Below are 69695 nucleotides of genomic sequence, written 5' to 3' on the forward strand. Positions count from 1 at the left end.
GGGCTTCTATTTAAGCCCCATGGCCGGCCCAAGCTCACTCTCTAGGCCATTTGCATTGACATAGCAATCTTGTGAGCTTAGCCAAAGCTCTTCCACTCATCTCCATCATAGATTCAACATCTTTGTGAGATTGGGAGTGAATCCAAGTGCATTGCTTGAGTGTTTGCATCTAGAGGCACTTGGTGTTTGTGTTTCGTTGTGAGATTCCCTTGTTACTCTTGGTGGCTGCCGCCACCTAGATGGCTTGGAGCAGCAAGGATCATCGAGCGAAGGTTGGTGATTGTCTCCGGCTCCAATCGTGGTGATTGTGAGGGGTTCTTGACCTTTCCCCGATGGAGAGCCAAAAGGTACTCTAGTGAATTGCTCGTGGCTTGTGTGATCCTCATCTTGTGTTGGTTGTGCGGCACCCTATTGAGGGTTTAGCGTGTGATGCCAATTAGCGTGTGAACCTCCAAGTAAGTGAATCGCCACAATGAGGACTAGCTTGCCGGTAAGCAAGTGAACCTCGGTAAAAAATCATTGTGTCATCATTTGATTCCAAGGTGATTGGTCTTCATTGGTATTAATTCTTGTGATTGGTTGGCTCCTTCCTCGATACGGCGGTATAACCATCTTGCTCACTCTCTCTACATTACCACAAACTAGTTGTCAAGCTCTTTAGTGTAGCTAGTTGTGAGAGCTTGTTAGTTTGGTTAGTGTGGCTCTTTAGTTAGTCTTTTTGAGAGCACACTAACTTGGTGTAGTGACATAGCTATTGTGTTGATAGAAACTATATAAACTTGAATTGTGGTAGGTGGCTTGCAATTTTAGTAAGCTAGCGCAACACTCGCTTCGCCTCATAATTGTCTAATCGGTTTGCTAAGTGTTTTTGTAGAAATTTTTAATAGGCTATTCACCCCCCTCTAGCCATTAGGACCTTTTCACCCACCCACACACATACTACCGTGTCTGTCTCCCCCCCCCCCACCCCGTCGCAGCTCGACCGGACGGCTCCGATGGGATACGTGCTGTCGGCGGTAGCGAGGGTGCTAGAGCGAGCCCACGACATCGGGGTGGCCTAGGAGATGATGCTCCTCACTGGGCCCTCTAGGCGATGGCCCTCCTCGGCCCTTGCCCGACTAGGCCTCATCATTGGCACTGTAGTGCCCCGCCAGGGCAGCCTCCATACTCTCCCTGTCCTCCTCGCCGATCTACCGCAGTTCACCACCAAGTAAGCAGCGGCCGTGCGGCGAACGCTGTGTTTCAAACGTTTCAGACTTTTGCTTCAAGTGTTTTATTTGGATGTTGCAAACAGTATATCTAGAATGTTACATATGTTGCAATGACAAAATACGCATGTTGCAAGGCTATATTTCAAGTGTTCCAGGTGTTTTCGACGTATGTTGCAAATGTTTCATCTGAATGTTTCAAAAGTAAATCTTGGTGTTGCACATATTGCAATGGCTATACACGCATACTTCAAGCGCATATTTCAAGTGTTTCATATGTTTCTGACGTATGCTGCAAATGTTTCATCTGGATGTTTCAAAAGTAAATCTTGATGTTGCACATGTTGCAATGGCTATACACGCATGTTTCAAGTGTTTCATCTGTTTTAGACGTATGTTGCAAATGTTTCATCTGGATATTGTAAAAGTAGATCTAGTGCTGCACATGTTGCTATGGCTATACACACATATTTCAAGTGTTTCATCTGTTTTAGACGTATATTACAAGTGTTTCATTTGGATGTTTCAAAAGTAAATCTCGGGAGAGCAAATGTTGCAATGGCGGTGCTAGCTGGCGGACAGTGGCTAGCCATAGCTGCCTGCCTCCTGCTGCTAATGCGCCGCTGTGGGTCACCGCATCGCCTGCTTGTGCTGCTGCTGCGTGCATGTAGGCACGAGAAACGGAGTGGGTTTCAGAGTGCTCCCCGCGCATACGTGGGCATGGGCAAGCGAGTTGCGTGCGTGGGGCCCAAGCGCGGGAGTTCCATACGGACAGACGTGGCCTCCGGAGCGGGATTGGTGCGGGGCGAGGGATCTACGTGTGTATGCGGAAGCACCATCCGACGCTAACGCCCCGAATCGAACGTCCGGGCTCTAGCAAGTCCCTTAGATTTATAGTAGTGTTTTATGGTTGCGCACACGCTAATAACACTACAAAAACAATTCATTTCTTAGGGAATACTAATGAATACAGAGGAGAACCCTTCATCAAAAGATTCTTATAGAAGAGTAAGAAAATAGATTACTATAATGCCATTACAAGGAGAAGTGACCATAGTTAACAATTCTGTTCCGGTATCGGACAGAATGACCGGAATACCTCATACCAGCAAGCAAACCGACACACTAAGAGGTGCATCGCACACTGGCAACAATCTCAGGTGATTCCGACCATCTCGGTGATTCCGGTCATCTCGGCTAATCCGTTAATATCGGTACTGTTGATGTGTCGAGTGTTGTTGAAGCCTTGAAGGAGTTGTAGAGGTTGAGGTCCTATTCGTCGCGCTCCACCATGGTCCTTCAGGAAGCACGATGGCCACCGAACCATGTCGTAGCGCTGAGAGGAGCAGCCCATTCTTCTCTTGCCTTTTCTCTCCAAAATCATTTGCCTCTCTAGATTTGCTCAACAACTCGAGAGCACACCATGGAGCTTTGGGCATTTGCCTTGCTTGCTTGTTGGAAGTGGAACGGGAGGTAGGTGTTGGGGATTTGACCTTAGACAAACGCAAGTCCTCAGCGCTTCGTCCTAAAACTAATGATTTCATTGTTAATGCTTTTAGAAGTATCTTCGCTTGGAGAAGCAAAGAAGAGAAAGCGAAGATAGAAGTATGACTTCATTCGAACACGAAGACAAAAAGCAAGAGACGAAGTCACCGATTCATTTCGTTGTCAGTCGAAGGACGAAGCCGTTTAACACACTTCGCTGCCAAGCAAAGTCAAAAACAATAGAGGGAAGAGCAACTTGTCTTCAAGACATGAAGCCTTACCGCCAGCTTCTCTTTTGGGAATCATTTGAGATGTGTAAGACACTTATTTGAAGATATAATGGCCAATTTGCCCCTGAATGAAAGAGGGGTTGGATTCAATTGAGTCGAGGGTATTTTAGTGTTTGTATAGGAAACGAAGGTTAGGACCTATATAAATACCTCTTTTTTTGACGCAAAAACCGTGGGGGAGCTCCCCACTGTGGTAAAGAGAGCTTTTATAAAACCAAAACAAGGGCGAAAACGCCCAGAGCACAGGGAAGGGAATACTTACATCAAAAGGCAACAGGCAAAGAGAAAAAGAAAAAGCTATACAGAAGGAGCTATACAAAGCGTAGCACTAGATATTACAGAGTGTCCAGCCAGAGGCGAACTAACAGCCTATCAGATTCCCCAATGCGGTTTGATTGAAGTGAAGCTTCTTCTTTGAAGTTGTGAAGCCACCTACCAAAGGTGGCCTGTAAACCGTCAAAAACTAAACGGTTCCTGAGCTTCCAAATTCCAACGAGGAAGATTTCCATAAAGAATGACATGTTCGCTGCCCTCCTACTCTGCACAATTTTCTTATGAAGATCAGGATCATCCACCCAATTAACCCTCAACTTATTCCAACATCTCCTGGCAAAGCAGCACTCAAAAAACAAATGATCAATGGTCTCTTCTTTTCCATCATGACAGAGGACACAAAGGTTGTTGGGCCGCACATTGAAATTCCTTCTTGCTAGCATATTCTTCGTGTTAAGCCTATCGAGCAAGATTAACCATGCAAAGAACTTAACTCTCGGAGTTACCTTGGATTTCCAAACCAACCCAAAAGTAGCTGGGGGATTGCATAGTGAGGAAAGCTAGCTTGTAAAGACTGGCAGCCTTATAAAGAGAGTTTCCCCAACAGAAAACCCTTATATCAATTTCATCAGTTAACTCAAAGGACTGGATCAGAACTCTCAGATCCAGGAGCTCGTCACTATTCACAGACATAAAATGAATACTCAATTGAGTTTACCCTATACTATCGATGCTCAAGTAAGTAATGAGCCTGTTCACTTGCTCGTATATGATTGTGGATTATAAGCTGGAATAATATTTTTCTCTCACATCAAACCAGTCACGTTTACGACAAAACAAACAGGCTGAATCTTGCCCAACAGTAGGCGAAGCCTGGTGTTGACGTGGACGTGTATTCGTCCTTTGGTGGACATGTGGCCGCAGATTAATCATATTGAATATAGTTATAAGTACCTGTATTGACTAGGGCAAAGGCCCAACAAAAACTAGCATGCCGGCCTAGCATCTATGTCATGTGTTTTTCTTTTCTTGGATAAATGAGCAATATTTATCTATGGTGTTATTTCTCACATTGAAAAATATTTATATATGTAACAAATCAGTAAATTAATAAATACATAAAATAAATAAAAACTGGAGTGGTACGCCGGAATGGACCAGTACCGATATATATATATATATATATATATATATATATATATATATATATATATATATATATATATATATATATATATATATATATATATATATATATATATACACTTCATGCCTTCATTTCGTGAACATTCATGACCTGTCCATCTATGTTCTTTAACGAAATTGCATCAAGATATATATCATTCATATATAACTAGTGAAAGAATGAACTGCAGTTTTGGCATAAATTGGTCTAGATCTAGATCTAAAAACTTCTATATTTATGGAGAAAGAGAAATATTGACGAACTAACTAGAGATTGATATGAGCCTACTACATACAAGTTAGTTGGACAAAAAATAGGTCTAAATTGCTAACAAGATAGGAAAATTAACAACCATGCCTCTCTAGATAAGAAAAAAATAGTGAAAGAAATGTAAAAGTAAACTTTAAAAAGATTTTAGGGATGACATAAACTTACCTTTTAAACCCAACTCTAAAGATTCTAAGGGCAAAACCTCCCCCCTCTATTTTGCCAATTTCTCACCTCCAAGTGAACTCAACACTAACATGAACAGCTATAAGTCAGCATGGCCTGCTATAGTCACAGGGAGGAAGAAGGGTATTTATAGAGAGTTCTTTTTGGCCCCGTTCGCTTGGAGGAATTCTAGAGGAATCTGGATGAATCTGTGAGAGGAAAACACTGTTCCGGATGAAAAAAGAAGCGGATCAAGCCGGGTTTAAGGGCACGCGAACGGGGACCAGTTGACTAAGAGAACCACCCTTGTTAATCATTTTCAGACACGGTTCTCTTAGTAACATCACCCCTAAAAATCTGTTTTTTCTAGGGGAAGTGGTTCGGTTTAGACAACCACCTTGAAAATCCTATTTTTAGGGGCAGTTCTCTTATGATGACCGTCCCTAAAAATGGAGACGTCTTTAGGGGCCCATTTCTTAAAGAAACCACCACTAAAAAAATTAGTTTCTAGGTGCGGTTCGTGAGCTACAGTGCTCCCCGCCCTAGTTAGAGACGGTTTCTAACATCGTCCGCCTCTGTTAGAAAATCGGAGGTGTCTATATAAAAAGTTTCTGTACCCGTCAGTGTTGCACTGTTTATATTGGACAAAAAAGACAAAAACTGATTTGCCAAAAGGGGGACAGGAGATGAGGAACTTGTAACATGTATCGAAAATACTGGTTGTCCCGTCGGGCATATTGAAATGAGTGTAGGAATGCCAGGCTTAGGTGGTGATGCCCTGCTGATCACTTTCAGCTGATGGCAGAGAGAGTCCATATTCCACTCCAGCAGATTTCAGAGTGTTCAAAAGGTTATATATGAAGAGATGAGAAACAGCTGTTCTTGTTTCGTACAGTGTGTGTACATATATATAATTTGGAGGCAAGAAGCAAGTGAATTTGTAGCAACGACGCCCTCGGAGAACACAAGCCAATGAGCTCGAAGCATACATAGCTCATATGTGAGCACTGAGGCCCGCTGGTGTGGGATCCTCCTCATGCACTCCACCACGGGTCCTCGCCCGTCCTGAAGTCGGTCTCCACCCACGGGACGAAGAGGACCTTGCCGTCGTCGACGTCGGCGTGAACCAGGGCCAGCGACTGTTAATAGAGCAGAGCAATGCCAAGCAGATCAGTTCGTTGAAGCCCAACAATCATTTCAATTAAGGAAGATCATCCAGTTGGAGGAATTTAAAATGCGTGGGGTTTGTTTTTACCAGAGGCGCCGGTCCACGGACCACCTTGCCCTGGTTGTTGTACTGGGATCCGTGGCAGGGGCAGATGAACTTGTTCTCGGCGCCGTTCCACGGCACGACGCAGCCGAGGTGAGTGCACACGGCGTTGATCCCGTAGGTGGCCAGCGTCTTGTCCTGCTCCACCACCAGGTACGTGGGGTCACCCTGCACGCGCGCGCGCGGCGGCGGCGCACACAAACACGCCGGCCGTGAGCATCAACACTAACACAACAGGCATGCCTGTCTGCAGGCGACGACGACGATGGCGTGGCGGTGGATGACTGACCTTGAGCCCCTGCGCGAGCGTGCGGTCGTTGGGACCGTGCGTCTTGAGCCACTCCTCCACCGTGATGTCGTTGCCCAGCTTGTCCTTGGCGTAGGTCCCGCCGCCGGCGTTCCCGGAGCTGCGAAATCAACGGGCCGGGGTACTATTCGTTAGTTGCTGGCCGGCTGGCCGGCCGGTAACATGTACGATATATAGTGAGCCGCTACTAGCTAGCTGTTGATGCATGGGTACGTGAGACGACACGACTCACCCGGCGGGGACGAAGAAGGCGCCGTAGGGTACGACCATGCCGACGGTGGGCAGCGAGATGGCGCCGAGGAGGAGGAGGAGGTTCATCAGCTTCCGCTTCTCCATGTCGGGGACGCGGTCGGCGGGGATGCTGCTCGCCGCCTGGCACGTGGTGCTCCGCTGGGCGCGCTCGCGGTCCATGCCCAGGCCAAGCCCCTTCACCGGCTTGCCCAGCGAAGCGCGGGACCGGCAGAGCTGCCATTGCAGGCACGGACATCATATACATATACATGTAAATAAACCATATTATGCGATTCAGATGCAACTTTGGTGGGCAAGATTGAACGGCTAGTAAGTAGTAACGCCATGGACAGAGACTCTGTTTCTCCTCGGCCAAACTCATGAGACAAGGGTCAAGGCCAGGAGAGGGAAGCGCCCCGCGGCAGAAGAAGGAAGTTGCTGGCTCACCTGGGTGGGGTTGGCGGCGGTGGAGAGCGCCGCGGAGGTCGCCATGGCTGCAGCAGCTGAGGGTCGGTCGGGGTCGGGCAAGACGGCTGGTGCTCACTCGCTGGTGCCTATATGACTATATCTTTGCCCCGGGTCCGGGTGCCGGGTGGAGAGAGAGGGGGCCGGTGATTGGTTGATGCGCAGCGACGGGCCTGCGAGGTGCGAGCACCACATGTTCGAGGCTGTGGCACACACGCGCGTGCTCTGCGTCTGGCGCGGCATGTATCGGTATTCATTCAGTAGGTAAGGGATTAATCGGGTTCATCATCATCAGTAAATAATAAATATCTTAACAAGGGTACCCTAATTATAACCAGCTGTTATATAATCACAATTCACAAAGGAATTCGCAAGATACTCTATCAGCGACTCACCATGGTTAATTAAATCTACGACTCTCTTTATTTCTTTTTCTATCTCTATCTAACTATCTATCCCCTCGTAACATTTATTGACAATTTTTTTTCGAGCGAGCCTGCTCTTTGGAAAGAATGGCTGCCGAGATTTTACTAACCTTTCGATGGCTGCTGAGATTTCACTTACCTTTTGATGATCTAGATACCTTTGGAGTGTGATTGACAACGAACTAGATACCTTCCGCTCCATCACCAAAGTAGAAGTCCACAATAGGGTCATTGCTTCCTTTTGGAAAGATCATTGGCTTCCTGATGGCCTCATTGTCATCTCACACCTGACCTGACGTCTCAGTAGTGAAGTTTTCCAGAGCGGGTTTGTTTTGTACTTACGTACTCGGCTAATTGGGTGTTGCTTGCTCGGAGCATGCAAATCTCCTACTTTTCTTTGCAGAGCGGGTTTGATTTGTACTTACGTGCTCGGCTAACTGGTGTTGCTCACTCGGAGCATGCAGATCTCATACTTTCCTTGCCGGGTGTCTACCTCGACGGCTCTAGTTACCTCAGTCTGTTGCTGCTCACCGGTAAGCGTTTCAAGACAAGAGACGCGAACACTGCTCTCCAAGCTCAGGAGATATAGATCCCTAGAACAAAATGATTTGGGAGTCAGTATTCACAAACACGGTTAAAATTTTCTCCCGTTGTACTTCAAGGATATACTGAGCACCCGCCAACCTCTTCTACAAGAACGTCCACTACCGGAAACAAGCCTTTTGCCGAGTGTCTTGGTGTTTGTCGAGTCTATTTTTCGGGCACTCGGCAAACAAACCTTTTATCGAGTGCTGCGAAGAAAAAACACTCGGCAAAATAAATGCATTCGGCAAACGATGCAAAAAAACACTCGGCAAAGACAGACACTCGGCAAACTAGAAAGAAAACACTCGGCAAATATAGTCACTCGGCAAAGAAATATGTTTATCGAGTGTAATTGTCTGGCACTAGGCAAAGAAATATGTTTGCCGAGTCTAATTATCTGACACTTGGCAAAATAATTTTATTTTTTTCTCTTTTGACCTTGAAATTTTTTCTACTCTCAACATACAACATGTGGTATTCCATGTTAAAATTTGATATATTTGTGGATCTTTTTGCTATATTTAATTAATTTATTGTATTTCTAGGATTTTTTTTTGTATAAGTCAAATTTGAACTGTAAGTGATTCAAATAATAAAATAAAATGAGTAGAAAAATGATATTCATGTTATTGAGTCTAGTGTGAGGCGTCACCCGGGAAGTGAAAAGAAATTTCGAACATCTTGTTCAAGAAACACGACCACGAACGTGTGGCCAAACAATTTTTAAATTCTAAAAAAAGCAAACGAAGCCTGAAAATCATGAGATTTGTCATGATGTGATGATATCATATGTGGATGCTGTGGTAAAAAATTGGGAAGGTTTTGCATAATTTGTCACGTACAATGTTTACAAACCGAAGCATCACAGAAGAAGAATCGTAGCGTTGAGAAGAAATCAGTAAGATTTGGAGTCAAAGTGACGATCGAATTGGGGTTTGACTTCAAAACTTTTTGTATAGGCAATAGAGAACATAGATTGTTTCATGTGAAATTTTGATAATTTTTGGATTCGTTTGATAATTTTAATTTATTAAGTGCAATTATAGAATTTTAATTGAAATAAATTAAATTTGAGCTGTAACTGCATAAAATAATAGAATTATATTTGTAGAAAAATCATATACATATTGTTGAGTCAATTTGACAAGGTATTTTCAAAGTACATCGAACAAAAAAGGAAAAACACGTTATGAAAAAAAGAAAATAAATAATAAATAATATATTTGCCGAGTGTCCCAAACCCTAAACACTCGGCAAAGATTAGTTTACCGAGTGCCGTGATCTGACACTCGACAAAGATAGCTTTGTCGAGTGTCCTCGATCCGACACTCGGCAAAGATAGCACGTTATAAAAAGCACTCCCGCCTCCCCCTCCCCTCTCTCTCGGCGCTGCCCCCTCCCCTCCCCCTCTCCCGGCGTCGCCCCACCGCCCCCTCCCCTCCCTCTCTCTCCCGCCGCCCCTCCCCTCCCCCTCTCCTGGCGCCGCCCCTCCCCTCTCTCTCTCTCTCGCCGCCCCCTCCCCTCCGTAGCGGCATCCTCTCTCCTCCCTCTGGCGCGGATCATGGCGGAGCGGCCCTCATAGCGCTCGGCAGTGCATATACATGCCGAGGCCGGGTGGATCCATGGCAGGGCAGCGCGGATCCAGGCCAGGCCCTGGTGGATCCTCAGTGTGGTGGCCCACTCGTGGCAGCATCGCGTGGGGCGACGCGGTCTCCCTCTCGTGGGTGCGGGCGGCGGCGTACCCCGGCGGCAGATCCTCCCACTCCCTCGAGCTCTGCGGCGGATCCTCCCTCTCCCTCGAGCTCGGCGATGGATCTGGCCGAGGAGCACCTCCAGCGGCTTCTCCAGGCGGATCTGCGACCGTGGTGGTCAGATCCGCGGGCGAGGTGGCCGCTCCTAGCCGCGTGCAGGGGCAGCAGCGCGAATCTGGGCGTGGGTGTGCTGGCGGTGGCGTGGTGGCAGATCTGGGCGCTGGAGGAGGCGGCGGCCGTGGTGGGCGGCAGCCTGTGGCAGCCGTGGTGGGCTGCGGCCGGTGGTGGCAATTGTTTTTTTTGCCGAAAATGTTTGCCGAGTGTTTTTGGGCACTCGGCAACATCTTTGCCGAGTGCACGACAAAAAACACTCGACAAACTAGCGTTTGCCGTAAAAGGGACACTCGGCAAACCCTTTGCCGAGTGTTTTTAGGGCTTCGCCGAGTGCCCCTGGCACTCGGCAAAGTTCCTGTATCCGGTAGTGGTTCTTGTTGACGACAAGTTTCGTAGGTGCAATAACAACATCGAAGACATGCATCATGTGTTATTTGAGTTCAATTCCATCTCCACACTCTAGACCTTGCTAGGGCCTCCCGTAGTTGGAACGATTATTGATGATGGAATCTAGAGCCTCTGCATCACCCACACCCTTAACACCAGGCTATGGTCCTCTATCATGCTTACCATTCTCTGGCCCCTATGGGGTGCAAGAAACGGAAAAGCATTTCGCGCGAACACTCATCGATAGTCTGAATCATCAACCAAAGTGGATTTTGGTCCTCTCTGGTTTTCCTAGAGCATATAAGGTCTTTTATAGAGCTACTCTAGATTTTTTAATGGAATTGTTCCATGCAACTCCACTGGGGGAAAAAGTGGAATTGTGAGTTCTGTGTGGATTTTGGCCCCTGCAGTTCTACAAGAATCCCGTGCACATCTGGTCCGACATATCTCAGCCCATCCACAGCTCGATTTGTACAAAGCATCATGTCGACAAAATATGGTCGGCAGTCTACTTAAGGTATAGGGGTTAATACAATCACAACTGTCATACAATCGATACGAGATGCACCGGCAGGTGTATCGTACCGATGTAGTCCCCGAGCTTGCTGGAAGGCGAGGTATCAGCCTTGTAGCAAGGTCTAAGTGAGAAAAAATAAATGCATCTCAACTGTATGTGAGTACAAATCACATGTAGCCAAGGAGAGCGGTCTCCGAGCAATGGTCGGAGAGTGGTCGGGGCAGTCCCCAAGCACGAGGGCGATCGAGACAGTCCCGAGCACGAGAGTGGTCGGAATAGTCCCTGAGCACGATGGTGGTCTGGACAGTCCTCGAGCACAAGGATAGTCGTGACAGTCCCCGAGCACTAGGGTGGTCGGGACAATTCCCAAGCACAAAAAGTGTGGCAAAAAACCATATGCCACTTGTACTATTATTTTATGTATTTATTTATTTACTTGTTCTGTCAAGTCCGGTCTGACACGTCTGGTAAAAAAAGTAGATGGGTATAGCACGTCATACTGCCTTTTTGTCTTGTCAAGCAAACAGCTACGTGGCACCTGTCAGTAGGTGCGTCGGCGTGGGCCCTCCCACACTGGCAACGAAGAGGCGCATATAGTGGCGTAGATCTCGAGGCTAAGTAATGCTGCAAACGTGAAAGCAACCGTCTGCGGCGCATGCGCACGTCCCCCAAGAATCCTTGGCAGACGAAACGGCATAACTCTTGGGTTAAATACGGTATATGATAGGTCAGTTACTATTTACTGAACCCCATTGCCATTCGCAACCGCAGCTTTCTTCTTCCTCTCGCCAACCCTAATACATCCGAAATCGCCACCAATCAATCCGCCGCCGCTTCGACTGCCGCCTCTGCTAAGCCCCCGCTGCTGTTGAAGATTAGAACGCTCCCCATTCACCAGTAAGGCCGGAGTCATGGCAAAAAGTGATGCGCAGAAGAAAACATGGGTCATGGCGAAGGAATGGTGGAAGTCAAAGAGCAACGAGCAGACCAGTGAAGACCTCATCATCGTGGGGGTACTCCACAATAAGGAGCTCGCAGGATGGCGTGCGCCGAAGGGCGAGGGGTACCCCGATCCACAACCAGGTGAGATCGTGGTGTTCGAGGATTTCTTTAAACGGGGTTTTGGAGTTCTGGTACATCCGTTTCTTCAGGGGCTCTGTCTTTAATACGAGATTGGGATTTGCAATCTGCATCCCAACTCGATCCTCCTTGTCGCCACTTTCATTCACCTGTGCGAAGCATATGGCGGCTTCCAGCCCCATTTCAATTTTTTCCGCCATCTTTTCTGTCTGCGGAAGAAAGGAAGCGGTGGTTCGAAGATAGCCGGCGGTGTGTACCTCAACCTCCGTGACGGCATGAAAGCCCAGTACCTGCACTGCCCATGGAACATGTCGCTCGATGACTGGTACAAGAAATGGTTCTACATCCGCGAAGAGCTGAACACGATCACGATGTGCGACACGGGCTACATTCCGAAGAAGAAGACAAGCTGGTCGGAGAAACCCGAGCATCTTGGACAAATCCTAGAAATATTTGGAATGATCCCATGGAGAAAATTGGATGGTCCGAGCGTGGTCGGGAGCTTCATCAGCCGACGGATCCAGCCCTGCTAGAGGAGGGTACATCCTGGCTATGAGTATCAAGGGAGCGCAGACCCGATGAGGACGAGGCAGAGGGCTCTTGACAAAATCGAAGTCAAAGCTAGAATTGGCGAGCTATTTAACTTAGCCGATCCAAATTATGCCAGATTGAGCGACATCGAGCATGCTTTCAAGCTTGCCCGACCTCCCCCAAAGGTAACTCGTCTTGCCGCGTACCCATAGTCTTATATTGTGGTAGGGTAAGTGGAGACTTACTGTGTTCACTCCCCTTTGTTTACCTAGTTTAATGGTCGTGATAGAGCGACAGTGTTTGTGTTACCACCCCCTGGAGTAGATTGGCCACAAGGAGATGATCCCACCACCCAGACCAGCGTCGAGATTGAGGACGAGGGCGTCGACTGGGCGGTGCTCGGAGCTGGAGAGGAGGCAGCGGCCAAAGCTGCTGGTAAGCGGCCGGCTGCCCCCAAATAGTAGAAGAAGAGATCAGTAACCACCCTGCTCACCGGGAAAGCGCTAAATATCAATGAGCCCGAGGAGGGTCCGGAGGAGAACCCGGCCAGCAAGCGTCGGTAGGCGATTTTTGCTTGGTCAGACGATGACGCAGAGGAGGGAGAGGATGCAGACATCTTTCGACTTGTCCCTCGAAAAAGGAGGAAGCAACTGGAGTCGATGGAGCAAGGTGGCTCCTCCGTGCCTGTGGTACCTACATCGCCGACGGCGGTGAAGGATGCAGCTGGGTCGACCTCGGGAGTACCTGGGCAAGGAACGCGACCGGCGATGGGAGTGACAACTCGACCGAGCACGCCACCAACCACTGCAACGCGAAGGACGAGTGGCGGAGGGGTTGAGCACCAAGGCCCAGTGACAGTGCTGGATGTAGAGGGAGACCAGGAGTCATCCGAACAGCATGTGGAGCAAGTACGGCCAAAGAGACGCGCCTTCTCCACATCATTCCGTGCTTCCAACATGTAAGTATTTGTAACCTTGAAGTAAGTTAGCAATTTGCATTGAATATGATTGCCTTCTGAACTTATCTCGGATGTACTAGTTCGGCGTCCACAGAAAGTCCGGACCAGCTAGCCGGAAGTAGCGTGGCTCTGCCAATAAGTTCAGAGCAGACTGCCCAGCAGCCGACCATCGAGGAAGCCATAGTAGAAGATCCATCGGGGCCTCAGCAAGCGAGCAGTCAGACAACAGTCCCCGAGCAGGTGGTCGAGGGACCAGCCAAGCCGGGCACGAGTGCTCCGAGCGCTAAACCTACTGAGGGCAACACCTCAACGTCGAGGGTGACGGAGCAGACCGAGGAGCAGCGGCCAGAGGTGAGAGCACAGCCCACATTTACTGACACTGCAGCTCGTGGGAAGGCTGTGGTGATCACAGATGCTGCCGACGCTGAGCTAGCACTAGGACCCGAAGAAGAGCCCGAAGAGTACGAGGTGGAGGAGGTCCTGGGCCATCCGCAAGACAAGCGACAACATGTTTATGTGTCACGTTGGCAGAACAACCAATGGGTTATCCATGAGGAAGTCCCGGAGGTCAAAGAAACCAAGAAAGTTGAACGGGCGGCGAAGCGGCTTGTTACGGAAGTGCAGGTAAGCTTCGCTTCACCCGTTGGTCTTGCTGTCAAGTCATAGTTGTCTTACTTAGCTATCTGCACACAAGACTTAATGAAGACCGCAAGGTACTGCAAGAAATGCTTTGACCAGATCGAGGGGATCGCTGTAGACAACAAGGAGCTGACGGCGGAGGTGGACCGCTTGCGCCAATGACTTGAAGCCACCAATCATGAAAAGACGGTGCAAGAGTCCTAGAACCAGAACCTGGTCACCCAGCTCAGTAATAAAGAGCGAGAAAGAACAAGTAAGTAGCCAGTTGCGTTGTTGGTAGTAACAGCTATAGTGCAGGCTTAGAAGTTGAAGTGATCCGTCTCCGAGAGGAGAACAGTCGTGCGGTCGTGGAGTGTGATCGCCTGAACGAGAACAATAGAAAACTGGCGCAAGACCAGTCGTAGCTCCGGGACCACACGACCAAGATGACAAAGGAGCTGAAAGGTAAGTTGTCCAACCGCCTTTGCTCATTTTTGTTGCCTACCATAGTTTGGCGTGGTCTGACGTTTTAAAAGCGTGTGTGGTTTGCAGTTATAAAATCAATGCAAAGAAGCATCTGGAGGCCATGATGAAAGACCGTGACGGCTGGAAGGCGCAATGCCAAGAGATCACCAAGGACCGTGACACCTGGAAAAGCCGGTGCCAGGAGGTGGCAAAGGGCATTTTGCTGGTCCTTAACCTCATCGATCCGGCGCTAGCAGAAGTTGTGCCAAGGACGCCGCAGCTGGGATTGATCGAGAGATGCCAAAAGGCATGGGGATGGTTCTAGGAGTTCGTGAAGGAGGCAGGAGAGTATGTAGGCACACATGTGCTGAGCATGGTATGTGCTCACTACCCCCTGATTGATCTCAAGTGCCTGGAGGCTAGATACCCGAAGGAGGTAGATCTAGACAAGGCCGAGGAGCTACGGATGACCCAGCTGGACTTGTTGGCGAAAATAATTGGCAACATTAACCTGTGTGGAGGTGCAACACCATCCGTACAAGGAACGCCGTCAACAAGTCTGCTGGGAGCGCCTTTATTTTCAAGCCAACCGGTGAAGCCTGTGGTCTCGACCAGCCAGGCATCGGCAGGGCCATCTTCTTCCGCTCAATCAATGCCAGAGTCCCCGAGACCCGAGCACGATGTCAGGCCCAGCGAGCAGCAGGTGCCTCATGCCCCGACCAGCCATTAGTGTAGGCTATAGCTGTAGAAGAAGATGTAGTTGTGTTATTGTAAACTTGGACCTTTTCAGGCAAGCTTGTAATAACGTAACTGTATATCAACATGATCTTGTTTGTTTTGTAGAAAACATGTTTAAGCTCGGATATTGTGCTGATGTAACTAAGTTAGAACGTGTTGGCGTTCTATTTAGTTGTACCAGTTTAGTCGACACGTCATCCTGAAAGGTTTGTATGGCCCTGGTTTGTCTTGCGGTCGGAGTGTGAGGTGCGTAGCTTGTGCACACGTAGAAACACACAAGTCAAACCAGAGAGCACCTGCCTATCACCCGTAGCGTAGAGAGCAGATCCCATGTACGCGTTGGGAGGAACCGGAGACAAGGCCTGCTCCAAGAACCCGAGAAGGAATGGTGGTCGGTTTTAACTGGTAGAGTTAGAATAACAATAGACTTCGAAATGACACATTAGAGTGGTCGGAGAAATCATAATAGCTTTATTGAAATAAATCAATAGTACAAGAGGGGTACATATCTTAGTAGCTAAGCATAGAAACGCCTAAGCTTGTCGATGTACCAGGAATTGGGTACGTCTGTGCCGTCTAGGTGAGCTAACCTATAAGATGTAGGGCGTGTAACCTCCTTGATCATGAAGGGTCCTTCCCATGGGGTTGCGAGTTTGTGGACACCAGCCTGATTCATCTTCCACTTCAGACCAGGTCCCCGACCACGAAGAACCGCTCCTTGACGTTCTTGTTGTAGTACCTACATAAAACAGCAAGGTATTTGGTTGTACGTACGCAAGAATCGAGCCGCTTCTCTTCTGCACTATTCACTTCTAGCTCCCGCACTTCATTGGCCTTGTCTTCGTCGAAGTTCTCTACCCATGCTGATCTAAAGGCTATATCTGCTGGGAGCACCGCCTCAGCGCCATAAACCATAAAGTATGGTGATACGTCGGTATTGCGACTTGGCTGGGTTCTGAGACCCCAGACCATGGCTGGTAACTCTTTGAGCCATCTTCCAAGAGCTTTGTCATTCTCTCTGTACATCCACTTCTTAAGTGCATCCAGTATCATACCATTTGCCCGCTCGACCTGTCCATTAGCTCTAGGGTGTGCCATCGAGACGTATTTTACTGCTATTCTCCTTTCATCGTAGAAGTCCCAAAAAGCATTCTCGGTGAACTGAGTACCCAGATCAGTGATGATGCTGTTAGGAATGCCGAAGTGGTGGATGACCTGGTCGAGGAACACGACAGCCTTTTCAGAAGATGCCGTGACCAGGGGCATGTACTCTATCCACTTGGAGAATTTGTCGATCAGCACAAAGACGCATGTAAATTTTCCAGGGGCCGGTTTGAAAGGCCCAATCATATCCAGTCCCTAGCATGCGAAGGGCCAAGAGGCTGGTATAGTCTGAATCTTGTGTGCTGGTACGTGGATTCTCTTGGTGAAAAACTGACAACCTTCACAATGATGGACTAGCTTCTCGGAATCGGCTACGGCTAACGGCCAATAGAACCCTGCTCGGAAAGCCTTGCCGACCAGCGTTCTCGAAGCCGCATGGTTGCCGCAGGAGCTAAAGTGGATTTTGTCTAGGAGATGTTCACCATCCTCCTGGGTTATACACTTCATTAAGATTTCCTCCTTCGTGTTCTTGCGCCACAATTTGCCATCGACGAGCAGATACTACTTACTGCGACGCATCAGGCGTTCGTTTTCTGTCCGATCGGTGTAACTGCTACCATCTGTTAGGTACTTGATGAAAGGTACTCTCTAGTCGGGCTCCTTAGTGGTCGGAAGTGGTTTGGTGGTGTTTGACGCCGGAACCGTAGCCACCAATGGCTGGTCTAGAGTCGACCGTGAGATCTTCTTCTTTGATGGAGGGCGCAAGCAGGTCTTGAATAAATACGCCATGTGGGACTTTGGCTTGAGATGATCCTAACTTTGACAGCGCATCTGCTGCTTGATTTTTGTCCTGGACTACATGTGTGTACTCGATGCCATAGAACTTGCCTTCCAGCTTTCTGATCGCTTTGCAGTATGCGTCCATCTTTTCGCTGGTCGTATCCCAGTCCTTGTTGAGTTGGTTGATGACCAGAGCCAAGTCTTCGTAGACATAGAGACGCTTGACACCAAGCTCGACCGCAATGCGCAGACCGTGTAGGCATGCTTCGTACTCGGTGGCGTTATTAGAAGCTGGGAAATAAATCCTGAGGACATATCAGAGCTGCTCCTTGGATGGTGATATGAAAAGGACTCCTGCTCCTACGCCGTCGATGTTGAGAGAGCTGTCGAAGTACATCTTCCAATACTTGGCAGGCCCCTAAGAGGCAGGTGTGCTTAAGTCTGTCCACTCGACGATGAAATCGACAAGTGCCTAAGACTTGATTGTAGTACGGCTTGCAAATTCCAAGGAGAAAGGGCATAGCTCCATTGCCCATTTGACGATGTGCCCGTTCGCATCCTTGTTGCGAATGATGTCTCCCAGAGGGTACTCGGTCATGACCATGACACGATATCCGTCGAAGTAGTGTTTCAACTTTCGGGATGTAATTAGTATGGCGTAGATCAGTTTCTGAATCTGTGGGTACCTGGTCTTGGATTCATTGAGCACCTCATTGATGAAATAGATTGGTTGTTGTACCTTGTAGACGTGGCCGGGCTCGTCACGCTCGACCACCATGGTAGTGGAGACCACTCGATCAGTTGCCGCAATGTAAAGCAGGAGGGTTTCGTCTTCTCTGGGAGCAGTGAGGACCAGAGGTGATGTAAGGAATTGTTTCAGCTATGTAAAGGCAGCATTTGCTTCCTCTGACTACTCAAACTTCTCGGATGCTTTGAGTAGCTGGAAGAACGGTAGTCCTTTTTCGCCTAATCTAGATATGAAACGACTAAGGGCAGCCATGCATCCGGTAAGCTTCTGAACATCCTTCACCTTTTTGGGCGGCTTCATGTCCAAGACAGCCTTTACTTTCTCTAGGTTAGGGCGTATGCCGTCGTGACTGACGACGTTGCCGAGCAGTATACCAGATGGAACACCAAAGATGCACTTCTTTGGGTTTAATTTCCATTGGAATGTGTTAAGGGCTGCAAAGGTGCATTCTAGGTTGTCGACAAGAGTATATGCTTCCTTGGTTTTGACAACTACGTCGTCAACATAAGCCTCGATGAGGTCATCTTTTATCTCGTCTTTGAGGCAGGCCTGTATGGCATGTTGGTAGGTAGCCCCAGCGTTCTTGAGCCCGAACGACATGATCGTGTAGCAGTAGGCGTCGAAGGGCGTGATGAAGGATGTCTTGATTTGGTCGTCCTTTTTGAGAGCGATCTGGTGATAACCAGAGTAGCAATCGAGAAAGGAAAGTAGCTTGCAACCGGCAGTTGAATCTACGACCTCGTCTATGCGAGGTAAGCCGAAGGGGTCTTTAGGGCAGTGTTTGTTGAGATCAGTGTAATCAACGCACATTCTCTATTCCTTATTCTTTTTGCGTACAAGAACCGGGTTGGCTAACCACTCGGGATGATACACTTCTTTGATAAATCCGGCTGCTAAAAGTCGTGTAACTTCTACCCTAATAGCCTCCTTTTTGTCGTGAGCGAACCGTCGTAGCTTCTGCTTGATGGGTTTGGCCTTGCCATCGACATTTAAGGAATGCTCAATCAAGTTCCGAGGTACATCGGGCATGTCAGTGGGTTTCCATGCGAACACGCTCACATTGCTTCTCAAGAACCTGACAAGCGCGTCTTCCTATTTAGGATCTAGGTTGGCCCCGATAAGGGCCATTTTGCTGGGATCGCCGTCGACCCGCTGGATCTCTTTGTGCTCTTTGGACTTGATGTTCTTGCGTGGGGCCTCGAGCTCTGGGATCTCTAGGTGATCGGCTGGGGTCTTCTTGGCGTCGAGCGTGGTCTCGGCCATGCGAATAGAGAGGTCGTGAGCCTCTGCTATTTTGAAGCTGTCATCCTCACAGGTATACGCTGCGTATACGTTGCCCCTGAGAGTTAGAACCCCTTTCTCAGTAGGCATCTTGAGCACCAAATACCTGTAGTGAGGTATGGCCATGAACTTGGTGAGCGCTGGTCGACCAAGGATAGCATGGTAGGTGCCTTCAAAGTCGGCGACCACGAAGTTGACGTAGTCGGTGCGGAAGTGGTCTGGGGTACCAAATTGCACAGGTAGCGTGATCTGCCCGAGAGGTGTAGAGCTCTGTCCGGGGAGAACACCCCAGAACTGTGCCTCGTATGGCTTGAGATCAGCCTGGGTTATCTTCAGGGCTGGCAAACTGTTCTTGAACAGTATATCGATGGAACTGCCGCCGTCAATCAGCACTCTATCGAACTAAACCTTGTTGATACAAGGATCGAGAACTAGAGGAAAACACCCTGGCTCAGGTATTGTGGCCCATTGGTCCTTTCTGCTGAAGGAGATCTCGCGGTGAGACCAAGGAGGGAGCCGCGGATCGGCGATGAGGTTGTCGGCATTGGCCACGTTCAAGCAAGCGCGGGCGAGCAGCTTGCGCTCTCGCTTGGTCTCGATGGACACTCTGCCCCCAATGATGGTGTGGACGCGGTCGGTTGGCTTGACGTACTTGTGACAGGGATCTGCGTCTTCATCATCGTTGTCCTCGTTATGCTGCTCCCCTGCGTCGTTAGGCTTGTCGGATTTATCCGGAGCCTGTTGGCGCGTGTAGATGGATTTGAGAACACAGCAATTCTCCATGGTATGGTTTGACTTGGGATGGAGCTGACAGGGTCCCTTCAATGCTTTGGCGTAGTCTTCTTCGTAGTTGCGACGTCCACCACCTTTTTTAACGGTGTTGACTTCACCGTCATCTTCCTGAGCACGCTTGCCCCTGTAATCGTCATGGTGATTACGCCGCTGATTACGCTGGTCGTCGTGGTCGTGGGGATCATTGCGCTGGTTATGGCGATCAAAATTGTCGCTCCGACCATGGTTGCCGCGGTAATCGTCGCGGTGTGGGGGGTGGTCGGAGCGTGGAACCCTTGCTGCTTCTTCGATGATTATCTTTTTAGCATCATCGGCGTCCACATATTTTTAGCAGTGGCTAGGAGCGCTGTGACCGATTCAGGTCTTTTGCGGAGGAGCTTGTCCCTTAGGGCATCGTGAAAGCGGGGACCAGTGATGAAAGCTTCGATTGCCTCGTTGTTGGAGATTGATGGGACTTTGATGCGCATCTCCGAGAAGCATCGGACGTACTCGCGTAGTGGCTCATCTTTGCGATCTCGAATCCGCTGCAGATCATATTTGTTGCTGGGTTGTTCGCAAGTAGCAATGAAGTTGTCGATGAATGCTTGCTTGAGCTCTTGCCAAGAATCAAAGTAGTTCGCTGGCAAGCTGACCAGCCATTGGTGGCCTGCATGGCCGACGGCGACTGGGAAGTAATTAAACATGACGTTCTCGTCAGCCATGGCTGATCTGCATGCGGTTTCGTAGAGCATGACCCATAACTCGAGGTTCTCCTTGCCGTCGTACTTCTGGAGTTTTTCGAGCTTGAAGTTTTTGGGCCATATGACTTGGCGAAGGTGAGGGGTAAACTGCTTCAAACCCAGAGGGCCGTGGGTAGTATCATATTCCATACGGCGATAGCTTTCGTGGGATGCACGATCGTTGGCTCTTTGGTTAATGCGATCGCGCAGATCGCGTTCTCCGAGGGAATGGCGGAGATCGTTATTGCCATCACGGCGATCCCGATTGCCCCCCTGGTTGACTCTGCGACCGTGGTTATCACGGCGATTGTCGCGGTTGTCTCATCGATTATCGTCCCGGTTGTTGCGGCGGTTGTCATCCCGACCACCATCATGACCACCGTTTCTGCCTTGACGGTTGTCTGATGGGTCGTTGTTGTGCGAGCCACGTTGGTTGGGTGACTGTGGGCGACTTGAGTACTAGCGACTGCGGCTTGATTCGACTGAGACGGACGGAGCCCGGGCTTGGTTTGCAATCTCTACGGTCTAGGCTATAGCAGCCGTCAGGTAGGCTTATACATCATCACGAATTGCCTGGATTTCCGAGGTATTGGGTAGTCGTTGCATTGTCGCCATAGCAACAACTACGTTGGCGCTTGGAGTCCTAAAGACCTGCTTTTCCCCTACCCTATCAAAGGCATTGTTGAGATCGCGTGGCTAGAACCTTATGCGTCGTGCCTCCTCTTCTGCCTCAGCTTCAGCTTGTCTACGATTAAACCGGTCAATATTGCGTGCTTCGCGTGCTAGCCTTTCTTGTTCTGTTTCGCCAACTGCCGGTGGTTCATCATTACTGACGACATTGATCAAGTCTCCTCGCCTTGGTGGGAAAGATGGGAATCGTGGGAAACCCGAGGAGTGGTCTGGGATATCCAGATCATATTCAACTTCTCCATTGTCACGATGCTGGAGCTCAGTGTGGACGGAGCCAATAGATGCGATGCTGGACGGGGAGCTTGAACTGCCCTCTTGAACCATGTGGACCGACCCTTCTTGATACTCCTCGATCCGAACCATGTTGACGAAGTTGCGTGGCTTTGGCCGATGTCGATGTATAAAACACAGATCCGAGCAGCGTTGTATATTGTGCGCGTAGTTGGAAGCAGTGTTTCGCAGGTCGTAGAGCTGAGCCTGGTAGTTCTCCATCGAGGCTTCGCACTCGGAGAGCCAGAGACCCGTCGCGGGGGCTGGTCGGCGATGAACGGAGCGCCCTTCAGGATTAGACGTGACCACGAGATCCGTACCGAGTCGTGCAGGACGACTGGCCCGAGCTAGTCGGGTAGATCTGTTGTGGGTTGTGGTTACCTGCTCGGTAGGTTGATTTTGAATCGAATCTACCAGAGCTAGGGTTTCAGCAAGCTTGGTGCCGACCTGATCGATGGAGTCGAGCAGGTCGGTGTTGTCGATCTGCCTCCCTTTGTAGCGAGGAAGCGAACGACGGGTTGTCGGAGTGGCTGAAGATGATGCTGGTGTGGCCGGAGCCAGGTCCAACGTGGTCGGAGCCGTAGCCGATGCCGGTGAAGCAGTGGTCGACGCAGATTGGATTCGCGCCTCCTCCGTGGTCATGGCGATGAAGTTGTCGGTGCCAGTGGTCCAGGTGATCTAGCCGATGGTGAACGTGAGGCCGTTCGGCGTAGCCATGGATCCGGGGATGATGACCATCTTGTTCTTCTGGGGAGCAGTACGCACACCCCCTACCTGGCGCGCCACTGTCGACGAAATATGGTCGGCAGTCTACCTAGGGGTATGCCCAAGGTAGTAGATTATCGGCAGACAGGTGCGCAAGCTACGAACGAGATGGTGACGCAAGACAGACACGAGGTTTTATCCAGGTTCGGCCGCCGTGAAGGCGTAATACCTACGTCCTATGTCTGATTATATTGCTGTATGTCAATGAGAGATGTTTTTGAGAGGGGTCCCCTGCCCGCCTTATATAGTCTGGGGGGCAGGGTTACAGATCTGGAAACTAATCCTAACCAGTTACAATTGCCATAGGTGGCCGGATAAGGATTCCTATTCTAACCGACCAGGATCTTGCTTGATCTCCAAGTCTGCCTTGATTCCTTGCGCGGGACTCCGAGCAGATTGGCCGGGCCGTGTGTCGTCTTCTAGTGGGCCAGACCCCCTGGTCCGGGCCGGCCCAAGCCTAGCCGTAAGGGTATAGGGGTTAATACCCCCACACATCCTATAAACGGAGATTCATCATGTTCGCTTGATCGTATTAGTTATGCTTATCAGTCATGATACAATATTTTTCTCTCACAACAAAACAATATTAGCCGGCTTATAAACCACAGAAACGATTAAGCGAACAGGGTGAATAGGGCCACGATCTTGTCCTAGGAACAACTAGGACCCATTTCTACATACCGAGGAGGCCCATATATGCCCTTGTTTTCTCCGTGGATTTGTAGACGACTTGTGTGAACAATTTTTTAGTCTTGATCGATAAACTATTTTTTATTTTCTCTATATTTGTATAGTTATTTCCAAATTCCAATATTTTTGTTTGACCAATGAAATTTTGACGCTCTAGCAGGGGCCTCTACCCAAATCTGACTAAAAAAGGTACATCATGCACCATAAATAAAAAGAATTAAAATTTTGTTTGACAAAGTGAGAAAGAAATCAATGAAGGAAACTCAGACTGTAGACTGTTTTTAGGATTTCGGCCCTGTTCATTTCGCTGAAATTTGGCTACTACTGATGCTGATGCTGATTTGTTGTTAGAGAAAAAACACTGTTTCTTCGCTGAAAAGTCCTGCTGAAGTACTGCCGAAGCAGTTTGCACAGATAATTTCGCATTTCTTGCTATAGCTCCGCTAACTGATGGTTAAAATTAATTCTAGCTGACGAGCCTAGTTTGTCAACCGCGTCACATCCAATAGGTCCATATTTGGCACCAGCTTTACCTAGGTTAGAGTTAGAGAAGCCATATTTTTAAGTGACTTTACCTTTATGGTAAAAAAACGCCTCCTTCCCATTACAACTTTTCTTTCAAAGCCGTTTTTGGAGTTAACATTTGGCAAGATTTTGTCAATAAACTAGAGAAGTGGGAGCTGAACTCCCTAGGTACACTGTCTCGTTGGTGGTCTCATGTAGTGCCATGTAATTTTAATTTCTTTCAAAGCCGTTTTTGGAGTTAACATTTGGCAAGATTTTGTCAATAAACTAGAGAAGTGGGAGCTGAACTCCCTAGGTACACTGTCTCGTTGGTGGTCTCATGTAGTGCCATGTAATTTTAAGACGACTTAATAATAGATAATAACATATACGATGATTGTCTTTTAAGTTGTCTCATATTTACCCATAATTCTTTAATTCATGCATAGAATAAAAGTAAAGTTGTGAGTTGCATGACAATAATAACTCATACACTGTTACAATAGTTGTCTTATAATCTAAAATTTTAGCTCAGGAGACGGTTGTTTCATGAAACAACGATCTCTTTCTCTCTCTCATCTCTTTTTTCCCCTTCATATCATAAGATATCCTACATGACACTGCATGAGACGGAGTATAATACCGCTATTGTGATTTAGATGTGAAAAGGCTTTTTTTCAAAAAAAAAAGTGAAAATGGCATAAATTCAAATAAAGCCAAGAAGAATTGCTTGCTAGTAATTTAGATGTGACCAGCTTGCTAGCTGAATCAAATAATAGAAAATATCTTGCTATTAGAAGTTCTGCTCTCCTTTTTTCCCTGAAAAAATGGTTTCTTTTTGGTCGCTCAATCTCATGTGTTTTTCCCCGTGTTGCATTTGCAGTTGAAGATCATGAGACATCCCTGTTAAATTAGCTGCTTATAACTAGAATTCTCTCTGATAAATGGTTCAGGCCATAGATGTTCAAAGGGCCAGACCGGCCTAGCATGGCACGGCAACAGGTCGGCACGGCCCGATGGGGGTCGGGCCGACAAGGCACGACGTGCCCTGCGGGCCGTGCTGCCATGGGCTTGGTGCTTGGCCGACGGCCCAGGCACGGCCTGCTAGGGCGTTTTTCGTGCTGGGCCAGCCCGAGAAGCATGGCTAATCTAGCGTGCCGGCCCGGCCCAAGGCCCACTATACTGAGTCACCGACAGAGAGAGAGAGAGAGAGAGAGAGAGCTAGAGAGGGGGAGGCCAGGCAGGCTGCCGTCGTTGCGAAGGCCGTGGACGACGCGACCTCTCCATCCCTGACCTCTCCGCACCTCGACTTGGCTGGATCCGTGGAGGATGAGCGATGAGGAGGCCGGATCTGCGGAGAACGAGGTCGTATCCACGCAGAGGAGGCATAGGGAGGAGCAGCAGCACGTGGCGGTGAGGAGGAGGTGACCACCGTCGGCGGTAGTGCGGGGGCGGTGAGGAGGCGGTAGCCACCGTCGGTGGCTCGCCGTTGGGGGCCACGGAGGCGAGTCGGGAGAGTGTGGTGGCCGGCAGGGAGGCGAGTCGTGCGGGAGAGAGAGTGGGGGCGGGGAGGCGATGTGGTGAGCGAGTCGCGACGCCGACTCGCGACCGCGACCGCGAGCGGTAGGGAGTGCGGCGGCGGGTTGGAGTGGAGGTGGGAGACTGGGAGGTGGCGGCTGGAGGAGAGGAGCCCGCGGCGGCGCACCCCGCCGGCGAGTCGCGAAGAAGAGGGAGCGAGCGAGAGAGGGGAGGAGGCGAGGCGAGGGACTGGGCGAGAGCCGAGAGAGAGCAGAGTGCGGCGGCAGGGGAGGGAGAGGGTAGGTGGTGGGGTTAGGGTTGGCCTGCTGGGCTGTTGTTGGCCCTTTGGCCATTTTACGGCGGGGAGGGGGAGGTAGGCCGAGCCGCTAGCGGGCCTCTTGTTCTGTAGCAGGCCTTGCCGTGCCAGCCCACGTGCCTAGGGTAAGGCCCAGGCACGGCCTGCTCCTCTGTGTCGGGCCAGCCCGGGCCGTGCTTGGTCCGGGCCAAACAGCGGGCCTTGGACCGGGCCGACGGGCTCGGACTGCATGGCCATATATAGGTTCAGGTGACGTGATTTTGCACCCTACTCTACCAAAGCAATTTCACCTGTTAACGAGAATAGACAGTAGACACCTGCCTGCTGCTGAAAAAGGATCCAGAAATCGAGTATCCTGTTCAGACATCAGATTTAGAGGGTGTTTGATTTCTTCATCTAAACTTTAGTCGTTGTCCCATCAGATGTTTGGACACATGTATAGAAACTAATTGCATAGTTTGCGACTAATTTGCGAGATAAATTTTTTAAGCTTAATTAGTCCATGATTTAACAATGTGGTGCTACAATAAATGTGTTAATGATATATTAATTAGACTTAATAAATCCATCTCGTAGAGTAGTGACGAATTCTGTAATTTGTTTTTTTATTAGTATCCAAACACCACATGTAACATCCTTATATGATAATTTCTAAATTTTAGTCACGGGAACAAAGAGGGGTTCATTTACTAATTTTAGAAGCGCATTCAAGGAACAGTTTCACACTGAGTGGATCGAAAGCAGCCGCTCCATGCATCAATCAACAGCTCGCCGTCGCAGGGACAGAAATGAAGCACAGAGCAGTCAAGAACCAATGAACCAAGCTCAATAGAATCCGTTTCAGCTCTATGAATTCGCCTCGCCTGCTCTAATCCTATTCCAATCTATGTATGACAACAATAACCAAGGAATTGGATCCGCTGGGCATCCAGCAAGATCTTTATGAGAAAAAAATATTTTTTTGAAAGAAATTATGAGAAAAAAATAATCAAAGAATGGTGCGCCATTTTGCCATCTCCCGGCCCCGGCGGCGCAGCTATCTGAACCCCATCCTGAGCGAGTGGCTTCCCCGTTTCACGGTGACCCCGTCCGAAGCGCCACCAGCGCCCGGGCGCACGGCCTCCGGCAGCGCCGCGTCAGAGCGCGCCAGCAGGACGGCCGTCGACGGAGGCGGGCACGGGGCGGTGACGAAGAGCCGGGTGATGTCGCGGAGGGGCGGCCGCCGCCGCGGCGCCTTGCTGCCCCCGCCCGGTCTCTCTCATCGTCTGGCGCTTGACGGCGATGCCGCGCGCGGCGGACGGCGGCGGCGCGTTCTCCTTGTCGTCGCTTGCCGCAGCCGATAGACTGAGAACGGCATACTGGATGGATGCCTCTGAGATGCGGAACGGAGGGTTGGGTGTAGGTGGAAGGGTGAAGCGAGGAGGGAGGAGATCTGTCGTGGAGAAGGAGAGGGACGGGATGGCTGAGCGCCTGAGCAGGATGTGTGGGTGCTCGCTGGTTGGATTTGTAATGGGTCAAGGGTGGGTGGTGGAGGAAGACAATGCCGCCCGCCATGGCTCTGAAATTTTGAGCTTGGAGAGAAGAGTTTTGTCGAGGAGGGAGGGAAGCCATGGATATAGATTCGGAGGGTGTGTGCTTTCCAGATTTGGATTCGACGAAGGTATGGGGTTCCCGGGCTAGAGCGAGAGGAGGGAGAGGCTGCAAAGTTCCTGTTTTTTTTTTGGTGCGGCCGCCAGCTGCCTCGCGGCGCTCGGCCGGACGCTGGGGGAATGGGTTCCAAATTTTTTCTGCCCGCTGTCGCCAGACTTCCAGAGGATTTGCGCCAAATTTGGGCGCGCCCGGCTGCACGTGACTGACTGATTGGCGCCGATGCTGATTGATGCCGCGTCGCCCGTCAGTGAAAGGACAAATTCTTTTTTTTTTGCGCAAAGTGACAAGACAATTCTAAAACCTCATACCCAATCATACATACCTCTCTCTTGGACGAGCAAATACTCTTCAATTAAAAAAGAAAATGCAATTCTAGATCTTTAGAATGTGGGGATTTTTAACTTTATTTTACTAATATGAAATTCAAATGATTTATGCGAAATTCATATATGACCCTAAAAGAATTCATGTGTTCCAAAGCCTCTAGATCTAGTATAAGTCTATTTAACGGTTTGACTAAAGTATATAGAATATAATAATAGTATTGTCATTATGATTCCAAATAGCTAATAGTACTATGAAATGTAGGCAACATATCAAGGTGCAACCAACCTCTCTGTGTAAACCCGTGCACAACCAACTGCGGGGGGAGAGGTGGGAGGGGGGATTTGCAAAGTGTAAGTAATCACACTTTTGCAATCCCCGCTCCCACCTCTCCCTAGCTTTTGGGCAAATAAATCCCCCCCATCCCACCTCTCCCCACAGTTGGTTTGCATCGGTTTGCCATCGGAGAGATTGGTTTGCACTAGATATGTTCCCGAAATGTATTATATGATTAATTTAATTATACTTATCTAATGTCATAAATGTTAGGACTTGTTTGGATGATAAATTCAAAAAAGGAGAATCAAGAAACTATGGTTTTATGCGAAAGGGTCTATAGCCTAATAGTTATAAGAGCCTCTGTAGCACATCAGATCCTGCGTTCGACTCCCCATGGGAACAAATATTCTAGGATTTAATTGGCGTTGTGCTTTCAGTGGTACGCGATGTTTCCGTTGACAGTGAGACGCCTGTGGTGACTTATGATCATAAGGGTAAGGCTTACGTGCGTGCGTTTATAGGGGTGAGTGTGCGCACGTTAGGACATGCTATGAATTCAGCAACATTATCCATTTGGATAAATTGAGGGTCTGATTAGTTTGCTTCCAAAATTTGTTATGCCAATGATTTGGCAAGCCATGATTTTGGCTAGTATTTAGTTTGCTACCAAAACTTGCCAAACTCTCAATTGGCTTGCCAAATCTATGGCAATGTTTTTGCCCAACTTTTGGCTTGCCAAATCTTTGGCATGACAAATTTTGGATGCCAACCAAGCAGGCCCTGAATCCGATGTTTAGAATAATGTACCTTCAACTTCATAAGTTAGGACATCATTTTAGAAAAGGCATGGTTGTGTATGGACAAAAGGCACATGTGAGACCATCTAGTGGGGATGCGTCTATCAAAACTACGAAGTACATGATGGCACAGACAGTGGTTTAGCTTTGATTTTAAGATATGATGGTCTTAAAATCAATTTTACAACTGCAAAAGCAGTGGAACAAAAATCTTAGATAGTGGGAATTTTACATTTTTTATAGCATGACCAATGGAATAGCCGATAATTTTGCTCATCGTCCCAGTTCTAGGGTGCCCAAATCGATCATGCCAAGTTTGGAATGCATCGACATGTTGGAAAATTATCTTATAATCAACAAGTTGTATGGGCTTAATGTTTGTATAGTATAATCGAGACCTAGTGAAAGATTTTTTTTTCAAAAACTTGTTTGCCATTAAAAGCATCTAGGCCCCCAGTTGGGTTTCGGTGATTAATGACGATACGAGATTACTATGACTAATGTGTGTTTTGTAGAGATAATTTGAGTTAGGTCATGGTAATGGAAATTGATTGGGCAATCATGTTTGTCATGCCCCTGTCAATGGAAATCGTTTTGGTTTTTAAAGGATGGACGACAAGGTTAAGGACGGACTAGTTCTAAGTGTCATTGATGTTGAAAAGACACATAGAGTAATTTAGGACTTTATTTTTCCTTTGGCCGTACTATTAAGGGGGGTATGCACTAGTAGCTTAACCTAGGTGAGTCTAATGGATTAGGTGTGGTGCGCACTTATCAAACTTAGCACGAGGTAGCTCTGGAATAGCCCTAAGATCGATAGAAGTCAACTTCATTCACAAAGAATTTCGAATTGGAAGTGAATGGAGAGTCAAATGACTGACCAGACGCTGGTTTGGTTGTGACCGGACACAGCTTGGAGAGTTCGGGTCCAGTTCATTTGATCGGCAAGCAGCTGTTAAGAGTGCGGACCGGACGCTTGTGACAGCAGTGCTCATTACGACGCGACGCTAGCCATATCTATAGCAGCGTGGGACAGGCCTGTTGACCACGTACCGGATGCTAAACAGAGAAGTGATCGAACTCTGGGTGCCAAAGCGTTCTGGTCTCAACATCAGTAAGGTTCCAGAGAGGGTTTTTGATGATCGGTAACGTGTCCGGTGGGTGCTGACTGAACGCAGGGTCATAGTCCCGACCAAAGCTTAACCGCTCTCCTCTGACACAGTGGCGGGTACAACTGACCGAAGCGTCCGGCCACCCTGACTAGAGTGTCCGGTCAGCCCGCAGAGTGATAACTCAGCCTCCAAACATATGTTTTGAATGAGAGGGTATAAATACTTACTCCACTCATCCATGGGAGGTCTCTTGCCCATTTGTTCAGCTGAGAAACACCTTTTGGAGTGCAAAGGGAGAGCAAGAGCCTAGTGGGTGATTGTGATTTGGGGGATAATCCAAGATTAAGAACCTCATTAGCAGCATAGGGAGTAGCAAGTGTGCATCCACCTTACTCATTAGGCTTGTCTTGGTCAAGTGAGAGTTTATGCTTGATTACTCTCGGTGATCGCCATCACCTAGACGGCTCGGTGGTGATTGGGAGCTTGGTGATCATCCGACGAAGCTTGTAGATGAACCTAAGTCAAGTTGTGAGCGGTTGTGGGCGATTCACTATGATGGAGTGTCAAAGAATCAGCCCGTAGAGAGCACTTGATCCTTGCGCGGATCAAGGGGGAGTCTACAACCCTTACGGCGGGTGCTCTAATGAGAACTAGTGGGGAGTGGTGACTCTCCAATACCTTGGAAACATCGCCGTGTTTCCTTTCCCTCTTTTTACTTTGAGTATGTACATTTGAGCAATTTATTTTATGTCTTTATATCCTAGAATTGCCTTACTAGAGTAGGATTGGAACCTAGGGTGCAAAACTTTGGGAGAACAATATAATCACTTTTTAGACACAAGGGGTGAAATGGGCTAAGTGTAGGGCTTAATTATTGTAAAAATTAGAATTAGCCCAATTCATCCCCCTCTTGGGCATCTTGATCCTTTCAGCCATATCCAGTGAGCTCAATTAAGAGAAGAAATTCCTCTTTATTGTCCTCATATGTTTTTCACATGGAAACCATTCTTATAGATGTCTCTATAACTTAATAGGTGTGCAAGTCGAATCAGGATACAACAAGGCATACTCTATCATTATTTGTGCACCTATAGGGAGAGTGATAATGGGTCTACCTGAACTAACTATTCAATGCATCGTGCATCCAATGATGGTCATAATATTTCCTTCTGTTTTCTTAAGAGCATGGAAATATTTCATCTCCATAAGTATAGAACTTGTAGTACAAGTGTCTACAAGGCATAACTTCTTATGATTGACATCAAAAGACACCTATATATGTAAAACAAGAATTTAATCAAACCCTTATGTAACATATATAATTATACATACACAATATATCGAACATCAAGTACATGAGTACGACATTACAATACCTTTGAGTTTGCACAATTTAAGAACAACATTGATAAGTGTGTACAACTCTCAAGGACGATGGGTTGGTACCACTCAAAACAACAATGAGTTTGTACAATTTTAATTATTATAACATGTATCAAGTGTGATATCAACTAGGGATCGAGATTAAACTATCTCCAAACATGTCACTAGAAGCAAAGTCAATAACCATGTCATTCGTCCATGGTAGGTTCTCTTGCACATGAAGAGCATTGTTGTTCTCTTATTCCTTTTTGAGCCTGGTTGGAACAACCCACTTCCTGAATAGCCTCAGAAGCAAGATTGAAGTGTGCCTCATATCTTGTTTCTCCTACTGATTTTGCATATTTTTGGGACTTTTGGTAGAAAGCAACAAGGTGCTTAGGAGCACGATAATATTTGGCAAAATGTTAGTAATCACCACATCTATGATATTTGGTGTCATTTCTAGATTTCGCATTGTCCTTCTTTCACTTTTATGAATTAGATCTTTGCCTTTTGTTGTGTTTGCATTTACCAGGATTTGTTCCTTGGAAATGATTCCATTCAACTTTTGTTATTCTGAACATTATTATGTAGATCATGAACCTCAGGAAGAGGCATCAAACCAACAAGGCACTTATGATGATTCTTCATAAGAAGTTCATCATGTTTTTCAGCCTAAGTCCATACATGATTAAGTTGAGAATAAATCTGGTAATTAATTAGCTAGGTATTACTGCTACAATACTCTATCAGCTAGAAGCATAGTGGAGAGTGTTTTTCAGCCTAAGTCAATAAATGGTGAAGAATGGTAATCACCATAAAGATGTAAACCATTTCCAAATATCCAAAAACTTTATTTTGGGAGAAACACAGTGTAGATAATCAAGTTTCAAAGGAAAATAATGTGGACCTCTCAGTAATGGGTGATTAAATCACTACTGCTGGCATTCTCTTTGAGCAGAATAATTTAGTACGAACTAAACGTAGCCAATGCCTTGTCATATGCTATTGTGGTCATAGTTGTATAAACAAGTGTACTAATGATCTTATGTTTACTGTTGTCAAATTAGTTTTATAAGTCTTCTCGGCTTGATGATGAGCGCACCGTGCACGGTGGTAGGGAGATGGGACGCGTAGACTCTCATCATGATCTCACTCGCGCCTCTTCACTAGATCGGTAAAGAGGACGCTTATTTCCACCAGCTTGTGCACATCAACCCTAGGCCAATAGATCTAGTAGAAGGTGTGGCTGGTGGAGAGGAACAAATGCAGATGAATCTTGAAGAAGGTGTAGCCGATAGATCGTAGTAGAGGCATGGCTGAACCCACTGAATCTCAGAGCCATGGTGGCGACACTACCCTCAGTCGATCGGGTCTTTCTCCTCCATGGCTTCATTTGAAAATTGGGGCCTCCTCCACGATGTTCTCAAGGCCCCTATTGTAGATCTGGGGTGTGAAAGGGAGTGGCGAATGAGAGGGTAGGTGTGGAGTGGAGGGCGGTTGCTAAGTGGAGGTCGCTGGGAGGTGAAGAGAGGGCGCCATAGAGGTAGTAGGAGGCAACATAGAACATAAGGATCAGGGATCGTTGAACTATGTGAGGACTCTTAGGGTTGGAATGCTTATATGGGCGTAAGCTTTTTTTTGTGAGTGAGTGCTTATGAGGCCCTGCATCTAAAAATAGGATGAATTTTGAGAGATGGGCCTCTTTAGCCCATAGCCTCAGTAAATCCATTTACAAAGGCTATTTTACTCATGAGGTGCCTATGCCTATGCATTAATAGAGATGACATTTTTCTCACCTGTAAATGAAGTGCAGTGCCTCTTAAAATTATTTATTTGCTGTAGTATTCGTCTTAGGCATATGTTAAATAGAGGCAATTAAAAATTAATTAAAAGACAAACATTTGAATCGTTTGTTACTTTCATATCATTCAATAGCTTTGTCCTAAGTGTGGAACCACCTATTGGTGATGGTGTAGTTGAATGAGTATAGTTGGCACACTAGAGTACACTGTGGGGATGGCCAGATTGGGGGTGGGGTGGGCAAGCACATTGTGGAGATGGCAGGCGGGCGGCTGCAGCGATCAGCGAGCGCATAGTAGCCGTGGTGGATGAGCTCGCGGCGACAAGGTCGGGCGAGCGCACTGCGTACCACGAAATGCATGACATCACTATTGCAGTGGGTGTGCAAGAGAGGAAGAAAAGAAAGGGAGTTATGGCAATGGGTGAGGGAAAAATTGCGGAGGTAAACTTTTGATGTGCTAGGGTTTGGTGAGTGGACTCCTCTGAAAACTATGCACAATCTGGGCTGGTCAAGCCCAAGCAAGCCCAATCCATATGTACCGACCAACTGTTCAACTGAAAAGCAAAATAAAAATACCAACCGACGTTCTGTTGAGATAACGACAAATGACGATCAACCGTCCATTAGAAATCTTTACCTTCCGACCTTCTAACGGTAATTTGGTATTTTTAACGAACCACATTCGATTTTAATTTTCGACTTTGGGTATAATGAGTTTAGATTGGGCCTGCCATTTATGCAGTGATCAAAGGTCTACTCTAGAAATTTTTACAGTTGTTTGATTGATAACACAAGCGAGGATATATAAACGGCGCATGTGAGGTGTAAGTATTTAGGCAGAAGTCCATCTTAATTGCATAAATTACACTTCTTTATTTCCTTCCTTCCTCTGTTAGGGCGCACTACTTCGACCAATCTCCAGTCAGTTGGTTTTTTGTCCACTTTGTGCCCATGGATGGATGGGATGTCACACTTCTGTGAGTTTCCAGCCTCGTTTAATACTCACCTGCTAGAAGACTGTCTTGTACTTCTCAATAGAAGTAGGTAAACGGTTGAGTTAAATCACCTACAGGATAAGAAGATAAGGTATTCTATCACCATTGCCGTGTGGCTGAAGCACTGGCGGAGCCACGTAGAGGCCATCATGAGCTCCGGCCCCTCCTTGCCTTGCATGAAATTCCAGAGATAGTATTTTTGTTTGCGACCAAAGAACTATTATATTAGATAATAACTGGGTACATAACACGTTCATTTAAATTATACTCACACTATAAATAGCTTCAAATCTCCAAACCAAATCTTTTTGACACTTCGTATGGATGACCACTCAGGCAAACACTCGGCAACATGCCTAAAAATAGATGTCCAACGAACGATGGCCAACATCTCTGCAGGCGGAGTTGAGAAACTTCTTCTTTCTGCCACCGAAGAATGAGAAAGACGGTTCTGAAACTTATTCTCCTTAGTCCTTCATCGTGGCCAGATCTAACCACAACAAAATGAAGAGGGATCGGAGAACATGGTGGCGACGTCACCTCCGCCTTGATGTCGCTATCCGAAAAGAAAAGTCCCCATGTCGTCGTGCCGGTGAAGTTGCTGACGCCGTAGTTGTCACCCTCATCTTCAACAGAGCCACTATAGAGAAAATGATTCAACCCTGTCATCTCGCCGTCGTCGGAGAGGATGAAGAGAAGATAAATCTGCAATACCAAAAAAACTTGACATAGAGAAACTCTGACCCTAAGAACTCAATATTAAAAAAACTTATTAAAACGATATATCCCCGCTCCCTCCAGCCGCGGTACGCACTTGTTACTGTCACACATCTGCATGTCCGCATGCATAGTTTTGCTTCTTGCTAGTACTTATCCTCAGGCCTTCAGTGATAATAATTTTGCCTCCTTGTCGTCAATCCGTTTGTGTCGCCACACTCACTCGCTCTCGTGGCAGAATTTTCCCTACTATGCCAAGTGAGACGCCCACCTCATCTGTTCGACGTTTTGTTTGAACCAAGCTAACATTAGTGTGGCTACTTAATTTTGCCTACACCGGACTGGCTCTCCTCCCACCTCCCTCCCTCCCCCGGCTCTACTCCACCCCCCTCGCCGACGATGAAGCCCTCTGATCGCCGTCGTCGTCCATGGCCGGCCTCTCGGATCTATGCTTTGATCCAGGGGCTGACTTCGCTAGGCTGGTGTCCCAGCGCTTCAGGCGCTCGGTGAGTCCCCTCCCCTCCCAATCCGCATCGGCGTTGTCCTTGTTGCTAGCTTTGGGCGCTCTGCCATTCGACTGAATGAAGATTCAGTCGGCCTTCTCCTTCAAGCCTCTGTTGGAGGTACTGCTGAGGATTTCAATGCTGTCCACCTCTCTGGATGGATGTTTTGATTCTCAGTCTCTTGCAAAGAAGTTGGATTTATGATCTACAAGCTGAAAAGTTTCTCTTGCAAGCAATTTGCCATCCATCTTTTTTCCTTTGGGGAGGCGGTGGCCCAAATTGGCGCCGTGATCATGCTCTTTGGTGTTTAGAACAGGAGGCGGAATGGACCACAGTAGGTTCTAAAGCTAAATCCAAAAAAAGTTTCGTGGAAGTCGTTCGTTCTTCCCCTCCTGTTTTGAGCAAAGCTTGCCCCTCAGTTCATAAAAAACCAGTGTTCCTCCGTCTTCATTATCCGCATGACTATCAGAAAAACTTTGTCAAGAGCCCTCAATCTTTTCTCAAAGATTCTCGTTCTTCTCCTGGATCCCTGGTGCATCATGGCCCTGGACAAGGTTCCGCCAAGCGTGTTCTTCGCTGGCGGCCGAAAAAAACCGGCTTTGAAGCCAGGCGAAGTTAACGCCTAACTCAGGCGAAGTTTTCGCCCTGTTTCCATCCGGGAAGTTGAAGGGACAAAGCTCATGCCTATTCATTCTGACGGTGCTGCCTCTCTCGGCTGTTCCGCCCCTGCTTCACCGTCCACCACTTCGCCCCCCCCCCCCCCCCCCCCCCCCCCCCCCCCCCCAATAGTGCAAAACCACAAAATCATCGCTCCTATGGCGAACTGGGCCGTCGATCCGCGCCCACATGTGCCCCGCGGCTTCACCCTGCAAGACCCGGTGTCCCGTCCGCCGCTCCGACATGAGGTGTACGTGGCTGGCTGCTACAGCTTGCACGATGAAGACCTGGCGATCGTGAAGCTGCAGCCGCCAGTCCACAAGGACGACTTCGCAAGTCTGGACTCCGCTCTCCGTGCATTCTTTGAGGAGATGCACCGGGTGCGTGTAGCAGAGATTCAGCCCTGCCCCCTTGGTGACGCCTATGTTCGTTTCAACACTGCTTTAGAGCGCGAGAAGTTCCTTGGGCCAGTCTTTAGTTTTGGCAACTGCTCAATGACTGTGATCAAACATGATGAGGGTGACAATGTGCGCAGCTATGATTTAGATCGTGAGGCCTGGGTCATGTTAGTTGGGTTCCCAGAGGATTTGAAAAATGGACCAATTATTGCTAAAACTGTTTCAGGGTTTGGGATTCTTGTGTATTGGCACGAGTCGAACAATCTAGCTAGGGTCGTTGCTAAGGTGTATCTGAATGACAATGCAAAAATTCCAGACTCAGTCAAGATCAATGCCGGCTTACCCCAGAAGGGACGATCCTGGACCCTGCCTTGCTATGTGCTGAAAACTAACAGTGTCTTTGCACCCAGAGATGAAGAAGGTTTTGCCACTGTAGGTCCTCTGCACCCGATCCCACCTCAGCCCCCTCGTTGGGCTGGTTCAGATCATCTGGAAAGCTCAGAAACTACCCCGGTGGTGTCCAATGTTGCCTCTGCCATGCAGGTTGACGGTGCCGGGCATAGCAGGTGGGAGGAACAGTTGGCCCCCATGGACCCTGTGCCAGAAACAACTGAAGTTTAGAAAGGTAAACAGATTGCTGCTGAAAGTTTAGTGCAGACAGTTAAGATCAGAGGACAAGAAGTTCAGATCCCAAGCTCTGTCAAATTCCCAGTGTTCAGTGCTGCAGTGAATGCACCAATGCCAACTCTCAGATCAGTCATCATTGGACCCTCTGCTCCTAGAAATCCTGAGGACCCTCTGATTACTGTGGTGCCATCCCTTCTTAAGCAGGTACTGAACTTTATCCCTATCAGTCCTTCGTCCTTTCCTTTCAGTAGTCTCTCCTTACTTAACATTGATCATGGCACTCCAATACCATCATACTTTAATGATAATCACCTCTCATCCATTTGGCTTTCATCCTATACCCACAGCTAGGAGATGATGCTTTGGAGAAAATTGCCAGAGACTACATGGACATTGAGAATGTTGAGGCTGCAGGGAGTGAAGCTTTTGCAGAGACTGAAACTGTTGCTGCTGATGCTGAAGAACCTGAAGAAGAGACTGACATCCAGATCCTTGACTCCCCCCACCTGTGTTCATGACACCAAGAAGGAAGAAAACACTGAAAGTCAAGGAGAAACTGGACGACAATTTTCTGAGGCGCAGCAAGAGAATCTCTGAGAAGCTTCAAGGGTACAAGAATGTAGAGAGTGCTCAGAAGGCCAAAGAAGCTGAAGAAACCATGGAGGAGACAGAGCCCATGCCGCTTGCTGTCATCCCACCAGCAGCCACCGAAGCTGCCCCACACCTTTCTGTTGAGATCATGGAAGGCATTGCAAGAGGTTTTCTCCAGATTCAGCCAGAGAGTGTCTCGGATGCCCTCCTGAACAAAGACAACAACGATGAATAGAAAGCAAGAAGGGATCCTTGGTGTGACTGTCTTGCTGACAGTGCACCCTCTATCTTTTGTTAGATGGCTATTTAGCTCCTGTTCCCAGTCCCTGTACTGGATGATAAGTAAAATGATGTATCGACAAACCTGGTGTCTTAGCATCCCTAGGAGCTACTTTGCTTATCATGAACAATCTAAGTTAATCTATCAGTCCTATGTTTTTTATCCCTATTTGCTTGTGTCTTTTTCTCCAATTAGTGTTGTCAGTCTTCAGTGCCAAGTTCCTTGTTTATTTATCTTGTTTTCAGTTGCTCTGTGTATGCTTATGTTGTTTAACAGTCACTGGATGAACACACAAGTGGTTACTGGTCTGGCACTTGGTTGCACAGACACTTTGATCCCAAGCTCTTTTGTTATATATGGATAACAACAGATGTACAAAAGTCTTATTCTGGAATGTAAGGGGGATCAATTCCCAGGTAAAATGGGATGCAATCAGAGACAAGATTTCAGAAAGTGCATGCCAAATAGTCTGCTTACAAGAAACTAAAAAAGAAACTTTTGATTCTTTTTATATCAAAAAGTTCTGCCCCAGAAATCTAGACAAATTTGCATACTCTCCTTCCATTGGTGCTTTTGGGGGCTTGATCACTATCTGGAATAGTAGCTTGTTTGATGGTGCTATCACCCATGTCAATTCTTATGCTGTCACTGTTAATTTCACCAGCAGGTTAAACAATAAATCCTTCCATGTCAGCAACATATATGGCCCATCAAATCCCTCACAGAAGCAAGGTTTTGTTACTTGGTTGATGAATTTTGACACCACTGAATTTGATGACTGGATCTTGGGTGGTGATTTCAACCTGATCAGAGTACCTGAAAACAGAAATAAACTTGGTGATGATTCAACAGAGATGTATATGTTCAATGAACTGATATCAGACCTAGACCTAGTTGAAATTCCCTTCAGTGGTAGGGAATTGACATGGAGCAATATGCAATCTGACCCTCTCTTGGTCAAACTTGACTGGGTTTTCACTTCATCAACTTGGATTCTGACATATCCTGCAACCCATGTTCAACCTTTATCAAGGCCAACCTAAAATCATATTCCCTATGTGATCCACATAGGCAGTGACATACCCAAGTCAAAACTCTTCAGATTTGAAAATTATTGGGTGGAACACCCTGGCTTCTTGGACAATGTAACTCTTCACTAGAACAACTCACCAGTCTTTGCAAATGCAGCCCAGAACCTATCCTCCGAGCTCAAGCATGTAAGAGCTGGGTTAAGAAAATGGAGCAAAGGCATCTCCAATTTGAACAAGCTCATATATAACAGCAATTGGGTTCTGCTTCTCATGGATGGTCTTGTAGACCAGAGACCTCTTTCAAGACTAGAAGCTGCTTTTAGAAGCCTTGTCAAGTCACATCTAGCTTCACTTCTAGAGTCAAAGAGAGCCTATTGGAAGCAAAGAAACACTGTAAGATGGGTCACCCTAGGGGATGAAAACTCAAATTTTTTCCACACCATGGGAACCTTATCACATAAGAGAAATTTCATTGTCAGCATCAGAAATTCAGAAGGAAATCATATTACAGATCATGATCAGAAAGCCAACCTTCTCTGGGCAGCCTACAAAGAAAGGTTGGGTTGTACCGAGTTCACCAGCATATCCTATGATCTCAGCTCAATTCTAACAGAGCATAATTTGGAGGATTTGGATTCAGAGTTCAGTCAACAAGAAATTGACTTAGTCATCAAAAGTCTTCCCAACAGTCATGCCCCAGGACCAGATGGATTCAATGGCACATTCATTAAAAAAATGCTGGGATATCATAAAAGGTGACTTCACCAGACTCTTCCAGGACTTCTACAGTTCCAATATTGACCTTAGAAGTATAAACTCCTCAATCATAGCTCTAATCCCCAAAAAGGACAATCTAGAGACAGTTGATGATTTCAGGCCTATCTCCCTTCTGAACTACAGTCTAAAATGCATCACAAAGTTACTCTCAACAAGACTGCAATCAGTCATCCCAAAGCTGGTACATGAAAACCAATATGGTTTTATTAAAGGCAGAACCATCCAGGACTGCCTAGCCTGGTCCTTCCAATTCCTACACCTTTGTCACAAATCCAAGAAGGAAGTAGTTATTCTCAAGCTTGACTTTGAGAAAGCTTTTAATAAATTGGAACATCAAATGATCCTACAAGTTATGAGAAAAAAAGGTTTCTCAGAGGTGGATCAATTGGATCCACAACATTTTAAGCACAGGCAGCTCATCAGTCTTGTTAAATGGCATACCTGGAAAAAGTTTCAAATGCTTGAGGGAGGTGAGACAAGGTGTCAAGGGCGTTAAACCCCCGGGTAGCCGGCCCTCGGCTACGGAGTTCGTAGCCTTGGTCCGTTGTCTTCTCCGGCGAGGTTACCCTAGCCGCAGGCTTAAGTCAGTAGAGAGATAGCAGATTGGATTGATAATTCTTGCTTGCTTCCCAATAGCCTAATACAGACTATATATATATATGGCCTAAGGCCCAACCTGACGTGAGCCACAGCTCCTATAATTTAGGGAAATAAAACATAAAAGGAAACTAATTAAAAGCTATCTCCTATTTCCATGCTTAGCCACTAGGCGTGGCCCTAGCCTGGGCGTCCAGCACGCCTGCACGCCCATCCAGCGCGCGCTCGGCGCGTTCGGCGTCGCGGCGTGCATCCCTGGCCCGTCGGCTCCGGCGGTACGTGCGGCCGACCATGACACAAGGTGACCCACTGTCCCCTCTCCTGTTTGTATTAGCAGCCGACCTGCTTCAGTCAATTATTAACAGAACTTGGCAGGACAAAGTGATCAAACACCCCCTAAGTGATGAATTTGGAGGAGAATTCCCTATCATACAGTATGCTGATGACACCCTCCTTGTACTCCCAGGTGATGCAAGAACCCTTTTCAACCTAAAAGGACTGTTGAGACCCTTCTCTGATTCAACTGGTCTGCATGTAAACTTTGGAAAATCTTTTCTGGTGCCAATAAACATGTCTGATGACAGGGCCACTCATCTTGCCAGAACCTTTGGTTGCAGGGTTGGAAACATGCCTTTCACTTATCTTGGCCTCCCCCTTGGCACAACAAAACCCAGCATACAAGAGTTCTCACCTTTACTCAACAGGATTGAAAAAAAAACTGTCAGGTATAAGCAAATTCTTGTCCTACAATGGTAGACTCATCCTTGTGAATTCAGTCTTTTCTGCTCTCCCCACTTTTTACATGTGCAGCCTCAAGTTGCCACCACAAGTAATTAAGTAGATAGACATCTACAGGAAACATTGTCTTTGGAGCAAAGGAGACATCAATAGAAAGAGCACCTGTCTAGTTGCTTGGGAGACAGCTTGTATGTCCAAAGAGCAGGGGGGACTAGGAATTATTGACATCAAGGATCAGAACACTGCACTCCTCCTCAAATTCCTAGACAAATTTTTCAACAAGAGTGACATACCATGGGTCAAATTAACCTGGTCCAAGCTATATGCTAACAAGCAAACACCACCCCAGGCTAGAAGTCCTGTGGGCTCCTTCTGGTGGAAAGAGATCATGGGCCTCTTTGGCAAATACCAGGCAATGGCCATCTGTAAACCCAACAGTGGTGACACTGTACTGTTCTGGTCACAGATTTGGACAGGCCAAGATCAAGCTCTAAAAGACCTATTCCCACAGCTATACTCATTTGCCATGACAACGTAATTAATGAAGAAAGAAAGCTCAGTTCAGTTCTTCATTGAACAAGAGGAAAACCGACTTTTTAGTCTTCCACTGTCACAGATGGCTGCCGATCAGCTAGAAGAAATTGCAAACCAGATACAAGATTTTGATTTTGCAGAAGAACAAGATGATGTCTGGAGCTACTGCTGGGGGCCCTCCAATTACGGCAGCAAAAAAGCTTACAAATCTATGCAGGTTCATTCTGAGGCTTCACCTCTTTTCTCATGGCTATGGGCATCAGATAACTTGGGAAAACACAAGTTCTTCTTCTGGCTGCTGCTTAGAGATAGATTGAACTCCAGAAACCTACTAAGGAGAAAAAATATGCACCTTGATGAATATAACTGTGTCTTATGCAGTACAGGGGAAGAGGAAACATGTTTTCATCTCTTCTTCCAGTGCCCCTTTAGTCAGACTTGTTGGAGCACCATTCCAATTAATTGGAACCTGAGCATGCAGCCACTTGACATGGTAATACAAGCCAGAGAAGACTTTGGAAGTATCATATTTAGAGAAATTTTCATCACTGCCTGTTGGATCATCTGGATCACTAGGAATGGTGTCATATTCGATAATGAACAAGCCAATATTAATACCTGGAAAAGAAGATTCAGGGAGGAACTTGGCCTTGTGTACAAAAGCCAAGCCAACCAGGCAGCACCTACTTAGTTTGTGGAGAGATAGTTACACCTAATGTACTCTTGTTTTTTTGTTTGGGCCTGGATGCCTTGTATTTCTTACTTTTGTACTGTTCATTCTTTCATTTAATTGAAAAGCAAAAAAAATTTAGGTAGGGGACTCCCCTCCGATTCGGTCAAAAAAAAAGCTAACATTAGTGGGCCGACAACCAGAGAGTGTGTGTTTGCTCCCTTTTGAATGCAGAAGGGTGTCACATCAGAGTATGGCTCACGTTTGGAATCCATTGGTACATAAAATTTTCTGGAGGCGGGCATTTTTGGTTAACGTAGGTAGGCATTGCAACCGCCTCCATTTAAAGGCCTCTGTATTAACGGAGGCGGTTGTATTGCCCGCCTCTGTTAATCTGGCGTCGGTTAACGGCATTTATCGAGGTGGACATCCGTTAATAATCTCCAGAAAACCTAGATTAAGGGGCGGACTTCTGGGAATCAAACCCACGACCTGGCCATTTGCATCTTTTAGGGATCGAATCCCCGACCTAGCGCTCTACTATAGAGCGTCTCTACCACTGCACCACACACTCATCCATGTCTATATATAATATGTTTTTCTTTTATATCAATATTTCGTAATTTTATAGTAGATATTTTGGCTACTATGTACTCAAAGGAAAAAAAACTTTTAACTACAAAGTTTTAAATCTTATCAAGTACTACAACTTTGGTATAGGATGTATCTCCATCTGAGATTGTTTGAAAAATTCAAAAAATTTAATATAAAAAATATGTGAATTTAAAACACATCTTTGAAACTCTAAACGACTTCAAATAAAACACTTGTCAACAGCAAACATGTAGCTCAGGTCGGCCACTACAACTTTGATATTAACTGTGTGAACATTTGAAATTGTTTAGGAATTCTAAATTTTGAATTTCAAAATTTATAAACTTAGAACAAATATTTGGGACTCTAAACGACTTTAAATAAAAAATTCAACTACAAAGTTGAAGATTGTATCGAGAACTATAACTTTCTTATAGACCATGTCAACATCCGAGGTTGTTTGATAATTTAATTTCAAATTTAAAAATCTATAATCCTTACAACAAAATTTTGGGACCATAAACAGTTTCAAATCAAAAACCTTTTAACTACAAAGTTGTAGATCACGTCGAGGGCTATAATTTTGATATAAAGTTTATCTTCACCCGAGTTCATAAGAAAAAGTTAATTTTTTTATGCAACTATTTACGGAGGTAGACATCTTAAGACATCCGCCTCCGTAAATCGATTTACTGAGGCTAACATTTTTAACCGTCCTCTGTAAATTGATTTATCGAGGGTGGACATTTTTTACCACCTCGATAAATTGATTTACCGAGGCAGACAGTTTTGACCGCCTCTGTAAATCAAATATCCTGTCTCGGTAAATGCATTTTGCGAGGCGGTAACTTCTGCCTCCAAAAATTCCCCATGCATTACCTGAGGCGGTTGAATTCTGTGACCGTCTCCATTAATGTTTGGACAGTGACTTGAAAAATCGTTTGTATAGTAGTGATCCTCATGAGGGTGGATATTGCTCCAAAATTCTCTAGGTATAAAGCAGTTAGGATGAAGATACTTAGTGTTGCTATAAATGCTTGGGTTGCGAAATTTGTTTAATGCAGGAACTGAGCTTTCCAGGGGGAGATTTGTAAGATCTCCTGCACATGAGTTGCACGTGCCGCTGTTGGTTCTGGATAGCAGCGTTCTTGCACCATACTCCCTTGGTCCTGTAACATGGTGCATTCTAGCATTCATAATTTGTCTTCAAATATAATACATTCTAGAGGATAAAAACCAGTTTTGCATTAAATAATTTTCATTTATCAACCAATCACCATCAATCACGTTGATGATAGTGTCTGATTAGGAAATAAAATAAGAGTATATGCGTCTTTTATGTTCTGTCTTAATTTGTTCTAAAATTCCTAGAATGCACTATATTATAGGACAGAGGGAGTATGTAAGATACTGCATTTTCACAAAGTATAAAGGCATGATGCAACTTTGCAAACCTCACATTTCACCTAATTGGTAGGATTATGGGAGGATTACTCAGAAAGTGAGGAGGATGATGAACATGCTGAGTCAGAGGATGAAGGCTCAGAATCTGAAATGCAAGACGAAGGTAATGAAGATTGGACAAGCAACAATGGAAAATCTGGTGAAAGTGACGATGAGGATGCTCTCAAATCTGTGGAACACATGAAAAAGTCTGTGGATGACCTAAAAAGGTTGGTCCCGATTTATCATATCTCCCTGTCTTGTTGCATAAGAAATGTCTTCCGATGCTTTTCACAGAAAAGACAAATATTTGGATGTGTTTCTGAAAAGTTTACCTGTTTCATTTACAGGAAAATCCTTTGTGCCTCTCTAAAACGAGTGGACATTTGAGAAAATGATATTGTGCCACCTTTGTGCCTCTCTAAAACGAGTGGACATCTTGAAGTGTAGTGCAAAATGAATGTAAAGATATTATCCCTGGAGAACCCCATGACCTACTTAAGCAAATCAGAAATTAGATGGTTAAGGTGAGATATGACTTATTAATTTATTATTGCCTTGATGCATTATGATTGGCCTAGGCTTGCAATTTCATGACTTGAACTTGCTAGTGATATACATGAGTGTTTCCGGATTTAAATGTTTCTCCTATTTGTATAACTAGATATACGAAACGTGAATCTAATGAATCTGATTTTCGTTTTATTTTTTTTACAAATTTTATCTTGGTTTATATTTACTATAGCATTAGCACTGGGTGCACTACCGTTTGTTGTCTATTACAAACAATTGTGTGAAACTTAAACTATGAAAACAATATCGTCACTTGGTTGTTTTCATGTGCATCCTTGAAATGCTGCCGTAACAGTTAGCATGGGACACTCTACTAGTTCCTTTAAAACCTAGATTGGTTCATTCGAAATAAGTTTTAGATCGACTCAAGAACAGAGAAAAGCTTCCAAGAGACCCAGAGGGCTTTTTATCCTATATATAGATCATTGGATTGTGTAACATCCCAAGATGGTAGAGGCCAGAACTTGTTTCCATTATCTAAAAATGAAGATCATTGTATTGCAAAAATAAGATATCAGAATAGTACTCCAAAATATGTTTCTTTTCCACACGAGTACAGAATATTACAGATATAGATGCGACATCTTAAGATTGACAACGACATATATAATCTCAACATTGATGGACACGTCATTTACTGTTAAAAAGAGAATTAGCCAAAAATGTAAGTGCCTTTACAAGTTAGAGACTCAAATCTAGGTAGCTAGGTTTTACCATATTTGGCAATAACCCAAGGCGTAGCTTAGTTCGTGATACCTATTCTACCAAGGTTTTTGAGTAGTTCTTCCCACTTAAGCAAAATTGGTGCATATTTTTTCTCCATCAGTATTACAAATTGATGCCTTTGCTTCATCAGTATTACAAATTGATACCTATTTTTCTGTTATTATTTTTTGTACAGAGAATATATAGTGCGTCTGGTACGTTCCTGCTACATGTTGTTGATTTAATTCACGTCAACTGCCATCCGTTGTTGTAAAAATATCGGATTAGGTAGTACAGTACAACTTGAGTAATGTACCTATTGAAACAATTTCGACGAACATGCAAAACATATAATACTGTAATCAGAAAAAAAGATGTGTTTGGCGTAGGCTAACCGAGCAATAGGATAGTCTCGGATCCATTATTCAATAATGAAATATCCTTGGTGCGTACAAAGGCTGTTTTGTCTATAATGGCTCAAGAGTATCCTATGCCGTACACTAGGTACAAACAAGAAAGGGAGTTGTGGCAACTGGTGAGGGAAAAATTGGGGAGGTAAAGTTTTGATGTGCTAGGGTTTGGTCTAATGAGTGGACTTCTCTGAAAATTAGGCATGAATTGGGCTGGTCAAGCCCAAGCCATATGTGCCGACAGATTACTCGACCCTAATATTAACATTTACCCACCATCGACCGACGTTCTGTTGAGAAAACGAGAAATGAAGATAGACCATCCATCAGAAATCTTTACCTTCTGACCTTCTAACGGTATTTTGGTATTTTTAACGAACCATATTCGATTTTAATTTTGGACTGTGGTACAGTGAGTTTAGATTAGGACTACCATTTATGCACTGATAAATGCCTACTCGGGAAATTTTATAGTTGTTTGATTAACGTCGCATGTGAGGTGTATGCATTTAGGCAGAAGTCCATCTTAATTGTATGAATTACACTTCTTTATTTCCTTCCTCCCTCTGTTAATTTTAGGGCGCACTAGGAGTACGCCGACCAGTCTCCAGTCAGTTGGGTTCTTGTCCACTTTGTGCTCGTGGATGGGTGGGATGTCACACTTCTGTGAGTATAATTTCCAGCCTCGTTTAATACTCAGCTGCTACTGCTTGAAGACTCTCTTGTACTTTTCAATAAAAATGGGTAAACAGTTGAGTTAAATCACCACAGGATAAGAAGATAAGGTATTCTATGACGCTTCACCATGCATTGCCGTGCGGCTGAAGCTATTGAGCTATTGCGCAGCAATGTATGGTTGTATTTGGGTGGTACGGTGTAAGTAGCAATGCAAGAGAGCTACCTTAAGTAGCCATTTGTATCCCCAGAGGGCTTTTTTATCCTATATGTAGATCATTGTATTGCAAAAAGAAGATATTCAGAATAGTACTCCGAAATATGTTTCTTTTCCAACATTAGTATAGAATAGTACATATATAGATGCGGGAGATCGGGTGATCAGATCTTAAGATTGACAATCTTACATTGATGGATACGTCGTATACTATTAAAAGAGAATTAGCCAAAAATTTAAGTGCATGAATCAAGTTAGACGGCCTCCAACAACCGTTACCCAAAATACAAGACCAATTCCACGTTTGGGTAGCGCTACAGGCAAATGGTTCAATACCTATTTTTTGTCTTCTCCAACAACAAGAACCAAAAGAGAACTCTTTCTGCAAATGGGTCTCCAGGAGAGAGGATACTTAGATTTGAGTTATACCTCTCATGACACCAAAAATGGGTCTTCCATATAGGTATTCTGTTGGAGGCTATAGGTGTTCTGTTGGAGACCCATTTTAGGTTTGGGTCTCCTGTTGGAGACAGCTTAGAGACTCAAATCTAGGTAGCTACTAGGTTTTACCATATTTGGCAATATATCTTTTTAAACCCAAGGCCTAGCTTAGTTCGTGGTACCTATTCTGCCAAAGTTTTTGAGTAGTTCTTCCCTCAAGCACAATTGGTGCATATTTTTGCTCCATCTCTATTACAAATTGATGCCTTTGCTTCATCAGTACTACAAATTGATGCCTATTTTTCTTTTGATTTTTTGTACAGAGAATATATAGTACGTCTAGTACATTCCTGCAACTTGTTGTTCATTTAATTCACGACAACTGCTATCCGTAGTTGTAAAAATACCGGATTAGGTAGTGCAGTACGACTCGAGGAATGTACCTATCGAAACAATTGGACGAACTTGCAAAACATAATACTGTAATTTAGTTAAAAAAAAGATGTGTTTGGCGTAGGCTAACCGAGAGCAATAGGATAGTCCCGGATCCATTATTCAACGATGAAATGTCCTTGGTACGTACAAAGGCTGTTTTGTCGATAATGGCTCAAGAGTATCCTATGCCGTACACTAGGTAAAAACAAGCATTTGATGTCGCTGCTGGCTGCTGATGCCTCAATCTAATCGATCCTGGCCACAAGAAGCGAACGTGGTACTAAAAAATTTCATCAGCCCATAGTATTGCAATGTCCCCTTCAGCCCAGCATTGGATCAGCAAGCTAACTGCTTGGGTTAATTAGGCCGCATGATTGCGCAGTTGACAGTGCTGAGTCAGTTCATGGTTCCAAGGGTTTGATACTTTGATTGAAGAATAATGGGATTTGAGTAAAAGATTCATGAAACCACATCTCTGGGGCCAATTGTATATAGATAGTTCAGAAAAGGTTTGGGGAATAAGTGAACAACCATTGACCAGGATGCTTTCTGGAACCCAGAGAGAAATACAGCAAGTCATAGCAAAGCTTCACATACTGTTCTTTTTCACATGAGAGCTTGACACAGAAACTGAGCTGAGAAACAAGTTCCAATGCGATGCAAAATACTGCAGGACCTTAAAAAAAACTGTTCTAAAATGCGAATTGGCAGTACCGTGCAGAGTGATTGCAGAGAAGGTTTTCACTGTCAAAGAATGCACAAGCGGAATTACATGACACGGTACAGACATTGTCCTTGTCCGTCCCAATGGACAGAGATTAACACCAAAATTATGTACTTAGAGGGTATCTATCTAATCACTCACTCACTTCCAAGAAGAAGGCTGTAACAGAAAGCAACAGCTACAAGCTACCTACCTTTGCAGTTCGCCGTGGCGCGCGCGGGGGCTACACTTGGCTCTCCAGGTCCGGCTGCCGGCCGGAGGACCCCGGCACCTTGGCGCCAGCCTTGGGCGCCTGCTGCGGCGGCGGGAGCGCGGGGCGCGCGCGGCAGACGGGGCAGGTTGCGCGCGCGCAGAGCCAGGCGTCGACGCAGGCGACGTGGAACGCGTGCCGGCATCCGGGCAGCGCGCGCACCGCGTCCCCGTCCTGCATGGCGCTCAGGCACACCGCGCACTCCATAGGCGAGTCCCCGCCGCCGCCGTGCGCGTCCGCCTTGAACCTGAGCACCGGCATGGCCGCCAGCGCCACCTTGTCTATCCCTCCCGCGGGCCTCTTCCTTGCGGGCAGCCCCGCGCCGGAGTCCGTCCGGTGCACGCCGTCGCGGCCGCTCCAGCGCACGTAGAGGTAGTTCATGTACAGGATCACCCCGTACAGCACCAGGCACACCGCCGTGAACGCGCCCACCAGCTCCAGCGTCGCGCCGGAGGTGCAGCACCCACGGTGGCCCGGTGGCGGCGACGGCGGCGGAGTCCCCGGCGACGCGTCCACCGTGGACATGACGCTCATTAGTTGGCTGTCAGCTACCAGATGAGGGATGCCAAGGCAGAGCAAAAGCAGGGCGTCGTGGCGCGCGTTTCTTGGGTAAGCTCTGCCTCTGCTGGTCACCGGGTTGGTGCCAGCAGGGAATTGTTATGGGATTTGGGGAGTAATGGTGGGGTTCGAATTGGTGGTCTGGAATGGTCAGGAGGTTTGTATAGCTGTGGATTGTGATCATATCAGCGATTAGAGTGAGGATTATGTGATTAATTAACTGTGGTTTGGTGTGCTTCATCATGTGCTTCTCACTGCTCATGGATGGAGACAGGCTGCTGATGAGAGAGGGCGGGCTTTTGTTGCCACGAATGGTGCGGTTCGGCGCACGGAGCGGCAGTGAGCACGGAGCAGCACACGGATTTGGTCATTTGGATCTGGAAAAAGGGCACATGGATTTGGAGCTAAAGATTGACCTCATCATTGATACCTACATCCATTTACCTAGGCATAGTAAGTTAGTAACTTAGTGGGATTACTGTTAACTACAGTCTAGAACGACATGTTTAAGGGCCTGTTTGGGACTGTCTACTTCACGTTTTTCAGCTAAATAGGTGTAGTTCCACGAACTCTGCTTCAGGAAAAGAAGTGGAGTAAGTACATCATTCTAGAACGACATTTCTAGAAAATTCTGCTCCAGGAAGAACGGAGAAAATAATTAGTTAGCTGACTAAAAAACACCATCACGTCCCCTGCATTCCTACTCATACCAAGTTGGCACGAGTGCTCATGAGTATCTATGTTGTTCCATGCTTATGACCGAAACACAACTTCATGAGAGTTAAGAACAGGTATGGATGAGATCAGTGGCGGATGTGGGATGCGGGATAAGGGGGGGCTAAAACAACAGAGATGTTGATTTGCACGAAGATTTAACGGTGAAATCAAGCTTTTGCTACAGTAATTAGCATTGAAATCAAGAAATTAGGGGGGGCTGGAGCCCCCCCAGCCCCCCCTTTGGATCCGCCACTGGATGAGATGTTCCAGGTAGTAAATTATCCACAATAAATTCAGTTGTTGTATGGTTGTGGCACTCTAACTGTTTACCATCCCATGTGGATGTACAGAAAACTAGGCGTGTAGAGGTTTTTGCCCCATGCTCAATGTATAGAGAACTAAAAAAATAGCCATAACCTCAGAAGAAGTGGCAAACCAAATGAACAGAAGAAAAATCAAAATGTTCATAACAACTAAAGAAAAATATAGGTACCCAACAAACCAAAATGTTCATAATATATCGTATATGCATATCAAAAGCTATGTACATAAAAAAAACAAAACGACCTATATTTTGGGACAGAGTGTGGTACATTCAAATGATATTTAGTTCATTTCTATCTCCACTCAAGTTACCTGAAATGCCATTCTAGTTCATTTGAGCTAGTTTTTGGATCAATCCAAAAGATCCAAAGTAGTTCAAAGTAGTTAGAACTTGCATCCCTAAGTACAAGATGACACACATAGTAGTTGAAAAACAATTAGAAAAAAGACAAGGACCCGAAGTCCACCCTCAAATGCCCTGTTCGATTGGCTGATAAGCCTTGGCTGAAAGTACTGTTGACTGATTTATTGTGAGAGAAAAATACTATTCGTGCTGAAAAAGTACGGCTTATAAGCCAAGCGAATAGGGCAAAACTATATACACGGTTTCCGCCAGCTTAAACCCACAAAACCTCCTCGTGTCATTTATCTTTATCATCGCATATATAATTCATTAGCCCCGTTCGTTTGGAGGAATTTGGAAGAATCTGGAGAAATTTGTGAGAGAAACCATCTGTGAACAGTAAAATTCCTCCATGAACAGTACTTCCTCCATACCAGCCGAACGAGGCCATTACCCTCCTCCTTCTTACCATCTTTACATATACTTCGTTGCTAATAGCGATAAGAAGTTTTATTCCTCTTTTATCTTTATTGTTTAAAACTTTGAATAAATGATTTCAAATAAAATTTTTGCATAGTTGTAGATTTATTCGAAACCTACAATTTTGATGTAACTTTGCCTATCCAAGTCCATGTGAAAAGGTTATAAATTTCCAAAGACAATTTCAAATTTAAATTATGTACACGGACCGATACTTGTTGGTGTATCCGTGCTAATGGATAACACAGTTGGTTGGCTTATCGTTGATGATGCTAATTTTGTGCTCTCATGCCTTATACGTGCCGGTTCTAATTTCATCACCACGGATGAGTGTTTCCTATATTGATTTACTATGTTGGTGTGTGTAAGCTTAGAAAATAAATAAGTATAAAAGGTCATCCATATCAAACCAAAATAATTGGCATATATTCCATCTCTCCAAAAAAAAAAAAAACAATTCTAGGTTTATGACAAGTCAAATTTTCTTAAGTTTGACTAAATTTATATATTTGAATGAAAATATATTCCATAATCATTTCTAATAATACTTATTTGATATCATAAATGTTAGTAAACTTTTGAATAGATTTTGATGAAACTTAAAATTGTTTGATTTCTTAAAAAACAAGAATTGCATTGTTTTTGGGATCGACTGATGGAGGGAGTACAGTATAACGTGCATGTTTGAAAGTGGAGTAGGACTACGGTTCAGTACAGACTCCAATTGAAGCCAAAGAATTACTGAAACAACCCATCTACTCTAAACATGCCTTATTTGTCGAGCAAACCAGCCACTCAGGGGGTCATTATGGCCCTCAGTACTTCCATTTTGTCATTATAAACAGTGAACTGTTGTAGTCATCAGCAGGTTTCCGTATTTCTGTGTACCAACACATACCTGCGGCGGCGCCTCCGGATTCTTCGTCCTTTTGAAGTTGACTTGTGGAATTGTTCAGATTTGCCAAAGATTGCAAGAAACCGAAGAGACGGAGCAAAATTATTTGAGTGATGATGGGGACATGGGAATTAGGCAGAACTGGGCCAGGGGCATCCATAGCAAGTGGACAATAACATGATGCCTATCCACAAGGAGCAGCAACCCATGAGCTGCTGCCGCTGCTGCTCATGGTCTCTCACCAGTCACCACCGCTGTGTGCAAGTAAGTCTCCAGCGGTAAAAAAGAGTGAAGCTGAAAACTACTGACTGATGTGAAATAGGAGTATATATATAACTCTGCAGTTCTGCTCAATGCAAAAAAAAAAAAAAAATCTGCACGAGGAAATATCTAGTGTTACCTTCATAAGTCATAAGCCACGACATCGATATCAGGATGTGGTACAAATTAATGATCCACGGAAAGTTCTCAAGTCTCAACTGTGCAGGACTAGTTCAACATGACAACATCTTGGTCATTTTCATTTCATTTATCTGAAGTATATGTGTTCTCCCCAGATGTCCTTTTGGGCAGCTAGAGCCGTGCCCAAATTGTGCATGCATTCAGCTACTAAATAACTGGAGGTCTTTTCCGTTTGCTCCGTTCGCTTCGCTGAAAAAACAAGCCGAAACACTGTTCTGACTGATTTGTTGTGAGAGAAAAATACTGACGAACAGATGTTACAACTGTACCCAGATAAGAGGCAACAAAAAAAAAGCTGAAAAATACGGATTATAATACAAGCGAACAGAGCCAAAGGGCAAATGATTCAGTTAGTTAAGAATATCTTGAAACATGAAACGTGCCATGTTGCGTTATCCTGTTTGTGGTTATAATTTTTAGAATTTCGGACATTATCTTGTCTGCCATATGCAACCTGGATTTATCTATCTGTTATATATATATATATATATATATATATATATATATATATATATATATATATATATATAGAGAGAGAGAGAGAGAGAGAGAGTATATTTAGTAGCCAGCTACAAAATAAGTTATTCTGTAGCCACCTCCATTTAACATAATTTTATATACTAGTTTACGATAATGTCTATACATATTTACGATAGTTGGTTACTATAACACATGGGGATATTTACCATAATGTTATAGTAGACTACTTAGTAAGGAGTTACTATAATCTGGTAAATTAACATAGTAATTATCGTAACTCAAAGTGGCTACGAAATAAGTTATTTTATACATGATGCTTCGTATAGTGTATAAGCATCATGTATAAGTGGCATGTACGTGATCATGATCTTGGGAACATGACAAAATTCTCAACAAGGGTCAACAAGGTTTGACTAAACTCAACACAAGTACAAGTAGCATAAGTAGAAGGTTTTGAGCATGTATAAACATATCATTTGGCTTTGGTAGGAAATTTCTCACCATTGAGGAGTATGTGACACTATGGTTTTATGACATTTTTATCAGAAAATGGAATCTCCAAGTACCTTGAATAGAAAAGGTAGGATCTCTATAACAGGTGGGCCACCCCCTTGCTTGTGTGGCCTCTCCTCTTGATCTTGAGTGGGTATGAAGTGGTTTGGTGGAAGTTTGAGGGTTAGCCGACCCCCCTATGCTAGCCCTATGACAAGTGGGCCACACCTTCTTGGCGGGGACAATGTTACCTCACTCCATACCAAAGTTAAGCTGATTTGGCCAAAATATGATCGTTGGCCGACGTGTCAATTTTTGCCAGTTAGGCCCATCTTTTGCATGTAGCTTCTAGAAGCATTGCCCATCATCATGATGTATTTGGATGGTCAATTGGCCATACTTGGGTGGTCACCCAACGTGTCAAGTTGGGCCCCCAAGCTTGATTTTTCATCCACTTTGTACCTATATTCAAATAGAGAGCATGCACATGTAGAACCAAGTTATTTGAACCAAAATCATTCATGGTTGGCTTATGTCCTTTCATATGTGACACTTTTGTGACGTTTTTGACCATCCAAAATGTTGACGAAATCATCGTCAACATAGGCAAGTACCAATCTAACCCCGGTGTAGCTCACCGAGTAGCTATAAGGAATATCCTAAAGTACTTATGAAGGACTAAGGATATGTTCCTGATTTGTGGATATGAGGTTGAGTTTGTAAGTGGTTACATCGATGGTAGCTTCTGGACCGATAGAGATGATAACAAGTAGCAATCTGATTTTGTGTTCTACCTCAATGGATTTGGGGCAAGCTAGGAAAGTTCCATGCTAGAGATGGCATTTAATTATACCAGCAGGGAGGACGAGTACATCGCAACTTCGGAAGTTGCCAAGGAGGTTGTTTGGACCATAATATTTGTTTCTAAGTTGGATAACATTCCTAGTGCACCAAGTCCTTTGGAATTCTATTGTGAAAATAGTGGTGCCATCGCACAACCTAAGGAGCCAAGGTTGTAGCAGAAGTCTAAACACATACTTCAGTGATGTCACCTTATTCGTGAGATCAACGATATAGGTGATGTGAATATTTGTAGGGTGCACATGGATTTGAATGTCGTTGATACATTGATGAAGCTTCTTCTATGACCAAAGCATGAGAAACACGACACAAGTGCAATAGGCATTAGATACTTACATGATTGACTACAATGTGAGTGGGAGATGATTGTATGGCGTGTTATGTTTATGTGTTTCGAATAAAGTGTTATTCAACCTTGAATTATCATTTTTACATTTTTTGGCAAGTATGTGACTTATTCGTGAAGCCCTTTGTTTTTATAGTTTTATTCAAAAGATCCCCAGTCTTATGCCATTATGCAGGACAATAAAGATTTTATAGACAAGAACTTGTATTGATTGATGATCATGTTTCAAGGATCATAGATATAGAGATATTTTGACGATCATGTTCCACTACATTGACGCACAACGTTGGACCGAGCTGCTCCAATCATTCTTTCACTATGTTGCTCTTCTAGTAATAACAATCTATCATCTCCTACTTGCATGATATCTTGGTTGAACACAGTAGATTTATTTATGCTAGTGTAGCATACTCATTGTCCTTTAAGTGGCCTTTCATTGTTAGGTGTAGGACAAAATCCCCAGTAATCCTAACAATTAGGGCAGTATGGAGGGAACGAAATTATAGAGTTTTCAACCGTAAAAATCAAACAGTGTATGAAGTCATCAACAACATACAGGGTAGGCAAGAACATGGTACGTAGATAAAAATATTATCAACTACAAACTTATAGATCATGTTGAGAGCTACAACTTTGATGTAGGCCACGTCAACATATGAGGTTGTTCGAAAAATCAAAACAAATTAAATTCAAAATTAGAGAACTTAAAATGATTATTTGCACTTGTAAATGATTTTAAATAAAAAACTGTAAACTACAAAGTTGTAGATCTTATTGAAAAATACAACTTTGATATAGACTATGTTAACATCCGAGGTTATTGGAAAAAATAAAAAAAATCAAATAAGTTTGGTAAATTAAAATATAAAGTATGTATTCATACAACTTCTTATGAAAAAGTTATGTTTTTTATATAAGAGAAAGAGAGACCAAATGACATGTGGGCTGCATTGCCACGTCAGCAAAACCACCCAAGAAACCACTTTGAAATGGTGAAAGGGGCATTTTGTCTGGTTTTAAAAGTTCATATGTGTATATTGTCTAGCATTGAAGTTTGAGGGAGACTTTCAAATTCAGCGACTAATTCACGGAGTGAATTGAACCATCTTTTTTATCTTGCGTTTTCTCTAGTTTTCCTGTTGCTTTGTTTAATGCAATTACTATTGTAAGGGTTCAAAATCTCTTGTGTACCCTCATATGTGTAGAGCTTTGGTAATGCTACCACTCGGATGTCCAGACATAGCACATACATCAGACGTTTAGTACGTCCACCGTACAAAAAAGTTTTCCCCATAGGTGCCCCCGTTAATTATTAATTTCTTTTTAATACTGCGCTTTGCATATCCGTATAGTCGCTTATGTCTCTTTAACTCATCTATATGAGGACAACATTGTTGGCCAACTACACATCACTTGAAGAAGCAACGCAAGTCAAAGGTGCAACAATAACTTCCACAAGAGATTAAATAAAAAACCCTCTGGAAATCTTTTTCAAATCATAGATTTAACGAAATGTAGCATCAAATAATCAATTACTTCAATAAAAAAGGGATGAAACATCTCAAATCAGAAGAGAAATCATATATTACCACAATATTAAACATCATGTAGTGGAACATCTTAGTTTTGTTGTTGCAGCATGAGAAATGATCTATTGAAACATCTCAATCTGTTGCTGCAACATAGGAAATCAATGAAGTGCAACATTCAACATTCAATGACTGCAACATTAAAATAAAGGAGATGAGACATCCTTAATCTATAGGAAAGACCATATGTTCCTGCAACATCAATCGTTATATAGTGGAACATCTCAGTTTTGTTGCTGCAATATGAGGAATTATCAATTCAAAGATCTCAGTTTGTTTGTTGCAACATGGAAAGTCAATAAAGTGCAACACATCCAACAACTAGTTACTGCAACATGAAAATAAATTAGGAGATGAGGCATCTCTAATCAACATGAGAAATAAAGGAGATGAGACATCTATAATCAATATGAAAAATCATCGCTTACTACAACACCAAACATTTACGTAACTATGTTAGTTTTGTTGCGCCAACATAAGAGATCATCTAGTGAAACATGTGAATTATTTGTCACAGAAATATAAGAAATCTTCTGATGCAACATAGAAAAGTAACAAATGCAACATCCAAAAATCATTTGGCAAGCAACCTTAGCCCAAGAGATCCAAAGAGGAGGGTGTGGATTTGGGCCTCTCGGAGCAGGCGAGCAGCACAAGTTGTTAGACTTGGAGCACGAGGATAGCAGCAATTGAGTCCCCGGAGCCGAAGAGTGAGGTGCAGAGCATACTTTATAAGGCCATTCATGGAAGGTAGCAGAGGTTGGTGGGATCACCGAGAAGGAAGATGCGCGGACATGACGACAAAGAAGATATGCGGGTAGAGGTGGCAGCGTACAGAACGACTGGGTGAAGGAGAAAGATGGATGGGCACGACGATGAGGAAGGAACATGGGTGGAGGCGGCGACACAACAAGCGAGCCCTCACGGTGGACAACGAGCGAGTGAATCAGCATGTGTGTTTGGGCTGAGAAGCTCAAGTGATGAAACTTGTTAACACTGGATGCAACGTCGGACCGACGGAAAGTTGATCGTCCGGACGCCCTTGCCAAGTAGTCCCTCCGTTGTAAATTATAAATCATTCTAACTTTTTAGAAAGTCAAATCATCTCAAGTTTGAGCAAAGTTATTAAGAGAATTACAAAGATTTATGACATCAAATAGGTATAGTATGAAAATATAATTTATGGAAAAAAACAATGATACTTATTTAGCATCATAAATATTATTATTTTATTATATAAATTTGGTCAATGTTTTCACTTTTCAAGAAAAAATGAAATGACTTATAATTAGGGATGGAGGGAGTATTTTCGTTTTATTAACATGGGCTTTTTTTTTCTTTAAAAAACGGTGGGCACCGCTCCTGCCCGAGTGCCCGTTAGTTGAAAAAAAAACAGGAAACGGGTAACTGTCCGTGTTTTGGAGAAAAAAAAAAGCCACATCAAACCCTCAAAAGTTAAAGCCCGTGTCTACTAAACCCAGGCCACCAGGGCGATTCGCCGTGGCCCTGACTGCGGCGCCTCACCAACCAACGAGACCACGAAGCACCCAGCTGCCCGGCTATGTCGTCCTACGGTCCCACCGGCGCCCCGGCGGACGCGATGGAAGCTGCTGCCGCCGCCGGCGGCAGCTACCGGGTGTGCGACACGGTGGTGCTCGTCTGCCTCGGCTCCGCCTCCGCCCTCATCGTCCTCACGGTGGCCATCTGCTTCCGCCGCGCCTTCGCCAACGGGTACGCGGCCGCCGCCGTGGCCGCGAACGGCGCCGGAGCCACCGCTGCCAACGGCAGAAGCCAGTGCGGGCTGGCGCCGTCCTCGATGTCGGCGATCCCCATGCTCGCCTACCGGAGGGGCGCCGGCGCCGCCGCTGGCGCCGGGTGGGCGCAGTGCGCCATCTGCCTCGCCGTGGTGCGGGACGGGGAGACGGTGCGGTTGCTGCCGGCGTGCGGGCACCTATTCCACGTCGAGTGCATCGATCTGTGGCTGCGCTCTCATGCTACCTGCCCGCTTTGCCGGCGTGACGTCGTCGAGGCTCCCGCCGAAAAGGTTTGAGCTCACCGCTGGTGGCCCAAGATGACACGCCGGCTACTAGTTCAACTTGTTTCCTGCCATGATATTGGGCATCTATACCAAGAATTGTACGTGCTAGATAGGTCTTAGGCGTAGTTTCAATATTTTGTGGCTGGAAATCGAAACTTTTGTTTCTGCCATCTAATTCTGATTGGGGAAAACCCATCTTTTTATGATACACTTGGTTTTGTGCTTTTTATAATCTGCAATCATGGAGGCAAGATGCTAATTGAAATATTAAACATGTCTATGTCAGGGGACTTGGCAAGGGCCTCTGATAAGGATTGGATTAGATTGGCGTCTAGACAGTAGGATGATGAAATGGGTGGTGACATTGGTCAACTCTGGATGTATATTTTACGAATCTATGCCTATCATAACAATAAATTTATTATAAGAACAATGATTTTGCTTTATCGTGCATGCTGATTTGACGGTAGGCAAGTGAAATATTGTTTGAAATGGATGCTTCTGTCTTGCTACACACATATAGTCATGCTATTTTATTGCTCTCGAACTTCTGCTCTGCTTGTACCTCAAGGTGCCAGCAGACAAAAATATAATGTTATCATAGAAATTATATAGGACAGACTATGAGATAAAGGAAATGATGGATATAATCCTTACTTAACCTAAGAAGATATTTTGCTTACCGCGTATTTTGAGCCAGATGGTTGGGTTGATAATAGACTTCAATGATAGATACACATGTAACTAGGGCGTGTTGACTGTAACAAATAAGTAGAGGAATTAATTCACTTATAATCTCTTATAATTCATGATATATTTTGAATGTTTTGGTACCTTGTATTTTTTAACCTGTGACTTCCATTACTCAGCTGCTAAAGAATCGGCAGCAACAATTACATGAACATCACACGGAACTGAGGTAGAGAAAATCTCAACTCCCTCGACACACTCATAACCCGAAGCCGCCAAAGCATGGGCCCGCCTTATTATAATCTCTATTTCTAAAGACACACTCAAACTGAAAGAAATTTGACGACACTAGGGACTTCCGTTCTTCCACGAGGCCACTTTCCGGTCTGTCGCATGGATCATCGGCTGATACTTCTATGCTGGACTCACAGGGCGTCAGTCTCCAAGATGAGGTTTGTTTTTATCGGTTTCCATCACTATTTTTGGGCGATGAAAGAACGTGACCTAGTTGTGTCTTTCCCAGCTCCAACGAGCCTCAGCAAGGTCCATTCAAGGGCTCGAGGTCCGTTTGTGTGTCTGGTACGTGCGGACGTGCGGTGTGGGCGTGGGTGGTTATTTGGTTTCCTTTGCAAGGAACTGTAGCGAATATGGCCCTTAGTTTTGTACTTGTGATTTTGATTACGGTGTGGACACGTGAAGAAAAGTATTTTTTTTTCAAATTATAAGTCATTTTTGGGTACATAGAATTTGCCATGTATCTAGACATATGTTATATATAGATACATAGTAAAATCAAAGTACAAAAAAATCAAATAAAACGACTTATAATTTGGAACGAAGGGAGTATAAGCACAAGATAATGTGCAATGTGTGGCTTGTCTCGGCCGGAGGCTCAACGTGGGCATGACCTCTTTAAACGTCGGCACATGTATATTCCCTAAAATCCTAGTAGCATTATCAATCATCCCTAGTTCCCTGTTCAATTCACGACCAAACCTAACCACAGTCCCTCACGCCTTGCGGGCTAACTCCTTGCTCAACTCTCAACTCAACACTAAAACCGGGCAAACTATCTCCCCGAACTCTCACAATCTCAAAACCGTTTAAGATACCTCCCTAGCTACTTTGGTTATTAGAAGTGGTTTTGTAATTTTTAATTTAAAAAAGGCCTCAAGTAAGGCTTATAAACCACAAAAATAATCTCGAAGTTTCTAAAAACATGAACAAAAATTCAAGATATTTACTTGGACAAAAAAAATGCAAACAAAAATTTAGAAATCATAAAATTATATCTAAAAGTTTCCAACAATTAGATTTAGCTCTAGGAAAATATCAAAAAAAAAAAATGAAAGTTACCAAACGGTTTTAATTAAAGTCTAAACGTATTCCTAAACTTTCAACAACAACGTAAACACGAGATGGAACCAACATGAATGCAAAAAAGTCTAAAATTTATTTTGATTTTTCACAATTTAAAAACCTTATTCAAGTGTTTTAAAAAAAAATCATGGAATAATAAACCACCTTGAAAAACCACTCCTACTAAATAGATCATACGGTATTTAAACTATTTTGAGAGTTCAGAGAAAGTCTAAGAGATTGGCTAAAAAAAGTTCTAAAATTACTAATTTAGCTTTTCTTTAAAATGAACACACCCAAAAAAGCTGGGCAAGTCCAACAGACCATGTAAAATTGGCACTCTCCATATTCAAAACTGCCATGTTACCTATCTTTGGAGAGATAGCTACATTGTATAAGTTGTTTTTCTTTTTGGGCCTAGCTGCCTTGTAATTTTGTGCATGTAAATATCATTCTTTCTTTTAATGAAAAAGCATAAAAAAATGTAGGGGATTCCTCTACCGTTTCGGTCAAAATGTTACCTGGACTTTTCGGATTCATCGCATCCAAGGTGTCAGATCGGCCAGGCTTTGGCACCGCCTTGACTGGACCCTGCCTTCTACAACCGACCACGAGGCATCAAATCTTGCAGTGGGCAGCCGAGTATGCCCTCCGTCTCATTTATTCATGCTGGTCAAATTTTCTTAAATATAACTAGATTTATAGAAAATATTAGCAATATTTATATATTCAATAAATTGATTTTTAAAAAATATTGAATGATCTATCTAATGATACTAATTGTGTACCATAAATATCAATACTTTCTTATATGTATTTGGTCAAAGTTGAAATGTTTATCTTCCTGAAGAGTGGGAATGACATTTTATTTTGGGTGGAGAGAGTACTCCTCTAGCCAGCCACCACGCTTGGGAAACCAACCAGCACATGGCCTCGAGCTTGGGGAGCATGTAGCTGTGGGAGGAGTCACAGGGGCTTGAGCATCGGGTGTGGGTGGCACGAGCTGAGCCTAGCTGCTGGTGCTGGGTGGGGTATGTCGGGGTGGGATCATCAGAGTGGAGCGTGGCGAAGGAGCCAGAGAGCGAGGTTTTCGAGCATGCCCTGCTTTGGCGGCGACGCGGGGAGTGGTGCCACAATCTTATGCCGTGGTGTGTGTGTGTGGTGGGGGGGGGGGGGAGGGTGCCGATCCTTGGTTACGCGAGGATCAATCTCCTGAGCTTGCGGATGGGGCGTTAGAGGGTGCTCGTAGACTTGCAATTGTGTGGCAAGGGGTAGCGGGGGCGCAGGGAGGAGCGCCTCATCGATTTCTCTTCTGCCACTACCACCGCTCCTTGACACGATGAGGCGGTTCGGCTCGCCATTTGAGACGTGAGTGGGCTAACTCGCAAACCCGTATATAAACAATTTTATAGGTTATACTACCGCACATCTCTATTCGCCTTATTGGCACAACATGGTTAAGCTCTGCCGGTCGTGTAGGGTTGGAAGGGCCCTTGGCGTGGCCCAATGGGCCTTACCCATCCTATGCCAGTCTTGGGCCAGGCCATCCTATGGCGCACATTGGGCCGTCCATGCTAGCGTGTTAGGTTTTTTTTTTTTGTTTTTTGCAGAGTGCGCGTGCCGCACACGGATGTACCACATCAACTTGGCTGGGTAGGGTGTACATACATGAGGAGCACAACGTGTCAGTTTTTTTTACCAGCAGCGCATGTCAAGAAGTACACGACTAATAGGATAGGACGAGAGGAGACGTGCGTGGGGATTCAAAGATATCAGTCATTTTCGTGGAGAGAAGTAAATGGACCACGCATTGCCGTGTAAAATATCTCGTGTCATTGTTACATATTCCTTGTCATGGTTCAGTAAGGTCTTGTTTGTCTATCTATCTCAATCCATGTGTGTTATGGTGGATTAGTGTGAAATTTAGCCCAACACATATATATTGAGTTGGATACATGAAAGCCCGGAGTCATCTCAAATTGATAGAACAGTTCGTGCAGAAACTCTAGCCAGCTTCTCGGAAATAAATCAACCATGAGGAAAGGGCCAAGTTGATAGAAGGCCCATCACGGTGTGCCAACCGCCAAAGGATTCGATACTATCTAGAAAGTGACATAATATCTTACTAGTAACTGTTAAAGAGATCTTTCGCATAAGGCAAGGGATCCACGATAAAGCAAATATATCATATATAAAATGAAACGTACGACCTCCATCGGGAGCACCTGCTTTGCGATCATACTCCCTTGGGTACCGGGTGTACGCATGCAATCGATCGGCTCAGCTCGTGATGATCATCACCCGTTACCTATTGAAAACCTTCTTTTTTTTTCTGTGAAGAATCAATAATCTTATTGTCGGGGTTATGATCCCAGGTGTCTCAAGACACCGATTAGTTAGCAGACCGAGCGGTCCACGACACACCAACTAGCGAAAGCCCAAACGATTGAGGCTCAGCTAAGTCAGGCGGACCAGGCTAAGGACGGGTCAGCCACGACCTCCCCCTTCTAGCTTAGCCACACGCTGCACAAGGATCCACGACCTCTCCGCCGTCCCGACCCCCGGGAGGAACGGAGAGAGGTCGAGCTCCGCCAAGCGCGTCCGCTCTGATCAGAGCGGACACGCCGCACTGACTCCGCAAGGACCGAGGGGATAGCAGTCACCTCGGTCCGGTCAGACGCCATCTCTGCGCCACGCAGCATAGACAAGACAACACGGCACAGCGGTGACGCCCAGTACGGCGACCCACCATTCAAATACGGTCCAACAAGATATATGTACGATTCTACCCACTACGGGATGACATCCACGATGGAGGCCTTGACTTAGAAGCCATCCAAGCCAACGGGAGCCAAGATCCCGGAGCTCGGGGTCATGGCCACCGACTCCACAAGCTAACCAGGCGATCATCGACCCGGGAGCAGCTACCAACTCTTGTGTGACGTCCCCAGGAGAACAGGAGGCAATGATGAAGGCCACGACAAAGACCACGTCGCGCAGGACGACTAGCGAACCACCACCATGCCTACAGTGCCGCAACGGCCGACACAGTAGCACCACGCCACACCTTACCGCGACGTAGGCACAAGACCATGATGGCAACCACGCCCTGATGTGCTCCACAAGACTGCATAGCTTGGAAGCCAAGTTAGCTAAGCCCCTCCCTCAGGTTCACGACCCCTATGTTCGGAGAACCTTCTTCTTTGTACATGTCCTGGCCCCGAACTCTATATAAAGACAGCCAGGGCACCCATCCTAGCATCTTCTTCACATTTCTCATAACCTCCGGACTTCTGAAGCTTCCCTTCAGACAATTCATCTCCTAGCTCTAGCTCTCCTACCTCTTCTACCATTCTTGCACCCTCATTGTAAGAACTTCAGAGCATTCAAGCGAGGAACACGCACTCGATCATCTCTGAGACTGGACATAGGGCTCCAGCCTAAACCAGTATAAATCCTCGTGTCTTTTGGATGCTACCATCGTCTTCCTCGAGCAGCGCAACAATCGTATAAGTTTACTAGTCCGGTTTACAGAACACCGACACTTATGCACTACATATATTTGATATATGCCATGTTGGAAATAATAGCAATTTAGTGATGCATAAATTAATTCAGAAATTAAGGTAAAACAACAGTATAAATCCTTGTGTCTTTTGGATGCTACCATCGTCTTCCTAGAGCAGCGCAACAATCGTATAAGTTTACTAGTCCAGTTTACAAAACACCGACACTTATGCACTACATATATTTGATATATGCCATGTTGGAAATAATAGCAATTTAGTGACACATAAATTAATTCAGAAATTGAGGAAAAACAATAGCATGTATCATAGGTGTGTGAAGTAACACTAGCACTAGTAACACAAGAAATACTAGAACGAACAATAGAGAAAGTATAGACATTTTTATAGTGGGGTTGTCGGTGCTAGAGATAGCGCAAATGTAGATGAAGCAGACCGTCGATTGAGATCCACAAAACACTGGCGTAGAGGGAAGAAGACGTTCAATGAGTAGTTATGACGGCACTTTCTAAAAACCTGATACGCCTCCTACCCCATGCAAGGACACGAGGAGACGTAGGCTTCAGAGACCTACCCTCCTCATGCCGATGACACGTCGGCGATGGGATGGGGAAGACGGTGGCAGCACAACACAGTGGTAAAAGGAGGAGATGAATTGTTTGGACGACATCTTGTCCCAATATATACATGCATCGCAGTTAAGGTAAGTAATTAGCAGTGCAATCACAACATTAAGGTGATTGACCTGCCGTTAGTTGACTAGAGCAATTAGTGCAATCACTATTAATGCGAGAATAATTGCTTACCAAAATAGGTCTGCGCAATTTTTTCCATGCATGTTAAAACACCGAGTAGCAAAAGGAAGTCGTGCACCCGCAAGGTTGAGGTGAGAAATCGCCGGACCATTCATGCGCATGTTATGCACCCACGCCCATTGCCCCACCCTGCCCCTCCCGGCAAGCGAGCGCGCGTGTTTCTTCCTTTTCCTCTCCCGAATAGCTTCAACTAGTTGAAGATAACTCAACTGTTGAAATTGGCCTCACTCATCCTAGAGTAATAATATGGGACTAAAGTTCCCCACAATACAATGCATGTGTGAGTGGGCCTTTGAAATTTATTTGGAATTATTATTTGGGCCAGCCCAAATCTTCTAACATGCCCAACCCGACCCCCGTGTCATCTCTCCAAGGCGACTCGGGGGGCCATCCACCACCGGCGCCGAGGGCCCTTCGGGGCCACCCTCTAGCCACCATCACCACTTCCTCTGATGTGTGGTGGCGGCGACCCACGGTGGAAATGTAGCTCCCGTAGCTTCCACTTCCCTCCTGCCTCCTCACCTCCCCTCCCCTCACCCTCCCTGAGTTCCCCCTTAGCCAGGGCACGCCTAGGCCTCCACCGTGGCTGCTGGCACTCCTTGCCAGTGTCATGTGCTGTGTAGATGCTGGATCTCGCCACCTCAAGCAGGGATGGATCCAGGAAAAAAATTAGGAGGGGCTGAACCAAAACGCTTCAACCACATAAACCCCACAATGACCGCTCACAATAGACAAATATAATAGTTTGAAGTAGTCTTATATTGAAACACCGATGAACGATGAACATCACAAAATACATCATGAAAAATAAAGGATGCAGTTTATCCATACCGAAAGGCCAAATTAAGAAACTAATAGACGACGTGTGATGGTGACAATTGTTGACGGTGAAAATTCCATACTTTTCTATACTTGAAATCACCATCAACAACCTCGAGATGAAAGGAGATAAGCATACCATGAGCATATTTTATCAAATAACCAATTCCACATGTACCATGAGTATTTGATGTAGATTCAAGCTAGATGGAGCAAGATGAGCTGGTAGGACCCACATACGGGGGTCAGCTCACCCTCCCTATGGGCCCACCAGCCATCCCAAGCCACCATGATCCATGCCAAGCACTCCCAAGCCAACATCAACCCTTGGATCAAGCTTGTGTTTCTTCTCAATGGTGGAAGATGAAGGCACACGGATCGCGGACTCGTCATGACAAAGAGTCCAACGTGAATAAATTTCCTTGCACCCACACCCACTCATGACAAGTGCACCCACCTTCTAGAAGATAGAGGAGGGCCTAGGGACCAGAGAGAGCGGTCAATCCACCAAAGTGTTGCATACCCAACAAGGAAGATGCCAAGGGGTCCCACATGTAAGGAGGGGTGGCCCACCTATCATAGGGGGTCAATCGACCCCCCTTGGTCGGCTGACCACCCCACAAGCTCTACCGACCTTGCCACCACCTTAGCATGGAAGCATGCATGGAATCTCAACCATTGGAGCATTCAAGCCCTTGATTTGAAGTCGGTTTCATCCTATGGTTCACAAGCTCCATCACATGGATTGATGACATGGCACTTTGGGTGGCTCCAAGCACTTCACCTCTAGTATAAATACCCCTCACTTCCCCTCATTCAATACACACAACACAAGCAAGAAGCTTCTCCACTCTCTCATGATGTAGTTGTGATAGTGTAGTTGGGAGTTAGATTGAGTAGAGAGTTTAGGCTCTGGGTTCCTGATCAGGTCTTCTAGGAGGTCTGGTATGGTATTTACCTCCTTTCTCTCTATGTAAGACTTTACTCTTATATTTATATTCTTGCTCTATTGAAAGGATCAAGATGCCCAAGAGGGGAGGGGGTGAATTGGGCTAATTCTAAATTTTCTTGCAATAATTAAATCCTACGGTTAGCCCAATTAACCCCTTGTGCCTAGAAAAGTGTTTCTATTAATCTAACGCACAACGGACTTGCAACCTATGTTCCAAACTTACTCTAGCATGGCAATTCTTTGAATATAAAGACAAGTATTGAATTGCTCAAAATAAATGCTCAAAGTAAATAGAGAGAGAGGAACACGGCGATGTTTTGCCGAGGTATCGGAGAGTCGCCACTCCCCACTAGTCCTCGTTGGAGCACCCATGCAAGGGTGTAGCTCCCCCTTGATCCGCGCAAGGATCAAGTGCTCTCTACGGGTTGATTCTTCGACACTCCGTCACGGCGAATCACCCAAAACCGCTCACAACTTGAGTTGGGTTACCCACAAGCTCCGCCGGGTGATCACCAAGCTCCCAATCACCACCAAGCCGTCTAGGTGATGGCGATCACCAAGAGTAACAAGCACGAACTCTCACCTGACCACTCGAAGCCTAATGAGAATGGTGGATGCACACTTTGCTACTCTTGATTCACTAATGAGGCTAATCTCTTGGATTCATGAATCTCAATCACCTCACTAGGACCTTGCTCTTTTTGGCACTCATAAACATGTTTCTCAACTGTTGGAATGAGCAAAAGTAACTCCACACACGAGTGGAGCTTCTATTTATAAGGCAGCCTAAAAAACGAACCGTTATGAGCCTCTGCGGGGTGACCGGACGCTCCAGTCATGTTGACCGGACGCTCCGGTCAGTTCAACCCGCACACCAGTGTTTAAGTGTTGACCGGACGCTGGCAGGGTCCGATCACCACTGACCGGACGCGTCCGATCGCATTAAACCCTCACTGGATGCTTACTGTACTCGATCGGACGCTGGATCCTCAGGGTTCGGTCAGTATTGACCGGACACGTCTGGTCGCAGATTTCCTTCTCTAGAACCTTACTGGAGTCAACCAGACGCTGCCTCTCAGTGTCCGGTCACTTGACCACTCCAGCGTCCGGTCGCACCGAACACAATCACCTTGATCAAATGTACTGACCGGACCCTACGGCCAGCGTCCGGTCGCACCGGAGCCAGCGTCCGGTCAGCGTTTGACCCTCCATTCACTTCCAACTCTCGAACATATGTGAATGAAGTTTGCTCCATAGGATCATAGGGCTGTTGTGGAGCTACCTAGTGCTAGTTTTAACAAGTGTGCACCACACCTAACTCACTAGATTCACCTAGGTCAAGCTACCCGTTCATACCCCCCTTAATAGTACGGCCAAAGGAAAAACAAAGTCCTAAACTACTCTAAGTGTCACTCCAACTCTAATCGACACTTAGAACTAGTCATCCTTAACCTTGTCGTCCATCCTTTGAAAACCAAAACGATTTCCATTGTAGGGGCATGACCACCTTGATTGCCCAATTGATCTCCATTACCATGACCTAACTTACTTGCCTATGCAAAACACACGTTAGTTATAGTAATCTTGTATTGTCATTAATCACCGAAACCCAACAAGGGGCCTAGATGCTTTCAATCTCCCCCTTTTTGGTGATTGATGACAATACCACCTCGAGTATGTGAAAGAGTGAGGTTTTTGTTATGCTTGGTTCATATAAGTTTTTGTCAATAAGAACAAAAGAGTTAGGCAAGCTTATATGACCCAAGCAAATACGATGTACTCAAAAGATATGAAATAAGCATGAGTACAAGTAATAAAGCTCACTTGCATCGGAGTATAAACGTGGAAACAAAGCAAATGAGCATAGCACAAGTGATATGACATATAAAGGGATTCAAAGTAGAGAGCACACATGTCATATATCACAATCACGTAGATATCACTATCACATAGATATAATAGTAAACATGGATGCATAATGTATCACACACATAGAAACTCCAAATGTAATAGATAATAAGCTAATAATAGATAACTAGCTCCCCCTAAATGTCGCTCCCCCTTAGTCTACATACTTGAACCCTCTCCCCCTTTGGCGTCAAACACCAAAACCTAGGGGTCGGTCGGCGAGGCTGCAGCGGATGAGCCGAGCGCTGAGGTACGAGGAGCAAGATGAAACTGGGCGCCATCATCATCTGACCCTGAGCTATGTACTGACTGACCCTCTATGGCTGGAAGTGTCTCTGAAGTGGTCTAGGTCTGAGTTGGGGTAGGTGCGGCCTATGATGCTGCTGGTACGTCTATCGTAGGATCTGAAGAGGCGACAGACGAAGGGAGTCTCTAAGTAGTCACGACGATAGGGGCTGCTATAGAAGGACCGGCGGTATGCATATGTGGCGGTGTAGGCATGCCTATCAACTCGCTAAAGGATGCTCCAAGACTCCTGGAGACTGACGTGTCAGGCACAAATAGCGAGGATGACTGATCCGGTGAGAAGCCCATATGATATGGTGTGAACTGCCGGGCTACCACTGGCGAGGATAACCACTGGGACACCTGTACTATGGGAGAGGCAAACAAAGCTAGAGGTTGTCCCTGACTCTGAAGCCCACTGGGCTATACTGCTGGAGTCGTCGAAGTGGTGGCAGGCTGAGCAAGCTGGGGTGAAGGCTGTGGCTGTGGAGCCCCAAGTGCTGTTACTACATGCTGCATAAATCCTATAAGTTGCTGCTACATGAGTAACTGCTGCTGATGCATCTACTACTGCTGCTGCTGGAAGACCTACTGCTGTCGCTAGAACTCGTCCTGACGAGCCTGAAACTGTGCAAAGTTGGCAGCTGTCTCCTGAGCCTGTCATGCCTGATCCTACTGCATCCGCTCAAGAATAGCAATCAAGGCGGGGTCCATCTGTGGTGCAGGTGGAGCTGAGCTAGAACTACCGGCCTCTACATCATGTCTGCATGGAGGCATCTGAGGAATAGGTCGGTAGTCGTCATCCGAACTATCACTAGACTCGGTCCTCTCCTCCTGAGTCTCAAGCTCCTCCTCCTCAGTAGCAGCTATGCCTATGATAATCTCGTCCTGCTGAGCTATGGACTCTGGTACATCTGGACGACGGCGAGGCTGAGTGGATGCCTATGATGTGCTATGCCTGATCCTCTTTGCCATGTTATAAGTTGGAAACTCTGTGGTGGCACCTCTGTACTCGGCAACCATCTCTGGGGTCCTAACCTGCACAGACTTGAGCATCAGAAATGTGATCCAATGTGCATATGGAAGCTGCATGTGACCCTTGAAGCCCTCAGCTATAGTATCCTCCATCTCTGATAGAAGGAGGTCCCAAATATCAAACATAGTCTGCTACATCAGGGCATTGAGGAGCCAGAGCTGTAGACAAGTCAGACCCTCTTTATATCCCAACCTAGGAAGTAGTGTCCTCCTAATGATAGCCTCTAGCACTTGAGCTATAGGAGTAAGGTCACTAGGGTTCCTCCTCGACCCCTCACCAAAGGGCTCCTTGAAGCAATGTCGCACAAGATCAGTAG

The 69695-nt window shown here is 45.6% G+C and overlaps 4 protein-coding genes across 4 annotated transcripts; 2 read left to right on the plus strand and 2 right to left on the minus strand.

The window, feature by feature from the left end:
* Nucleotides 1–5714: 5714 nt before the first annotated feature.
* Nucleotides 5715–7279, minus strand: LOC136471644 (cytochrome b6-f complex iron-sulfur subunit, chloroplastic). Its single transcript, XM_066469391.1, has 5 exons — nucleotides 7130–7279; nucleotides 6684–6916; nucleotides 6434–6551; nucleotides 6130–6312; nucleotides 5715–6013 (listed from the first exon to the last, which is right to left on the minus strand). The coding sequence occupies exons 1-5, from the start codon at nucleotides 7172–7174 to the stop codon at nucleotides 5909–5911; spliced, it is 684 nt and encodes a 227-aa protein (XP_066325488.1). The 5' UTR covers nucleotides 7175–7279; the 3' UTR covers nucleotides 5715–5908.
* A 28566-nt stretch (nucleotides 7280–35845) lies between these two features.
* LOC136471645 (uncharacterized) lies at nucleotides 35846–37744 on the plus strand. Its single transcript, XM_066469392.1, has 2 exons — nucleotides 35846–36922; nucleotides 37066–37744. Exon 1 carries the CDS (start codon nucleotides 35852–35854, stop codon nucleotides 36710–36712), a length of 861 nt encoding a protein of 286 aa, XP_066325489.1. The 5' UTR covers nucleotides 35846–35851; the 3' UTR covers nucleotides 36713–36922; nucleotides 37066–37744.
* Nucleotides 37745–48060: 10316 nt separating this feature from the next.
* LOC136471647 (RING-H2 finger protein ATL39-like) lies at nucleotides 48061–49091 on the minus strand. The gene has a single exon (XM_066469393.1). It carries the CDS (start codon nucleotides 48935–48937, stop codon nucleotides 48377–48379), a length of 561 nt encoding a protein of 186 aa, XP_066325490.1. The 5' UTR covers nucleotides 48938–49091; the 3' UTR covers nucleotides 48061–48376.
* Nucleotides 49092–57427: 8336 nt separating this feature from the next.
* On the plus strand, nucleotides 57428–58163 carry LOC136471648 (E3 ubiquitin-protein ligase EL5-like). The gene has a single exon (XM_066469394.1). It carries the CDS (start codon nucleotides 57512–57514, stop codon nucleotides 57998–58000), a length of 489 nt encoding a protein of 162 aa, XP_066325491.1. The 5' UTR covers nucleotides 57428–57511; the 3' UTR covers nucleotides 58001–58163.
* The last annotated feature ends 11532 nt before the right edge of the window (nucleotides 58164–69695 follow it).

Source organism: Miscanthus floridulus, chromosome 8 (genome assembly GCF_019320115.1).
Source record: "Miscanthus floridulus cultivar M001 chromosome 8, ASM1932011v1, whole genome shotgun sequence".
NCBI lineage: Eukaryota > Viridiplantae > Streptophyta > Magnoliopsida > Poales > Poaceae > Miscanthus > Miscanthus floridulus.

Excerpts from the sequence above, each read along its gene's own strand:
- LOC136471644 (XM_066469391.1), bottom strand. The coding sequence starts at position 7,174 with ATGGCGACCTCCGCGGCGCTCTCCACCGCCGCCAACCCCACCCAG. Across the intron at positions 6,552-6,683 it reads GCCTTCTTCGTCCCCGCCGG|CTCCGGGAACGCCGGCGGCG; the intron begins GTGAGTCGTGTC and ends TTGATTTCGCAG. Across the intron at positions 6,313-6,433 it reads CGCTCGCGCAGGGGCTCAAG|GGTGACCCCACGTACCTGGT; the intron begins GTCAGTCATCCA and ends GCGCGCGTGCAG.
- LOC136471647 (XM_066469393.1), bottom strand. The coding sequence starts at position 48,937 with ATGAGCGTCATGTCCACGGTGGACGCGTCGCCGGGGACTCCGCCGCCG.
- LOC136471648 (XM_066469394.1), top strand. The coding sequence starts at position 57,512 with ATGTCGTCCTACGGTCCCACCGGCGCCCCGGCGGACGCGATGGAAGCT.
- LOC136471645 (XM_066469392.1), top strand. The coding sequence starts at position 35,852 with ATGGCGAACTGGGCCGTCGATCCGCGCCCACATGTGCCCCGCGGCTTC.